This window comes from Strix uralensis, chromosome 26 (assembly GCF_047716275.1).
Source record: "Strix uralensis isolate ZFMK-TIS-50842 chromosome 26, bStrUra1, whole genome shotgun sequence".
Classification (NCBI taxonomy): Eukaryota; Metazoa; Chordata; class Aves; order Strigiformes; family Strigidae; genus Strix; species Strix uralensis.
The window spans coordinates 2,558,104-2,627,686 of record NC_133997.1 but is presented as its reverse complement, the minus strand read 5'-3'; the positions used below and the strand labels follow the sequence as shown (position 1 = coordinate 2,627,686).

Sequence of the window (69,583 nt, the reverse complement as noted above, 5' to 3'; positions counted from 1 at the left end):
GTATCGCGCAATCATTGATTGTCAAATCATTGGTTTCTAGAGGTTTTAAATACTTGGCATTAGGAGAGAAAAACTCAAACTTATACCCGTAGGGATAAAACAATAATATTGTCGGGATCCACCTGGCATTGCCACCAGGCAAGCAGGTCCCTTCGCCCCCAAATTTTAAGCCTGTCTCCTCTTGCCCCCTTCAGCTGCTCTGGGGCCGGGGCCGGGGTCAGCGCTGCCGCCGCACCGGCCGCCCGGCGAGCTGCTGCCGCTGCTGCTCAGGATGTCCGGTAAGCCCCGCCGCGCCCCCCTCCGCCCCCCCCTCCCCATTTGGGGGCTGTTTCGGGGTTCGCCGGGGTCATTTCCCGAGTGAGGCAACTTCTCCTCCCAGGCGAGGAGGACCCGGGGAGGGCGGGGAGGGGGGAAGGAGGAGGCAGGGACCGGCTGCTGCCCGCCGAGGGCCGCCCGCGGGGCCGGGGCGCAGCGGGGCGCAGCGGGGCGCAGCGGGCAGGGCCGGCCCGGCGGCAGCGGCCGGCGGGGGGAGCCGGGGCTCCGCAGAGCCGGCCCGGCCCGGCGCCGCTCGCCCTCCGGTGGCCATCCATCCCCCTGGCTCCCAGCGGCGTAGCGCTGCCGGCCCGAGCGCCAGCGCCGGGGCGGGGGGGGGGAGACGCGGGGCCCCCGCACCCTCGCCCCAACCCCACGCGGTCTGTCCTCGCCACGCTGCTCTTCACCCTCAGCCTGCCCTGAGCACCCTGGTCCCCAGCCTGCCCTTGTCACCCTGCTCCATCACCCTTCCCCTTCCATCCACAGCCCGGCCAAGGGAAATCCTGCTCTCGCTTCTTCGGGTGCGGGCAGACCCCGCTGGGGCCTCAGGGTGCTAGAAAAGCAGGATCCTTGGGGCACAGTGCTCCGCCACGGGAGCCAGGGGTGGGGGGTGCCTGAGAGCCAGCCCCTGGGTTATAGATGTGTCCATACCTCACCTGCTAGTTTGCCTCGAAGGTGCGCGTGGCGAAGCCCCTAGCCCTGTCCTGCTGCCTGTGCAGAGCAGAGCCAAGAGGCTGTACGCAGCACGAACCCGAACTTGCAGAAGGGGCTGCTAGGTGAGGGCTCTCCCTGGCTGTAGGGAGCCCTAGTAACAGGGTGTTCTCATTAAATTCAACCCTGCCCTCCCCTCATCTTCAGTTTGTGGAATAGAAACAAAACATAAAAATATGAGATGAATAATCCCCAGCTGCTGAGAGCACCGCTCAGCAAACTCCCCTCGAGGCAGACCTGGCTCAGCCTGCTACCCTTCTGGAGGGACCTGTGTGCCTGTTACAGCATGTCCTCAACCAGAGCACCAAGGGGGCAGCAGGAGAGCCGGGGTGGGCAGACAGGGTGAAGATGCTGTACAGCCATCGGCAGTGGGCAGAGGTTACAGCCGAAGAGGACAGTGCCTACAGTGTGGGATTTCTTGGATATGTGTGTGCAGTCTTCTGGCTGCACACAGCAGCAATAGGAGAGGGAACCTGCAATCAGCTGCCTCCACTGGGGAACAGCTGACGGCAGGAGGAGACGGCACTGGTGATTGTAGGATCTGCCACTGGATGAAAATAAGAGCAGAAAGTCAGGACAGAAACAGAACCGCCAGAGGCTTTAAGGATTTTACCATGAGTACACTAAGTGAAAGTGATTTTTCAGAATAGGTAAATACCTTACCATTTCCTGTACTAAAAATCCTTCATCAGGTAGTGACTGATGATAGCTGACTGGTTTTGGCTGGATTAAAGACATCCTCAATGCTTGTTTGAAATAAATGGGAGTTGTACAGAATGAGCAAAATAAAGAGATAATCTAGGCTTTGCAAGAAGTGATTCATGAAAGCAGTCCTTTTATTTGTGTTTTGTTTAGCCCTCTGAATAACTGCCCACATATCTCCATTGTTTTATTCCTGGTCTTCATCTGCCAGATGAAGTGCTTCCCACATTTATTTTCAGGTCCTAAGAGTGGCAAATATGATAAGAATTTAAATAAATTCAACAGCAGCACCAGATGGAGCTTGGTATTAGGACACCTGGAGGGTGGGGGGAAGGAAGAGATAGAAAAGAATAAAACATGTATGACTACTAAATATAATCAACACCATCTTTTTCATAGATGTCTGCTTGTCACAAGCTTGAACACTAGGTGTTAAAGAGGGCTCTACACTGTGATTACAAGTGACTTAAAAGTGACCAGTTAATCATGTTAACTCTAAGTAGACTCCATGTAGAGCATGCTTGGAAACATGCTGGATTTCCTGTGTGCTCTGAAAGTCTTCCATCTTGTAAGGTGTTTTTCCACAAATTTTTTCAGGAAAGCCCAAGGTGTATCAAGGTGTTAGAGTAAAGATCACAGTGAAGGAGTTACTGCAGCAGAGAAGAGCACGACAAGCAGCAACCGGTGCAGCAGTAAGTAAAAATCCTTTGGTATCTTCTTTGTCTCTTGTCTCCCAATTTTTTTTTTTGCCAAGACTGTAATCTCTGGATCAAGGAGACTGCCAAAGTCTGAGTGTAGCAGGCTGGTCAGGATGGGGGAGAAGGACATTCAGCCAGGGTAACTGCAACAGTGATCTGAACAGGTGATGGTCTGAGCCATTAGTACAGGGAGAAAGCAGAGCTGGTGCTCCAGAAACGTAACTCACTCTGGGATGGAAGGCCAACATGGACAAATTTCAGTCCAACTTACAGTTGTCATCATGCTGGATGAGCAAAGTAGGCCATGGTCACTGCCCCCCATTAAAAATGTGGCCTGGCTGGGCTGAAGCATGCACCAAACTGTTTTGCAGCATCAGGTGAAGCATATGCCCGTGGCACGCCATTGACCTGACCTGTGCAGCTTTGAGGAGCAACCAGAGCTCTGTCATGCTAAAGTTCCCCTAACCTCCCCCTTTTCCACAAGTCTCAGCCCCCCAGGAAGCTGCTTTCAACCACCCCCTTACCCCTGGAGACTTTCTCTTGTCCAGTTAGACCAGGCAGGGAATGGAGGGACCAGACGTATGGTGCTTCCAGCAGCTCCCAGCTGGGCGGCTCCTAATCCCATCCCTTCTAAAGGAGGGGATGGGGATCTGTGTGCGTTCACACACACACAAGTACTCTCTCTCTCTCACTCTCTCTTCCAGTCTTTGTAGGAGTCCTCTAGCTCCAGCCACTCTAGGGATTTGCATAAAGAGGTTGGTAAATCATTATTTCTTCCTGGTTCATGACATTATAGCTTTGGATGGTTTTCAGATTTCATCTCCCACCTCCTGTACCTCGTTGCAGCTGATTGCACAAAAAGCTGATCAGCCTGCAAGCCACAGGCAGAGAGGCCTGGGTGAACAGTGCACAAAGCTGCTGGGCTTTGGAAATGCTGGGTCACTCCTCCCCTCCAGCCCTAACAGAAGCAGCCTCCTCATCGCAGCCAGGCGTCACAGGGCTGCGTGGAACTTGTTTTCGCTTCCCGCAGTGAGTTTACACAGCGCTTCTTGTGCCCACGCAGGAAAAAGTGAAAAGTGGCAGTGCAGGAGCTTACCTTTGTGATCTGCAAAAGGTACACGTCGTCCCAGAGAGGCCAGAGATTAGGGCTGGCAGGATAAGCTGCCTCTGTGCGCTGAAAAAAGCCGAACCTGAAACCTTCTGTTGCCAGTGGTACAGCTCTGCCTTGTTACGCATCTGCGGCCAAAGAGAAGAGAGTTAGTCCTACAGGCACCTTCAGCCCGGAATAGCCACTATTTAATGAATTAAATGCACAGGGATGTGCTAGGAAGTTGTTGCTAGGGAAATGAGCCACTTTTCAAGAGTATTTTGAATAAAGGAAATGAAGTGGAAGTCTGTATGAATTAAAACTGAGGAAAAAACCCACCCAGTATTTGTATTTGCAGAGTAAAATCCTGGTCCCAAACAGCAAGCATCAAAACTCCTGTTGCTTTTTGGGTGGATTTCTCCCCTCTGGCAGGTCAGGTTCCTAAAACAGATTGATCTGCCCACTTCAGCTTCCAGCATCCCTTAGAAAATGAGACTATTGATTTTCATAGAGGCATGTAGCTGTGTTAGAGTGGGGAGCAGCGTCAGAGCTGGTTCTCAAATGACACCAACACCAAGCACGACGACCCAGCCGTGGGGATACCCGCAATTGTCTTTAGCTGTGTTTCAAGAGTTATTGCTACAGTCTGTTAATTACACATTCTCAATCATATTCATTCCTACGAATTCTTTGGGATCCCTCCACTATGGCATTCATGGTCCTAGAAATTAATATATGTTCGTTTCGGAGGCAACGACATCTCTGCCGCATTAACAGCAGTGATGCAGCAGGAAGAGCACACTAGCAAGGTGCTGTATCAAGGGCTTTACACCAGCTTGGTGGTGTGCTCCTCCAGTGCCATTATAAGCTCAGGGAAAAATCATGTCATGCATGTTAATTTTGTTCTGTCAATGCTAGGGAAGCTTTCCATGTCACAGCCATGAGGTAAATAAGGTTTACATAAATAGGTTGAAGCGAAATCCTGACTTACCTCAGCATGCAGAAAAAAGCTCCCCTGTGTTACAGTAACTACAATTCCTCCCCTTCTATTTGGTCAGGTTTCTTGGGGCAGCAGCAGCATCCAGTTTTCAGAGTCTGCGTCTCCTCCTCACCCAGGTTGGTACAAAACCCATCCACATGTCCCTTCCCACCCCCTTCCCAATTTTTCCCACAGCCCAGAGACTTTCCAGCCCTGGGTTGAGGCAGGCACTACCAGATAACCGGCCATGCAGCCAATCAGCACCTGAAAGGAGCCTGTGAAATGCAGATGAGTACATACTACCCCATTCAGGAGCACGCTCTCATGCTCTCATTTGTGCAGTCTCTTTTTTCCGCAGCAAGGAGCGAGATCCCCTTCAGGAAGGAATGCTCATCCCCTAGGGAATCACACTGCTGGCATCACCTTCCCCAGGCTGCAGTCTGTGGGTCTGGCTGGAGCTAGAGGGTCAGATCACCCTGGAGCACTTTGCTGAGCTCCAACAGATTTGGCTCTTCTCACTCTCCTGGCAGCATCCATAGGAGCGAGAGGAGTGTCAGGTTTTCAGCAACACAAAGAGTTTCTTCCTCCTGTATGTGAATATCCAAGGAGAGGGGAAAGGGGCGGGGGGGAACAGCACTCTGGGCTCACAGATCCTTCAGTTATTCTGCAGCCAAAGTGGAGAGACCTAAAAGGTTGGACAGGTGTGAATATATACTTTGTATGGACAAGGAAATTATTAAATCATCAATATTTGGGAATCAGTTTGCTTATGTTAATACAGAAACATGAGACATACCAAAGCTGTTTCAGGCTGGAAAGTCTCCATATGTTTATGTATTTTGAGTGCTTCTCACTTCCTCCCCACATCTAGCTAAACACTGCCATCCTGAACATGCAAACGATTACAGCTGAGTGACTCTACCCACGTGCAGTTCCATTGCCTTCAGACCTATGTCCCTCCATGTGGACAGGGCTTTGCTTTTAACCATGTTTGAATACAGCATGGAAAGATAATAGTTCTGTAAAGTCAGATATGCTGTGAGCTTTCATAGCCCCAACAAGCACGTTGCAGTACAGTGAGAGTCTGACCCTGCAGCTTTCTAGAAAATTGCACTTTTGCCAGTAACACTACAGGGACACAGCGCCACGTTATCACTGACTTGCTCCATTTTGCCTGCTCTGAAGTTTGCCTCCTGTCTGACTGTTTGGAGGATAAAACAGCAAATTGTTCTTCAGTTATCCCCTTCTTCCCACAGAGGTAGCTACCCTGCATTTGGAGACTGGGTGAGGCAAAGGCGTAAGCCATCTGCCAAGCTGTGAAGCATAAATCACTGCACGGCAAGCGTCTAGGTCTGCAAACAGCTGACGTTTGAAGGAAGGCCAGAGGGTCAAGAGTCTGAGGGAGTTTCCAGCTGGATCTCTGTCCAAAATGGCTGGAGCCAGAAGAGTTTCCAGAAGTATTTAAAGAGCTTTGGAGCTTTCCAAGGGGACTAAAATTCCCTAAGTTATTTGCATGCTTTTGAGCAGCTTCTTCCTGGTGTCGGGTTCCCTAGAAAATTCACCCGGAGCTTGAAGGACCTTTTTCCTTGTCTAAATCCACAGGGCTACTGAACATATAAGAATACTGAAACTTGACCTGGGGCAACACCTGCCCTTTGTAAAGACAGATTTTGAATAACCTGCTACTGTCTGGTTTACCTTCTCTCCTAGCACCTTTTGATGCAGAAACCGCCTCTTCTGTTCCCAACTATTGTCCATCATGGCAGTTTTCGAATTGTCTCTCCTGCGAAGAAAGCCCTAACTATTTGGAGCAGCTGGTAGACTCCTGTCTTCAGACAGATGTGCCCTTAGACCCAGCCTTCAGTGCTTTCCAGACATCCTCACATTACACCTCAGACGCCCTCCAGCCAGTCCCGCTCTGCTTTAACCAGGGCCTGGTAAGCTTTGTGTCCAAGGGGAGCCACGGGTGCACTCGGAGGGGAGATGGGGAAGGGAATCGCATCCTGGGGCAGAACAGCAGCAAGCTGATTTGGAAGTGTACTGCTTTTAGGGGCATGGGGTGCAGCCACAGCAATGTAGCCTGCTTGTGTGGACTTCTGCATGGTTTCCCATGGGGAGCGGAGGACAGGAAGGCCCAGCCAAACCTAGAGAGAGGCTACAGAATAGGGAATGTCCCTTCTACAGATCCTGTAGATTTTCTGCAGAGAATAGCCCAGTTCCTCCTAGCAGTTGTCTAACTCACAGAGAAGCTCCCTGTTAACACTAACGTCACAGGAACTGCCTCTTGGGTTTAGGGCTCCAAGAGCCAAACCATCTCCCTGGGTAGCCAGACCCTCCTGGGAAAGGTCACAGCGTGGATGTTCTGGCTGCTGTCCACATTTTCCCAAATGACACCCTGAAACGTCCTGGTTTGGTGTTTTTTTTTTCCCCCCTCTCTCAAACTCTAGGCTGCCGGATCCCCCAGTTCAGCTGATCTGCCTAGCCCGTTAAACTATAGCTGCTCTCCTCCTCAGCTGTCTCCTTTCACCCCACTGACCCCCAGCCCACCCTCTGCTCTGGAGACCAAGACCTATGGCTGCCCTGTGGAGGAGTGGTCCTGCCATGCCCCCTCCCCATACACCACCTCTGCCTGCTGCTGCACAGCCTGTGGCTCCCAGCATGTGGACAACAGGGTCCCGCAGTACTTCCCCTGCCCCAGCACAGACTGCATGGACTACCTACCGCCTGTGGCCGTGGCTGATGACTTCTTCAGAAGGGATAGGAACTGTGACATCTGCTACAGCTAATGGGGACTGTGGTTTTACACATCCACTGTATCCAAATCAGATTAATTGCCCATGAACTATGCAAAGTTGCACTGCCTAACAGTCCAGTTTATTCTTCACTACTCACACATTTTCTACATGATACTGTCACTACATTAGTCCTCCTGCCTTGTATGGCCAGGGGTGTTTTGTTGCTGTCGTCGTGGTTTCTTTTGGGGTTTTTTTCCTGGTTTTGTTGTTGTTTTTTAAAGAAATCCTAAGCTGCCTTATCAAACACATGTCATTAAGCCAGCTCTTTTTGATACAAATAAATAATTTGGTACACATGCTGAAGCCTGTTCATTCCTCATGTGTTAAATGTCAGTGCTTTTTTCTTCTGCTAATGATCCAGAATCCTGGCCCTGTTCCCACAAAGGTGAGGAAGAGAGACTCTCAGCAACCTACACAGGAGCAATTACTCAGCAGCATGAAAGGTCACACTTACCCTTTCCAGCACATAAAAAGTCTATGTGTATCTCAGCACCCAGCACACTAGCCACTGTGCAGCACCCCGCTCCGAGATGGATCTGCAGCTTCTTCGCCACTGCTGCTGCTCAGGCTGCCGTGATGATATTCTCCAGCCATTCTTGCAGAAAAGGGAAACTGCTGTTTTCTGTGCAAGCTCAGAGCTTAGCCTGGGGGTCAGGCACCAGAAAGGCCCCTCAGGCCTGCGCAGGGGCTGAATCCAGTGCTGAATTTCTTTGGCTGCTGCTCAACACCAGCTTCCCTGTGAAGGCAGAGTTTCAGTGAGAGGCTGATGGAGCTTGTTAGCCCTTTGTATAGTTTGGGCTGGATATCAGGTTTTCTGCACCATTCAGCATAACCAACTGAACAGGAGCTAAATGATTTTTTTTTTTAAAGTAGATAATGGGAAACTTATCATACGTGAGGATTCCCTGTTTCTTGCATAAACCCAGGCTTTGTGTCTCACCTCCTTTTAATAGCACTTGGTGAGGCAGACTGCCAAGCCACCAGTTTCTCAGCTGAGCACCCAGACTGGAAAGAAAGCAGCGTGTCTCCATACTAAATCCAACACAAATGAAAAAAATAACTACACCTGTGAAGACAAATACATAATTTAGCTAGCTGTATGCTCACCTTCTCCTCCAGACACTTCTACAGATAGCTGAAAAGCTTTCCTCTTCCCAGAGTTGAAATTACTCATATGGCAGAGGATGCAACACACACACATATCTGGCTGGTAGATAAGGAGGTTTCCTTCATTCTACCAAAAATACCAACGAATATCTCCTCACCCTGTGAAATCTATGAAGAACTAAGAGTAACATTTTTTCTAATGAGACTTTAAAAAATATTTATATAATGCCAATTATTTCAACCTTCTATCCCTGCCTTCATCAGAAAACAGAGCTGTTACCTCCCATGCAGCCTCCAGGGTTCTCTTCACTTTAAGTTCTACATAAGCTAAAAATGGCATTTTTGCCATGTCCAATCCAGGTCCCTGGACAGGACGTTTCATTGTTGCCATGCTAGACAAGGAGATTACAGAGTACCTTTCCAACATTCAGTTCCTTTACCTTATGTAAGGTAGCAGCTTTTTTCCCCAAACTTGTAAAATACTTTGACAACTTTAAATAATATCTTCCCTCTCCCCTGTTGTTACCTGATTAATCTCAGAGTTGGTCCAAGTGATAAACGCTTATCACAGAAAGCTTATAAATAGGAGTTAACGGTCGTATCTTTGTTGCAGTTAAAAGTGTGATTACCCCTGTGCAGAGACACTCTGTTAGGTGTCATTGTAGTGCTGGCAGGTGCTTCAGCCCCCGAGCTTTATCTCAGAGCACTGGAGGGTTATGCTTCTACTGCCCCAGTCTGATTCACAGCTTGCTCAGTGCTGGCTACTCCTGCTTGAGGAGCGGGCACACCTTTAACCATATGTCAAAGCCCCTTATCACCGAGATGAAAGAGCCACAAGAAGATAAGGTTGAGGCAAGATATTTGAGGCTTCCAGTGGAAATGGGGTGACTACATCCTCCCCATCGGTTGGCAAAGTTGGCCTGAGCTTAACAGAGCCAACATGAGGTGTTCTCATACAGCAAAGAGCATGTCAAAACGGTAAGTAAGCATTCAACAAGGAGAGCACTCATATTAGCACATCCTCCAGCAAGGTTAATGGTATCCCAGGCTACAGAACAGTGCCAGCAAGGACGTCAAGTGAAGTGTTGCAGTCTAACAACATATCTCCCACCTCCACGTCAGGCGGATATCTGATGTAATACACTATCAGCAGGTTGCACATTTATCAGTAGATTGTGGCATAGATCTGTACAGCTATCAGTGGTTACACTGCATCTCCAAAGAGGACTGCTCCGTGCAAAGACCGTGGTGTGCAGTGGAGAGGTTGTGCCTGTCATCAAACCTATGGCTGCTGTTTAGGCATGACCACTTAGGAATGGCAGTGTGACCATGAGCACTACAAACATCCCATTCTTATTCCTGCTCCTTGCATGTTGCCTGACCCAGGCCACAAAAGCGCTCCTGCAGTGGGGGAAGCTGTCTCTTGAAGGGCTGGGCTGGTCTCACCACTCAACTTCCACGCTTCCAGGGCTTGCAGGTGGCCAAGGTCCTGAGATGGGAGCATGCGGTGTGTTCTTAACAACAGGAGATATTTAAATTAACAGCTACTGGCCTCATGCTGCATGGGACCAGCTGCTCTGCTGGGACAAAGATCCTTCCAGCAAAATGTTTCTATGCAGTGGGCCATTTACTTAATGGTGCTGTCCATCCCTTGCAGCTTCTTCCTATTTCTCTGCTGCTCTTCCTCCAGTTGTTTTGTGATCCCCCATGCCAGGGACTAGAAATATGTTTTAGACACTGTTCCCCAACGTCCTTTGAATAGCTCCTGGTGACATATGCAATGCAAGTAAAAGCTTGCTGACTGTTGACACAATGATGTCTTGTTGACACAAGAAAGAAGAAAAACAACAGAGGATGACTATTCAAAGGTTGATTGTGCATTTTCTAGCTATGAGGAACATATTTTTTTCCCCCCTTTCCCACCCCTCTCAAAAAAAAAAAAAAAGGTTTAAAGGAAAGTAGCCTGGGTCATATCTCCAACAGAGCTGGCACAGCACTACTGAAACACTGGCATTTCATCAGTCCCTGCCAGGTGAAGTTCTGCCAGGCTATATAAACCTGTGTTTACCCAAAAGTGGGGATCACCCCCCCATTCTTACAAAAGCCATGAATAACTCCAGAAGTAACCTGCAGTTATAGAGAAAATAAAAGGTTCTTATTTTCAGGTTCTTTACCAGTTGCACAGAGTATTTGATCAAAAAGTTTTCCTTGCCAACCAACTGGCAACTTTTCTATGGCACCACTTCAGAACATTTGTTTGGTGATAACAAGCCTTCGTTATTAGCAACTTATCCAAAGCCACAGGTAGGAAGAGATAAACTGTGCAAATAAAGGGGTATCACACACTGCCAGTACTGCTAAGGTAATAAAAGGTACATTTCCCCTGAAACAGTCATAAAAATTCGAGGGGTTAACTGTGAACTAAGATATTGCTCAAATCAATCAAATTCACCCCAGCACAGAAGACTTAACACTCAGGTCACCTTTGAGCCTGAAAAGGGATTTTCTTGATACACAGGCCAGGAACCGGCTGGATTGACAGGGAAAGGTGCTTTACATGCACGGGGGAGCAGCAGCCTCCAACTGTCTGGTGGATCCGGTCCAAAGACAGTATGAAGGGCTTGTTGATTGTAGCTGGCCTGAGAGCAGGCCTCTAACGTACGAGCTTTGGGAAGCTGAGCACAGACGTGCCTGTAGAGAGAACAAACCCTTCCTGGGTCGGTCACGGGTTCTTCCCTCTCCAAATCTCATCCATCAACTCTGACTAACGCAGGATGCCGGGGTGATGCTTTGAATGAAGCCACGTCCCTCCCGCCCCAGATGGACATTTTCCCTGATAGTCTGGAGATGGCGATGTTGACAGACTACAAGTCACTGATGACATTGCTCTGTATTAAACATCCAACAGCAGGAGATGAAATAATAAAGAGATAAGCCACTCTAGAAAACAGCTCATGTATTTTTTTCACTTGCTGCAAAAGGAATTCTGTCATCTCATAGACATTTCTAGATGGCAAAAAGCTTTTTACATTTTCCCAGTGCATCCCATGCAACATGCCCGTCACAGTTTTACAGTTTTGTTGCTAGCAAGTTCAAGAGACAGATATTTTCTTGACCATTTTGTCTTGACACACAGTACTAACTCACCAACCCAGTCATCACTCAGTCCAGGGCTTGTTATAACACCCCTTCGAAGTAAGAAAGTACATGCTTTTGCTGGCCTATGCCCAGATACATGCAAATTTATGCAAACACATGCAAATATGCGTCTGCTTTTTTGTCAGCAGATGTTGGCAGGTTTGTAGATATGATGTAGTGAGAAGCAATAGCAAAACAGCAGAGAGGAGGGCTGAGAAAGTTGAGAAGATCTCTACATTTCTTAAGTGCTTTTGTTCAAGTCTGCTGAACAGTTGTTTAAACAGTCCAGGCCTGCAAGACCGACAAGTGCTGTAGGAAACCTCATCCCATTGAGTCAGTCAGTGGGTGATCAAGGAAGTTACTGCAGTGATTTAAGACATCTGCCCTTCATCTTATTGTTCAGTCCTGTTCGAAAAAATAACTTGAGCAACATTGGGAAATCAGCGAACTCTAATTCAGAATGTGTACCGAAGATGAGACACCCTCCGTGAAAGGGTTGTCAAAACCCGGCTTCCACTGCCTTCAGGCATCTACCTTCAGTTCTACTGACCCAGCAGAGACACTGTTGCCAGCTGATTGCACAGCAATTCACAAATCATTTCACAGAAAGAATAAGAAGAATCTATTAAAACGCCCCCTTAGCTAAGAACGGGAACAGGAGAGCACTTACCACATTGCACTCTAACCCTGCTGCGTACAGGCCCACACAGCTCACACCTTTTCTATCCTGTCCATACCTAAAAGCTGTTGAAGACCCAAAGGAAGCCTCTGTCTCCTACACAGGCATTAGCCCGGGTGAGGGTTCAGCTCCCCATTCTGAGGTGCTTCCAGAGATATTCTTTGCCATCAGAGCCGGAGACTTGGATTGGATCAGATGTCTCAGAGGAATCCCTTCACCGGGAAGCCACACGAACCTGCGCTGCCGAGCCCCTGCCCCATGTACTTGCTCTTACAAGCACCCGTTTTCTTTTCTTGGGGTGGGGTGAGAGACCGTGGCAATGGACAGCTGCTTCAGCTTTCTTCCACGAGGTGCTAAGAAATGGGACGGCAGCAGCTTGCAGGAACCCTGACTTCGAGCTCTTGAGTTTGGACGTCCCGTCACTCAGGTGAAATGCAGCCATGGATGACTCCTCAGGCTGACTTGGCCTCTTCCATCCAGTCTTTTTCCCTCCCCTCAGTTTCCTGCATTCCCAGGCTAGCAGGAACAATGACGATAATTGCACATCACAAAGGCTTCAGCATTTCAACCCGTACCTCTGGACAGGACCTAACAAGAGGCACAGTTTGAGCAAGTCTTAGAGCAGTATTTCTTAACCTTTTGCAGCCAAACTACCATCTTGTGTTCTGTCACCACCATGGGTTTGAGCTGCCACCAAATCAAAGGCTGGCTGTACTTTGAACATTTGCTTATTTATGTAACAGCCATTTGCTTTGCTTGCCTCCTTGCTTGCAAACAATGCTTGAGGTTTATTAGTATTCTTTGTTAACAAAAATAAAGTTTTCAACCATTTGAAAGCTCATCTCCTGATATCTTACATGCAACTCGTGATCCACAGGTTGAGAAACACTCTCAGCCCACCCTGCTTTAAAAAGTCTAAGAGCAGAGATGTGTTGGTGAACCATCCTCACAGTTTTTCTAAGAGGCCTTGTGCAATCAGCAAGCTGAAGTTGAAGCCATTCCAGAAATTGCAGGCAACCTAGGATCTGGCATTTCGGCGACAAGAAACGAATGCAGATGCAACTTTCCCTTTCTTCAGCAAATGCCTAACCTGCCAAAAAATGTAGAAGTTCATAATCTACCCTATGAAACCGTGCATGCAGACACCCCAATACATACACACACACACTTACATACGTGTGTATGTGTAACTAAATACACATATAAACATATCAGAGTCTACAATGAGCTCCAGGAGCCTTTTCATACCTGTAGGCATGAAGGCCCATCATCCCTTGGGATTTGCTGTCATTATGAAAGAACTACACATTGATACCTCCCCCAGGTGTATTTGGAGTACCAGCTAATATCTGCTTTGTGCTCCTCAATTACAAATTTACTGAAGTGGGGAACCCCCAGGTCTACCCCACTGCAACGTCACACCCATGTCATACAACTTGTCCTCACTGTTCCCCTGGTAAGGACAGGCAGCTGTGGTGTGCACAGATGTGTTAGGAAGTAGTAGCAACGTGAATCATGTACCTGATCCCCAGCTTTTCCAGAAGGAGCCATATGGATTGGCTGATCGTTGTCTAAGTTTCGGATGCTTGGGTCTGCCCCATGGTCAAGGAGCAACTGGATGATTTCTTTCTGGTTCTTGTCACGAGGCAATGCAGCTGCCATGTGCAAAGCTGTGTTGCCATGTGCCTAATGTAGTGGAAGAAAAAAGAGAAACCTCCTGATAAGCTGTGCCACCTACTCAGAATTGTCCTAGAAACAGAGATTTGTGAAACGAGAGCTGAAGAAGCCTCACGTGATTACTTACCAGAAAGTGAGGGAGTATCCCTGCTCTGTTTCTCCTACGTATGGCTGCTCATGCAGGAGATTTGTGGATTTAGATTTTTCTCTCAGAGCACTACAAATTGGGGGGCTTTGGTGCTTTGGGTACAGCTAACAAGTAGTCCTGTATCAGCAACACTCCTAATCAACTCTGCAACCATCTGCTAAATCCTACCCTTGCGTAAGCAGAGACCTGATGAGTTATTTGAAAACCAGAAGGATAGAGGTCATGTAACATGCATATTTATCCAGGAGAAACAATAGGAACTATTTCACTGGGAAACAAAGTCTAAGGGACACAAAAGACATTATGCTGTGTTACCCATCACACATGGGCTACACAAGGATTGACCATAGCAGACTCGTTTTTACTGCACAGACCTCCACTACTCCTTTTTACGATCACTTTTACATGCTAGAAAGTTGCAGAGACCTTGACACAAGTGAACGCCAGACCCAACAGGTTATATGTGAGGCTCAGACTGATCTCTTGGATACCAGACATCTTTGGCTGCACGAGTCCTCCCAGGTCACCAAACTCCTGGCATTACAAAGAGGTGCTTTGAAAGGTGCCAAGACATCTCGGTGGTCCAGCTGAACCAGAGGGTCACCAGCCCATGTCCCTCAGTGACTTTGTGTACTGTGGACCAAACAGGGCTGCAGGTGGCTTGGCTCTGCAGCAGACATGCCAGGCTCCAAACCTTCTCCTGGTTCCTTCCCAGAGTGCTAAAGGTAGTGCTTGGCTTTAGTTTCATGGTGCTGTCATCAAGCATAGTCCTGAGGTCAAGAGTCTACTTAAGCGTATATTGACTCCAGCCTTGCCAGAAACAGGATCTGCACAGAAACGATGGACAAACCTCGGTGCGAAGCCGCGCGGGGGCGCAGGGCAGAGCACGCTGCAACATGGTGCAGAAAAGCTCTGCTGTCACCAGACCGTGTAGAAATCTGTGCCCCTGCCTAGTCAGGTATGACTGGTAACGGTTTTAAATGAGAAAAACCTAACAAGCAAATGCACAAGGCAAGGTATTTTTAGCCTGCAAGAAGTCTCATTTAGGCAGCTGTATATTTTTTTCTCTCGGAAACGGCCATACATTTGTCATGAACTTGGAAGGTTGGACACAAATTGCAACATGTATTACTATTCCAGTTGTTAAAAGGAATAAACATGATTTTCAGGTCCTATTTAGCACTGAGATGTAAGGGACATCGCAGCACAAAACAGCAAAATCTTAAAAGCTATTCTCAGACAAGGCATTTTTTAAAAGCCCTGAACAAGCAGATCCTTGTCAATTTTATCATCCCATAGAGTCAAGGGATAGTTACAAGCTCTTTATAGGACTTCTTGTTAAAATGGAAACATCTGCATTTGTTTGCTGTGTCTTTGTGGCAGGAGCACTTCATAGCTTCCAAACCCAGGCACGGGGCTGAGGAAACAAGGCACCTGACAATGCCTGATCTCAAAGCCTCCCATTGACTTGAATAGGGCTTATGCGAGACAAAGGTCCAGAGCACCAATACGTGAGCTCTAGGAATCCTTCTGGTGAAAAATACCTCAAAGGCCTCAATGCTTTTTTCATTGTGAAATCCACGAGGAAATGCATTTGGAATGAGACAGCCACAGCAAGCAGTGGGTGAGCCAAAGCAGCCAAAACACGGACTCCAGCATCCCTGTTTTCTTGTCTTCTTCATACTTGGAAGAGCTAAAGAGTCAGGATGGGTATCAGACAACCTTATCATCATATTTCTCACTGTCCCAGACAACTCACCAACGAGACTGAAGACTCTAAGTGATCCTATCACAGTAGGAAGCTCTCACAGGATTGTGATCAAGAGACAACAGCAGACTCCCATAGCAAGCTAGCACCTGCCTAATAGGTCTTAAAAGATATAGAAAAAATGTAGTGAAAAGGCAACATAAGGCACTTCACTGTACAGAAAGACAGCAACTCAGTGTTATTACCCACATACACAAAGAAAAACATGTTTTCTCTAGTCCAACAGAAATCTGTAGGGGAAAAAAGCCCATGAGGCTGCCCAGTATGTGCTTCCCAAGTGAGCAACTCAGCTGATAGGAAACATCCAATTCCTTTCTGATGGACACAAGGATGTGGATGCTTTAAGGAGTAGAAATAAGACTAAGGGACTGAAACTCTTGAAATGAAAAGCTAATGTACTGACCCTCTCAAAACAGGGAGCCCTAGTCTTGTCCTCCCTTCCTCTGTCCTTTCCTGCTCAAGGGTACCCCCCTTCTGCAGAAGCACCCAGAATCACCCACTTAGTCCTGCTGAGAGGGGGCAGCTAGTCAAGAGCCAAAGATCTGGCTGATGCTGCAGAGCAACGTCTTAGCTAAGGCACAGGAATGTCAGGATTTTTGCTTAGGAGGATGGGTGAAGCTGATACATCTGCAAGATAGTGTCACTGCTTGGTATCTGCTCAGAGGTGAAGCATGGGGCAGCAAGGGGATGGGTGACACAACCACAGCACTGGGAAGGTTTCTAGCTTGCCTTATGCAACCTAGGAACGGCTGTGCTTCCAGAAACCCTGCACTGAGGAACCGATGTTAGCAAAATTTCAGCTCGGTGAGCAGGTTGTATAGAGTGCCTAAAGCGGGGTCTTGAGCCCCCAGAGTCAGAGGTGGTCTACTTGCCGCAGCGCCTAATTGCCACATTGCCTGGCAACGTCAGCCACTGGTTCACCGCCTGTAGTACGTGTCTGTCAGCTGTTAGGGCTTGGTGGATCCCGTGAATATTTTGATTCTCCAGGCTCAAACTTGCAGGCAGCCATCACAGTAACCAGTTTGTGCCCAGGCACAAACAGAGCCAGAAGACTTGCAAATTACATTTAAGGCAGAAAGAATCACCATCTCCTTTAACTGAAACAGGAGCTTCATCCTTCCTATGGATGGCACGTTTGACAGGGGAGATTACCTGATACATTGCTGCCCTAAACTGCCATCTTTCCGTACTATGCTGCTGCCAAGAGCAAACCATTGCATCATTGCAGATCTGTTTTCTCAGTCTTCAGTCTAATGTAATAAAGTTCATGGTCCTCCTCAAGTAACTACTTCCCATGTCCTTTCTCTTCTCTGGTTATCTTGCTCTCTCATTCTGTCAGCTTCTACCTGCTGAGAGAGGGGCCTGCATTTCATGACACAACTCCAGAGTTCAAGCCCAGCACTTCTTTCCAGGTGAAGCGTCTATTTACTGGAAAATGCAGTTTCAGGTTAAAAAAAAAAAAAATTCAGATTCACAAACTCTTGCTCTCTCCCTCCAGAAAAAAATATGTGTGGGAAGAGAATAACTGGTTTCTGCAGGACAACACAGATCTCCTCACATCTCTGCATGCAGCCTCCCACCACAGCACAGCTCTCGCACTGCTCTCAGCATCCCTCTGCCTGTGGATGTGCACACAAATCCTGTCCGTGCATGGCCTGACTCACCTTGTTGTTGACAAAGTCCTTGGACTTGAAAGCATTCAGCTCCAAGAAGTATCTGAGCAGGGAGATGTTCCCATCCTGGACTGTATAATGAAGAACGGTCTTGTTGCTTTTCACATCCTATTTAAAAACAGAAGAAAAACCAAACAAAATTAGAAATGTCCTGCAGAACAACCTGAAGATTTTATATAAACTCATTGGAGAAAAGTCCAGGCCAGCTCTGCAACTAATGTTGAGAATCTCCTTCCCTTCAGTGGCACTCTTACTGTCCAGTGTTTGCTCCAGGCTGCAAGAAAATAACTCCAAAAGGCAGCAACTAACTCTGCTACCAGTCACTTGAAAGGCGAATGGGCTTGGTCCTTCTGTCAGCAGTTCATTCCTTCTCCAGTTCTATAGTTTGAGCACAGCACAAGCATCAGGCAGGACAGGGGAGAGTTCCCGTACAAACAAAAAGCGTACAGATAACTGGGCTGATTCCTTACCCGGCTGTAGATGGAGGCTCCTGTCTGCACCAGGAGGTGGATACAGGACTCCAGCTCTTCACTCTGGTGCTGAAGATCTTTCTGCTGCTCCTCCGTCAGCATCTGGCAACCCTGCTCCCGGAGCAGGACATTGTGGGCCAGAACAGCACAGTGGAGTGGGGTATGGCCTGGAAAAACCAAGTACAGGAAGAACATAACAGCAGTTCCAATGAAGATAGTGAAGTACAGAGAGGAAGCGAGGGCTGGCAGGGAGAGCATATGCATTTCTGCACATCTGTTGTTAAGGCACAATCTTTCTCTGGTTTCAAAGGTACCATATTGGCTGTACAGACACTTTCTGGGGCACCCAGCATGTGCTCAGTTCCAGTTGTGTGTTGAATCACCACTGAATCATCAGCACCATTGAACTCTGCAGCATTTAAGCGCACAGCAACGACTCCCCCAGGCAGTTTGAGGCCACTCTGGCCTCCTAGCACACCACCAAATACCAGTGAGCATCAGTCAATAAAACAGCCAATAGAGTTTTTATTTTTTTTTAATACCGCTATAAAATATTTGTACAAAGGTATTTACCTTCAAAATCCTTCATTTCTAAATCGAGAGGGAAACCTAGTGACAGTATAACCTAGAAGCAACAGAGAAATGGAAAAGTTTAGTTCAGCAGAATACTGCCCAAGCCAAAATCAGTCAAAAATAACAAAATTAAAAAAAAAAACAAACAAACCATCAGATAATCATTTAACTACAAACTGAGACATTTGACACTAAATTTCAGTGTTGTGAATCTATTTCCTAACGGGGACATCCAGGGTTACACAAGATGATCATGTTTCCTAGTTTCCTAAATCCCACCTAAGTACAGAATCCTGTCGAGTTCTCAGTTCAGAACACTAAAATCAAGTCGCTGCCTCCAGCTCAAGAGTGCTAGCCTCCTTGCTTCCACCCTGCATTAAGCAAAGGCACCAATTCATATTTATTTTGAGTTATTCTTGGCAAGGATAAATGAAAATCTCTCCTCGACATGTACAGCCAAACTTTATTACCGAAAAGTTTGCTGACACTGGAAATTCTCCGGCTGGGCTTATTTACTTTTTCTTTTTAATGTGCAGCAGATGTGCAGCAGTGTGACAGGTTAAAACCACAGCTTGTTGCAGGGACTGCAGCAATGAGGATGCAGAGCATGAAATAGCGGTCTGGAAATGAGCACTGCTTGGATTTAGCAGAGAGTGAAAATTTTAAAACTCTCTGACTTCAGAAAGCGATAGATTTGATGTGATGTAGCCAAGTAGCTCCTTGTCTATATTTTTACAGATAATACATTTTTTTCTCTTGATTGAATAAAGCAACTTGTTCACATTACAGCATCTTGGCTGAGAATTTTTGCAGTGCAGCGACTCATCCAGAACCTCATCAAGTTGGACAAGGCACAGGACAGAATCCTTCTGCTGAAAGATTATCCAGAAGGGTTAGGGCCTGTGCTCTCCTCTCATAACAATAATATAATATATACAGATCAAATATTGACAAGTAGCTCTGAGCTGCCTGATGATTAGAGATTAGATGTTTAATTCGTTAGGAAAAACAATTACAATAAACCAACCAACCAACCATAAAGCATTTCATGGCTTTGACCATATCAAGAAGCAAACCTGTGTGCATTTTCCTTTTTTGTTACAAGGAAAAAAAAAACCCACAAAACCAAAAACCAAAACACAAACCATCACGAGGCACTCTGGGAAGCTTTGTTAAAACACTTTTTTCCACTGAATGAAACACCTCTTTTCCAGAGAACTCACAATGTTACACATTAACTGCCTGCTCACAGCTTAACCCAGGGCACGTGCAAGGCAGAGGTAATGAATACCAGAGACGGGCTGCCAGCATGGCAGGTACTCCCGGGCACTTCCACTGGCACACCCCTCATACTCAGAGGACCCTGTGCCCTGCCCTCGGGGAAACTCAGCAGCAGCCGTGCTGCTGCCATGAATCACAGAATTGTCTAAGTTGGAAAAGACCTTGAAGATCATCCAGTCCAACCAACTGGTTGACAGTGAAACTCTGCCTTGAAGCTGTCTGTGCTCAGTCCTGACACGAAGGCACATTAATTCCATTTTATGGCCAATAGCTAAATATTTAAGAGACACGTTCTAGTAGGCTTATCTCTGCTATGTAATCCCTTCCAAAAAATTCCCACAGTGCCTTTTCTAATGTGCTAATTTGCTCTTCAGAGTCTGGCTGGCACTAGTCCCTGTCTACAGAAAGATGTGTGAAGCAACAGGGAAGCAAGGATCTGGTCATGTAAGTCATGCAAGTCCTAGTAGATTCTGGCCGTAGAGGACTGCCTAGTTTCTCTCACACTCTGGAAAATCTTGATGGATCTTGGTCTTGCATAAAATCTGAAAAACATGTCTCATTTGGAAGGCTGTGCCTGTGCTGTCTCTGTCTACAGCATCATATCTGCTCTCTCTTCCGTTGGCTTGAATCTAGACATGATCCGTTGCTCCCGTCTGGATGACACTGACATCAGGGAGGGGGTTTCACACTAGTGTTATTGCTCCCTCTCCTTACACCCCACAGCTGCCTGCAGCCTCTGGGGAACCCCCTCCAACACAGGCATCAGTACAACACTGAGGGCTCAAGACAGAGCAAGCCCACCCGGCCTGGCCTGTCATCAGCAGATTTAGAGCTATAATCTACAGAAAGAGTTTATTTTCCCCCACAGATACGTTAAAGCCATTTCCTCTGTAACAGAAGGCTGATGTTAGCTGCAAGTATAGTCCTAAAACAGGAATAACCTGGGAAGTCAATTCCTAACACAATGGAAAAGGAGACTTTGGTCAGTCTTCATTGCTTACTGACATCTTGCCTTCTGAGACAGTTATTTAGAGACACCAATACTGAGACTTTATTGTAGGTTTATATTGCTAGCAATTAAAACCATAAAAGCTTTTCCTACCTGAAGAACTTGGGCATACCCGTATGTCGCAGCAAGATGTAAAGCCGACTGCCCTTTATTGTCTACAGCATTGACATCTGCTCCTGTCTGGATCAAATCATAGACAATAGCTGGCTGCCTGGCAGTGACAGCCACCAGCAGAGGAGTCTGAAAATAGCAGTACAGCAGATAAAATGTGAGAGTCTAGAAGCAGATGCTATCATAAAACAAGGAATGAGGAAAGGCATTCTGGGCTGACTGATATCTAGAATCCCAGGGATTATGGTGCATAAACCAAAGACAATTCACAGGCAGGTTTTGAATCCCACCTGTTAGGACCCATGGCTTCACAAGATGGGGGGCATTTCCCACCTTCTGCTGAACCTCTAGTGTTCTTCAGCCTAATTTGGATGACAACCCAAATCCTGCATTTTTGAAACCCTGTTTATGTCAGGTGCAGCGCTCCTAGCATAAATCTGCTCTTCATAAAACCTTCGGCCTCAGAGGCTATTACAGAATCACAGAATCGTCTAGGTTGGAAAAGACCTTGAAGATCATCTAGTCCAACCATTAGCCTAACACTGACAGTCCTCAACTACATCATGTCCCTCAGCGCTATGTCAACCCGACTCTTAAACCCCTCCAGGGATGGGGACTCCACCACCTCCCTGGGCAGCCCATTCCAACGCCTGACTACCCGCTTTGTAAAGAAATGCTTCCTAACATCCAGTCTAAACCTTCCCTGGCACAACTTGAGGCCATTCCCTCTTGTCCTATCACTCATTACTTGAAGAGACTCATCCCCAGTTCTCTGCAACCTCCTTTCAGGTAGTTGTAGAGGGCGATGAGGTCTCCCCTCAGCCATTGTCAACATGCACATATTTTCCAGGACCAGTGTTGTCTTAGATCACTATGAACCATGGGCTGAAAAGAGAAAAAGCTCATTCTCATCCCACCTAATTTTAATCTTCTGCCAGAGGCACCTAAACAAGGCATATCAATGTCCAAGGCTTCCTTTGCAGTAACAGAGATACAGCTGGATTTTCCAGGGCATCAGTTGCTCTCAGTCATGCAAAGCCCACGCCCATCCCAAACACCACTGTTTGCAGGACAAAATGGTCTGTATTACCTTTCCTCTGTGTTCCTTAGCATCAAGTCTTCGCAGCAATTTCATGCGCTCTGCAGCTGCCAATGTATACGCCCTCATACCTTTAGCTGCATAAATATGTAGAATTCTAAGACAGTAAATAAAGACACCGATCACTGCTTGGCCATGAATCACCCTGGGAGCAAACAGTTTTACAGGGTAGCATAGACATTTTGGGGGTTTTATACCTAGTGTTCCACCAAACCACCCCAATAAGCCCCAAAGGGCTTGACCTTGAAAGCACCCACTCCCATGGAAAGGGCTTCCTACCTCAAAATAACTGCAGCGTTCAGGAGCCCTCAGCACTCCTGAGCTTTGACATGCTGTCTCCTTCCCACTTCAGAACTTACTTTCAGGTGAGATTTGCCCTTGATGCTGGGAGGTATCCAAGTCCTCCACAAAGCCTAGTGCTGAGGCCCAGCGTACCCTGTGGTATATATGTTATCACTTGTTGGGCTGATACAGCCTTGTATGCACTGATGATATCTCACCACTCAGGGTAACAAACAGCCTCTTCTAGATGGTGTATTTGTGAACACCTTGTTAAGCTCTACTTTACCAAAACTACTGGTGAGAGGGACCGAGTCCTTATCTTGTGTGTAGGACAAAGAGTTGTCACAACCCAGAGCAGTTATAGGCTTGCTGGTGATGTGGCCCTTAGTGACAGGGAAAACACTTCGCTGCTTCACTTTGGTTGCCTGGTTTTACGGCTGGAGTTACACAGGGAATTACACAGAGCTACTCGCCACCTCCGTTCCCCCAGGTCCTATTTGCAAGGGCACCAGGCATCACAGGTAGCTTTGCAACTCCCCTTTGCGCAGGAGCAGACCATCCTACAGGCAGTCCTACCAGCTCCAGACAGCAACATTTGATACTTTTTAGTCAGAAGGTGGTGGGCAGCGGTTTCTTTCCTCAGGTAATTTTGTACCCCAGAGCCACACTTTGCAATTTCAGGAAGTAGAAATGCAACTTTACGGCTAGTCTGATTTCCAGTCAAGCTCAGCGTTAGCTGTGGCCGCGCACCCACACACCCCCAGGGATGCCAATAAAGGATAATAGTGATTGAACCAACATCTGAACTGCAGGAGTGCTTCTGTGAGCAAGGACGAGTAAACAAGTGCCTCCAGGCCATATTTGGATCATGGAGTTCCTCCTTAATCTGCCTTAATGTGAAAAATTAGCAGAAAGTCTAACAGCTACGCTGTAGTTCTATCCTGTACGTATGTTATTGAACTAATTGATTGCCAAAACAACGATGGGTTACCCTTTTGGATAGGAAATAAAACACTCTAGGCATATGAAAGTTACTGCAGATCTTTATTGAAAAAGATTTTGTCTTTTTCTAACCAGAACAACCCAGAAAGAAATTCTGAAACAGTTCATTCTTTTTTTTTTTTCATATTTACACACAGAATTTACATACATTGAAGTGAAAGAAATTTAAAAGCAATCTTAGCAACCACAGGCTTGATTCATAACTGCATTATCCCAGTTTTACCCTCTTTGTACTTGTAAAACTGGAGTAAGCAGTGGTGAACTAAGCTCCTTCTAATTAATTTCTTTGCTGGGTTTTTCTGCAAATGTAAGCCACTAATTTCAATGCACCTGAGCTACTGCTATTTTCAAACAACTTTATGATCACTTACATGATCTATTGCTTATGTCTTCCAGATTTGTCAATATTAAACAACAAAATATTCTTTCAAAGTCGTCAAGACTTTCGACCTGAGCTTGCAAACCTCACTCAGGCACAAACTGCACGGTCACTTGAAATATTGCCTGGGTGGCAACTGAAATGCTGGACACCAGGTAATAAACAGCGCAATAAATTATTTTGCAGTTAGTCTTGCAAATAATAAAATCACCTAAGGATCCTGGGCTTTAGAAAGCAGAAAAACCCAGAGAAATTGTGTTCACCAGCCAAGCATCCCTTGTTTATTAAGAAAACAATAAACATAGTTAGAAGGGGATATATCTCCTGCAAATAACATTTACCTGTGGCATGGCACTCCTGAACATCAACAATAATATTTACAGTTGCATCCATCAGAGGAAAAAGTAAAGCTACTCATTCTCCAGGAAAGAAAATCAGAAATCTATAAAGAAAATGTGTGCACCTTCGGGCCTGGGAAACTGCAGCACAGAGAAACTTTCCATAGCAGTAAGGCACAAGAGAGGTCGCTAAGGTTCCCTGGCTCAGCACGACATCACTGACTTCACACTCAAATGCTACAGAGCAAACAAAAGTATTGCTGGCTAATTGCAATATGTAGTATTTTGCATAGTAATGCCATGAATTCCTTGTTAGACTGAAGCGCAGATTTTGGAAGACCCTGTCTTCTCAATGATCTCCTGATATAGGGCCATGTCTTGCAATCCTGACTCAGGCAAAGCTCCCGGTGACTTCAGTGGGACCAGGATCTGTCCATTGTAGAACATGCAGCATTACCAGCCAGCCACAAAATCAGCCCCCCATCTTAAAGGTGGATATTTTCAAGTCCAAAAACATCCTGCATCTGAAAGACCGTGACCCCAAACCACTCTGCCACACCTACATGGCTGTCTTCTAAAGGCAGACAAGGTGAGAACTTCAAATTACAGCTTTGTGTGAACTCCAGTGTTTCATCTAGGCCACTCTATGCTGCTCTGCAAATAGACACAGCTGACTGCACTGGTGTTTCGTTCAGCTCTAATGACTTTTTGTCTTCAGACTAATGCACCTACCTGCACCAGTAGAACAAAACTACACTTTACATTTTCCTATTTTCCAAAGGAGCCATTCAATTTCGGAAAGAAAAATGTCAATTTAGGCTCCAAAAAGGTTTTGTAGCAGCCTAGATCAGGTAGAGGTTCCTCCACGGACAGGGCAAAGACACACACAAGGCATTTACACTGAGCTCTGGAAAGCAGTCCTATTAAACTAGGTCTTGTCAATATTTAAAGGCAAGTGTACCCTCACCAAATCTACAGCTGGCCACAGCCACACTATAGTGTCTCAATTTGAGACCATGCCCTGTGTCTGAGGATGAAAGTCACCTCGTGCTGATGCTGAGCACAAGAACTATGCAGTATCAAAAGCCTGCCTGGGAAAGGTAACAGGAACTGTAACAGCAGAGAAATCTCGTGCTGAGCCCCAGAACAAAGCAAGTTTCACACAACACACAGGCCATGTTGTGCTAGAGGTGGACTCCAAAGTCGCAAGTAAAGTTCCCACCCCACCCCCCAGCCTGCTTTTCCTCTGTACTCAAAACTCACTGTGGTGCCAAGGTGAAGTATTGAGTAGGTGAGGATCAGGCCCCAGATGTGCACCTTAAAGCCCTTCAACAGAAAGAGCATTGTTTAAAACATACGTATCATTGTCTTCATCTTCTAGAAGCAGCTTCTCAATGGGCAGTGTGCCGATGACTCGTCTGGCATCCTCCAGCTCCTGGGGGGCTGGTTCAGGAATGGAGATCGGCAAGGGTACAAACTGTGGCCCGGAAAGCGTGGAAGACGCTGGCTGGTACTGCAAAGTGGAGGCTGGCAGTGCAGAGAGGGGCTGTGCCCATGGGAAGTATGTGAGAGGTGGCTGCTGATCTGTCACCTCAAGCTGAGGCACTACAGCGGGGGTGGTGCTTCGGGGCTGTTAGAAGAGAAATAAAACAAAATAAAACAACTGGCCAGGTGGGGTGGGGAGAGGACACAGAACAAGACTAGGGATGCTCAGTCTCACTTTTAACATCCCTTTTCCTGTCACTCTGGGTTAAGCGTTATACTGAGTGTGACAGTTTTCCCACGCTGGCTCCCATGAGAACGGTGGCTGTGGGTGTGCCAGGTGCTTGCTGCCAGTAGCTCACACTCATGTCAAGTTCTCTCTAGCTTTCTGTTCCCACTCCCACCCTCTCTGTAAGCCCATGAGACAGTTACACCCTATGGTGAAAAGTGCCTTCTTGGCCAGTCTCTCTTGTAAGCTGAATGCATGGGCACGGCTTTGCAGCCACAAGGCTGAAGTCAGCTTTTCTGGCCTCCGCGACAGTCCACCCTGACCGGTCCCTGGCAGCCAAGCAGACACGTTTGGAATGACAGCCCTTCCTTACCAGTGGAGGCCACAGGATGCAGGCATGGGCCTTTGCTGGCCTGATGGGTCTGTTTGAGCAGCTGAACTGAAGCATTAAAAGGAAAATAAGCTGCTTGAGCTCAACTGAAACAGACTTATCTGCCCTGTTCCTCTAAGGAATAACAAATCTTCTTGGGTCAGCCAAACATTTTGTCCAGCCTGACACCAAATATTCTGCTCTGTTGATGTGCTATTTTGGCCTTGTTCTTCCATCTTTAAATAGCAATTTTTGAGAAATGTATCGCCAACTCATTCTTCCTGCTTCACCTGGTAGATGTGTTTCCTGGAATCCCATCTACTTGTTTTTTTCTTTTTAAGTCCAGAACTAAATAGTGAAGAATCCTCTGGATACTGATGAGCTCTCTAGTGGGACTGTGTCCTAAGTACTTGTTCAGACAACAGCATTTATTGGCTGTAATGTGCATCCACTCAGTGAACTATTCGAATTCTGCTTCCTCAGGTATTCCAAACCCAAGCTGAAGAACAGCTCCTCAAGCTGGAAGTGATGACAACAGTAAAGATACTATTTCCCATTATTATTCCCGAGCTGCAAACAGCGTTCTCCTACTGTGAATAACTGTTCACAGACTTGAACAAACCCAGGGCAATGGCAGCTCTGCCGCTGACTCAATGGGAGATGACTCATTTCCCAGGACAACAGCAAAGAACAGCGTATGCGTTAATAACGTGGAAAGTCTGGAGGAGTGTAGGGAGATGCAGAAACAGCAGTGAAGTATAACTGATTTCAGTGCAACCACAACTTTGTCCTGCTCAAACTATACTGATGTCCAGCACAGTGCAGACGGGGCCAGTGCTAGAACAAGTATGTGTCAGGGATGCAAAGTCACACAACATTATAGTAATTAAATAAATTACAGTAATTACATCTGGCACTCCCCGTGGCTCTTGCTAGAAGGTGAAGGATTTGCTGTCATTTATACCTAGGCATTTTTGACTTACTGCAAAATTGGTGATCAGTGGTTGAGAAGTATAAGTCAGAACAGATGAAGGTCCCACCAGTGTGTAACTGGGACACATAGGCTGAACATACATATCTGCTGTGTATGGACAGTTGACTGCTTCGTGGGACACATAATCAGGGTAAGTGGTCCACTGAGTTAAAGGCTGTAAGGACGAGGGAGAGGGCTGGGAGATCCAGCCAGAACAGAGTGCTCCTTCATCTGCGACAGGCAATGCAGGGGCAGCAACATCCATATCAACGCAAGGCTGGCCTAAAAAACAGGAGAGGATTAAAGCCCAGTTCAGCATAGCCTTCCCTGCAGCATGTCTGAGAAACACTTAGAAAACCAGGGAAACGTTACCCATTGGTGAATAGGCAGGAAGTGGCTGATGGGGCAAAACAACCTAGAAGAGAGAAGAAAAATATCCAGGGATTAAGACCATAAACACTAAATTCAATCCCCTCCGAGAAGCACCGAGGGACAGATCATATTAGCTATTATCAGCTGATTATCCGCTACTACTTCAGTGTCAGTGCCCCAATGTTCCCACCTGCCTCCACAGAAGGGCCAGAAGAACTGAGCCTGGCAGCCAGTACACGTAACCCCAGCCCTGTCCATGGGCCCAACCAAACTCCACATGTCCCTTCAGCTCAAGGGGGCCTTAAACAGTATTTAAACCTTGTGTTGCAGAGGGAATTCCTCTTCAGAGAGGAGCCAGCCTGCTTCCTCCTGGGAGGACAGATAGAGGTAGGCTGAAACTAAGAAGCAGATAGCCAAGGATGGCCCTGGCTGATCTCTTTTTGTGCTCTTGAACAAGCTGCTTCACTTCCGAGCCACTTTCTCTTCCTAGGAGTTGGATCCTCCCACGTGCAAAGCGCTTTCACCCTTCCATTAAGTCAATGGTGATCAAAGGTGCTCAGCACCCTAAAGGCACTGCACCTAAAGTAAAGATATATTTAAGAGTATCTCCAGGTAACATCAGTTGCATTGCCTTGAAAATGCTTTAGAGATGCAAAGGTTTCTTTCATTGCTAAAGTATTAACAGCTGGTGCCAGAGCTGGTCAATCATTTAGCTGCTGAGGAAAAATTTTCTGCCTGTGTTTGTTTTTTCTCCTACCGTTGTAGCTGCCGTTGCACTGGCATTATGAACATTTCCCCGTTTCCTTTTCAATAGCTCCTTCACTGGCTCTTTGACACGGACGCCTTGATAGGGGCGAGGCTGTGGCTGCTGTTCTGGAGCAGAAGCTGAGGAAAAAAAAAAATATGCAGGTGACATTTATTTTCCTTTCCTGCCATTTGCACAGAGCCAAAATCCCCGTGGCAGCCTGCTTGTTTGCAGGCTGTGCTAGTCAAAGTGCCTGGAGTCTGGACTCAAACATTTTCTTCCTTAGCTAATGATGTCTTTTGGCTGATGTGTGACATCAGACGGCACAGGCCTTCTCTCTACCTTTGTTGCTTGGATGCTGTGATCACACAGATGGATCGTGAAGACAACCTAACCCGAAATAAGTATGCCTGCAATTCCCTCCAGCTGTTAAATAGCTGCAGCAATACCAAGAAATTCAGCCCCCCCTTTTTTTTTTCTTGCAGAAGAGCATTCATACACAACTCACAGCACGAGCCGGGATGGTCGGGAAGGCAGAGCTGGCGGATTTCCCGCCTTGCTGGCAGGTGTTTTCACGGGCTGCAGAAGCCGCGTCCTATCAGGCACAGGGTGTGACGAGCATGCTCTGTTGAATAACTAGGCATATTGCTTTAGATATTTATGAAAGCCAGGGAGGATGGAGTACAAGGAAAAGGGGTTCCTGCTGTTACACAGAGGATAATACTCATTCCTAAAAGCAACAGCTATCAACAGACCTCCACCTCCCTACGAGGATATATTTTATACGCAAGTGAAACAAGAGTAGCAGTGGTGAGCCACACGCTCTGAAAGGAGGTGGAAAAGGGCATTCCTCCTCAAAACTTCCCAATTAGGTAAACAAAAAACAAAAACACGGAAGAGCAACAAACAAATGCTGGTTCTCCTCAAACTGTCTCCAGACTAAACATTTCATTCTGCTGCCTTCAATGAGGTTTCAGTGTGTTAATGGTGATGTTCTACTTTTTTTCCAGGCTTCTGACAAAAATAGCATGCTTATTTTATTCCTTCTGTCTTCACCCGTGTGTATCTGCTTTATGTTGCTTCAGTGCCATGGATCTGCAGTGCAGCCATCTACACACACCTGAAGGACAAATCAGACTCCGAGTATATCCGACAGGCACATCACACAGATTGGTTAGTAGATATCTACCCTAAGACATAATTGCTGGCCATGTACATACATATAAAAGTAGAGATTAGATATTCAAGAGAAATACATTATATTCTGTCCTTAGATGCAAGCTATAAATGCAACCCAAATTAGAAAAGCATCCTCATCTGGAAAGCTGTTTAACTCATCACAAGTTTGACACGCATACCTCATCACCTCGGGAACACGTAGGTACACTTAAGTGCCATCCTGGCCAAGAGACACGTTTCTGTTCCAAGCAGAGCTTTGCTCATAGCCCGGCCAGGAGGTTTCTAATGTGGTGAGCTGGGACATGATACAGCTTTGCAGACAGTTATGTTGACAACACAGCTCAGAGCTTAGAACCATAAAGTCTGAACCGTTTTGAAAATTAAAGCTTCCAGCCAGCTAAAAAGGCCTATCACAAAGCCTTGCAACACGTGGAAGTAGAGGAAGCACAGTTCTTCATAACCCGATATTATCAACCCATATTTTACATAAAGTATTTGGAGGCAACTGATAGCAGAAGGAAACCATAGGATATCAAAGGTCAGGGAGGCCCGATATTTGTAAAGCCACTGATAGCACTAGTGGCTACCTGCCCCTTTTTACTGCACTTTGATTTGTAAATACGCTAATTGATAAGTTCCCATTCCTAAAGATCACAACTGGCCTTTGGTTTTATGAAGTACAGGTGGATATCCAGCTCAAATCTTAAAATATTATTCCACCCAGGAAGTATTTACTCAGATTTACATTCTGTGCCTCACACATCACAGAACAAGATGAATCATTTTACTTCTGATCATCTCTCCCAGTTACATACAATTATATGCACACTGAGATGTTTCTGTTACAACTTGAGGGGGGAGTAAAACTTGAGTCTAAATACAGACATTGTAAGTTAACCCAAAAAAATATTTAACAGAATAAGGATCCCTACTTTAATTTCTTTTACAAAAATGAAATACTTCTTTCCCTTCAACTTTGCTCTACCATTAACTCTTTCTGACTCACTACATACCATTTAATCATGAAATCTTGATTGGCCATTATAAATACTTCTGGTATCAGACAACACTACATTGATGTGTTGAACTTTTGTCTTTTTTACCTTTATGCATATTGGGAAAATACTTTGCTTTAGAATAGAAGCTGAAGAAAACAATAGTTTTCAGCCTTTGCCTGATCTACCTTTGCTTTCTTTGGACATTTTTTAGGGGACTTAAAATTGGGTTAATTGCATTCTCATGAATCCTGTTGCTTTGGAAATGCAGTTAATGAAGAGAATTAAGGTCACTTTAATTCTGCATACAAGCATCCACAAGGGCTTTTAATACAGTTCACATTTTGCTTTTTAAATTTAATTAGTATTAATTTATCTGAGTGCAAACAATAGACAGTGCTAAAAAGTGCTGCGGTATGAGCTGTACTGAGAACTCTGAAAAGGAGCTGAATTCTAGATGGGAGGTCTGAAAGACCATCACAAAGGTGCTTTCTTGGCCTTAGAAGAGATTTATTTACATGTGGAAATTGTTTATTTGTACTTTACTGAAAGGCTCTGCAGAGTCTGACCCTGCTGCTGTTCTTTATGCTGCGTGAAAACAACTCCAAAGCAAATACAAGCTCTGCTCTAGGTTGCATGAGAGGGAGAACTGTTACCTCTTGAGTAGTATCTTATCCCTCAGTCATCACACATTTCCCTCCTTGCAGAATTAGGGTGGGGAAGGATGGCAGTTTCTGGCTCCAGGTTTGGGGGATGGGAAAGAAGAAATTTACTGTAAAAGCTGACAAATATACCTATTCAGAGTTTCCGGTGTAAGCAGAGTAACCAAAAAAAAAACCAAAAAACAACCAAAAAACCCAAAGTCTGCAGAACATATTTCGGTTCCCCCAAGCTGACCTCCAGAAATAAAAATAATGCTAGCACAGCTGCTTTTCCACTGTTCAAGTGTGTACCAGGTCTGAGCATCACAGAAACCACAGCAAAATGACTTTTGGCTTCAGTGTACAATTCCTCATAAAGCAAAAGAAATATGATAATTTTAAAATAAAAGCATTTTGAGAAATAATGACAATTAAAATATCCTTGTAAAGGAAGTACCTGGATTTAGTAGTCTCCAACTCCTTATACCAGGGTTGTCTTAATAAACTACGAAGCCTGCCTTGGACCAAGTTTCAATTATACTTTTATTTAAGTCATGAGCTGCAAATGCATCAAGGTCCACATGCCCAAATTCCATTCAAACAAATAAAAGGGAGAGCAGCACGTGTGCTCCAGTGCTCAAGTGCCCACTGAGTTCTAGCTTGTCTCATACAATTCAAGAACCGTAGAACAGGCATATGCTCTTCCTTAATAGGCACTGGATCTTGATTTGCAACTGCTCTCTGAAGTGGGAGCAGTATGAAGCATCAGAAGTCAAGAAAGAAGGAATCTAACCCAACTAGTAGGAAGCTTTGCAATAGTTTCTATGTGTAAATGTATTTTAGCTAATTGCAATGCTTTTGTCAGGCTGCCTTACAAATCCATGGCTCGGGCTCCTTTCATCAGCGTTATCACTTACTGTATTTGTTGAATGTCGACAAAAGCCTAGCATAAACCTTAAAGCCTTTTAAGTAAGCTTTCAAAGTGGCTGGATAACAACAGTTAAAGAAAAGGTACCAAATGAAGCAGTTTCAGTAGCTCCAAGTATCCAAGTGACAACAGAAGAAAGCCCGTAATGATGTTTGATTCCAGACTGCACAGAGAAAGTTGAAGGTTGCCCATTTCAGTGGGCTCTGAATGACAATTTGACAGCTCCATTAGTGTTGTTGCGAGGGTCAACACACTCTATATTCGTTATCCCTCTGCCAATTGGATTGCGCCTTAGAAAAAAAATATAATTTTTCCTGCTGAGTATGAGTCCAAATTGTGCCGAACGCAGCACGCGTAGCCAATGGGGACCTCGGTGTTTGCTTTTGGGGAGCAGCTCCAACCCCAACTCATGGGCTGACAAGAGCTTCAGGAACATGTTTCACAAGATGCCTTTGCCCAAAATGCTGAGCAGATTGATGTGTTGGGTGGTGATCCTACAAACCCTGGCCTTCATGTTTTGTGCTTTGGAGAACCTAACAGAGAGATGTCCACAGCATCTAGTGCAACAGTCAACAGTATCCTGGTTTGGCATATTTGTCACCCCCAGATTTTTGCCAGCACAGTATCTACATGCAGATACAATCTTCTTAAAAATACCTGCTTCTTAATAACATCCATGAAACGCTGGTCTGAGTAAGAGATCAGACAGGGAAAGCATACCGGAGACATTGCCAAACAATTAACCCAAGCAACTTCAAAACACATCTTCCTCCACATTTTTATTTAAACGTTGCTGAAAGCAGAGGGAAGATAATGGCAAAACAGCTGTTGGAAGACTGCAAGTACTTAAGTGTGACAAGTTTCAGATCACTAAACTTCATATTAGCACCACTGGTCTTCACACACACACGAACTGCGGATCAGTTTAAACCTTCATCCTTTCAAACAAGGCAGAACTATTTCCCATCAGGCCAGTTTTCAGTTTGAAATATACTGCTAATCTTTAAGAGTTTGCATGACTACCTGCCTGCAAGAGCAAATGACATACTTGTCACCGTTTCAGAAGATTTACTGTTTCTTTGCTCACACACTGACATGTGATAAGTTTATCAATTGATCAGCGTTAGCAGTGTAAATATTTTCCTCTTCTCAATTTTTTATTGTACTGGAGGTGAAAGAAGAAAAGAAACACAATAGAAAAATTTTTCTTATTTGCAGTAACACCAAAAAGCAAACGGTAACTCTTGAATAACAAGAAAAATTTAGATTTCAATTAACAAACTAGTGAGTTCTGGCTTGGATATTGAAGACCAAATTACATTAGGCAGCTGCTGACATTTTTATCGTACACAGTGAACTTTTGCTAATAAAAAGAAAAAAGCTGCTCAGGTTTGTAAACACTACTTGGATGCTTAGACTCTAATCAAAACCTTTTTACAATAAGGTATCAATGCCTATTTAGCACAGGACTAAATATTTCACCATGGTTGTCTGCATTTCACATTGACTTCAGATACAGAACCCTTCAAAAATATTTTTTTTAAAAAGTATTAAAGCTAATAATATTATTTTGGGTCTGTTGATGCTTTGGAAACGAATCAGATGATCAGAGCTGACATCAGAACTGAAACGGCTGCTTTTGTGATATTGATGATGCTCCACAGCACATCATGGGTCACTGTGAAAAGCACTTAGATAAAACGTAGCTCTTACCAGCTAGGCAGGCAACCTTCATATGAGAATTATTTAATCAGCTCCCCCTGTATTTACATCCAGCCCACCTAACCATTCATAGCAGTGGATCAGCAAGGAAAGACAAGGAAATCCAAGTACAATTCTTAGCTCTGTCCCCATAGGAAATTAAGGGAAGGGTCACCCAATTGGTAGATCTCTGAAGTTGCTCAGCTGCCCAAGGTTAAGTGCTTTCATAGAATTGTCAAAATCAGTGCTTTTAGAAATCCCTGCAAAGGAGGACCTGCAGTCCTTAGGCAGTTAGACTCCCCTTGAAAACTCAGAACTTCACATACCTATACAACTATGAGAAAAACAGTCCTTAATCCTTTTGGCTTTCTTGTGTTTGTACCGCTCTTGGGACAACCACCTGCCAGTCCTCACAGGGGTATTTAGGTGGTGCTGGAAAGGTAATCCAACTGCAGCCATTCTCATGGGAACAGCCAGAGTTTGGATGCTTGGACTCCCATCACAACACCAGTACCCATTTATGCAAGGCAGTAAATAGTGCAATATTTGTTCAGGTCTCTGTGCTCCCTCAAGCATAGCCATCCAGCTGGGAGGCTTAAAGCACACTGCAGAATGAGGGTTCCCTGCTCACGACCAGAGATGATGAACCCTGTCCTTATTTGCTGGCTAATTACAGTTTCCCTGAATCTGTTACTAAGAGTGAAAAAATGGGATCTTCCTTTGTCTCTGCTTTGTGGTAAGTCCAGGGCAGGAAAACAAAGTGCTGGAATTCATTTAACTGTCCAAGACCCCAGATAGTAACATGACATGGAGCCACACAGGAGAAAGGTTCTTCATTTCAACTTCATCCCAAGCCCTCAGCATCCTCCAAGGTGTGTCCTCCTTTTTAATTGCTCTGACCAATCAGTCCAAAGCGAAACCATCTGCAACTCATGCCCTTGGAAACAACAATCAGTTATTTCTACCAAGATCCATCTTAGCGAGTTGTGTTGGTGGTAACAGACTTGGCTGGCTAGTAAGTACCAGGTCGCTGGTACCTGGCCTAAATATATCTATATAAAATACAGACCCAACTAAATACATTCTCTATCTGGCCCCAAGAATGAATAACCCATCATACTGTGCTCAGACACAAAATCATGTGTACAACATTGCCAAATAAATAATGAAACAACTCAGAAAATGTTTCTCTGTATTCCATTTGGCTATTGCTTAGTCCATTATCTTGCCAATAGCCTTTCCATCTGAAATTATACATCTCAAGACCCCAGGTTTTCATGTCAAGGCCCATTTGAAGGACTGAACATGCAGCTCTTATTGTGCATCTGACATTCCAAATCTCCTTTTCCATTGTTTTTTGTAGACAACCCTGACAAGGAAAACTGGACTGGAGTGGATTATTGCCTATGCTGTTTGTTGTACTACGGGTGGGTATTTCAATAAAGATTTAGTTAAATGCAAAGCACTAAGCAAACATCTGGGCAGAGAATCTGCTCTATAATAAACAGAAGAAGTCAGAGCATGAGCAAAAGAGCTGAGTGATGGTTCATTGCTCAGCATAAGGAAATGAATTCAGGAGGGTTCTGAGCATGATTAAATCAATAGGCTAAATATTTCACTTGCTTACTAACAACTCAGTACAGCATTTGACTAGGTCTTTCTGCTCTCTTACATAGCGCTGTAACTACCAAAGTCACTGAAACATATTAGTCTGACAGTAATATATTTCAGAATTATGACCAGTATCTTTATTTTCAGGTGTTTATCTGCCAAAAATCAAATCGGTCTTGGTCTCCAGAAGATCTACGTGCACCCTGACTGCACTGTTCTTGGGGGCACGGTATGCTTTCGACTACTGCCCTTTTAGAAAAGGTCTCCTTCACACCTCTGGATGTTCTAAGCGAGTGGAACTCCTGGGAACACTGTGCAGAACCTACGTTCTGTTCCGACACAAGGAAGCGCTGCAGATCGGCAAACAAAGTGTTAACTTTGTATGTTTCTACCTGCATAGAAACAAAATCAAGGGGACACCTGAAGACACTTGGGAAACAACATGAAAGGCTGGCTTGTAATCGCTGCTGCTTTGATTATTCTAACAACAACAACAGCTTCCAAGTGCTACATAAGAGTTGGATGCATTGGCCATGTAGTGGTGAGAGCTGCTAAAAATTATGTTTCAGAACAAGAGAACCCCTATTACAAAGGGGAAGCTGAGATAGACAGAAAGTGTCTTAACCATAAGTCTCACCCGCACATCCCAATTCCTCCCAGCCCATAATACTCTTTCCATTTTAGTAATGCAAGCTTTCCATTTAATTGCTTATGTGGTCATTCATAGAGCCCGACACCTGCTTTGTAAAGCATGGATGGGCTCAACTTTCATACTATCCATCTTTCCCAGTGGGGTTTTACCAAAATTAAAACTCACAAGGTGCAGCATATTGCAGTTTCACCTCTCGGTCTCATTATCTGATACTTTCAGAAAGGCTGTATAGAGCCCCACATCTGTTGTGGGCAGAAAAGTCTCTATGCACTTAAAAAGCATTTAGGAAGAGGTTTTCAAAGGTGCAGATTCACATATCTCAGTTACGTGGGAATCCAAGCAGTCAGTGGAACGCTACATAGCTGAATGTTTGCCTCGGGTGCAAAGTCCCATTGGATTGCACCATGAGTTGAGTGTCCAAAGCATCACCTAGATTTTAAACTCTTGAAGAATTTCAACCTGCTTGCATACCCTCTCATAACAGAAACCGTTTGCGTGAAAGGTCCTTTTCATTTTGTTTTCAAAATACAATGAGGTAACTATCTGCAGAAAGAGGAAAGTAGCTGGTGCTGCCCATTAGAAATTTCCCAGCCCTGAAGGGTTGCCGGGGTGCAGAGCGGGCTTGCTTCCATTCAGCAAAATCCTGCCAAAAGCTGGGAAGCCCCAACCAGTCACTTCGCTTCTGCCGTGGGAGGGGATGCTTTCAGGCTGAGACACTCTCTGGGGTTTTGCTGAGCGGAAGCTCTGGGCCCCACTCCTGCAGAGAAGTGCACTGTGCCGTGACCCTGAGGGAACGATTTCCAGTGCGCAGGGCCAGTCATGCGAGACTCCCAGGAGAACAAGAGCTTCTGACCATAGCAGCTGAGGGCAAGGTCTGTTAGTTTTCCTTCTGTTCCTGCAGGACTTTCTACGGAAGGGTCCCCTGAAGAAGTGGGAAACTGCCCCTCAGAAGGTGCCCATGAGAAATGCCCTCTGGCGAGGTCACACCTATTTAAATGAGTTACTGTATCACCACTGAGCTTTCAGTTTGGGAGAGTTTTTTGTTCTTTGGTGGTTTTTTGTTGTTGTGTTCTATTTTTATAGCTAGAGAAAACATGGAAATGATAACAATTCCTTTTGAAACCTCCTATTTTGCTAAAAAAAAATTTTCATCCAAGTCAAGGCATCCTGATGAAAGAGGTTGCCAGGACTCTTAAGTAGTCTCCTTCCACACAGGTACTCTGCCTTTGCTTTCAAGCTGGCACCACTCTTGACTGGAATTGCAAACGCAGCTCTGGCCGGGGTACCAACTCCGTACCAGTAAGGCAGGAATGCCTTCCCATCCAGCATGCCCTTTTCTTCCTCCAGCAACATTATACCACATAACCTGCTCATATTCCTGTATTGCCTAGTCATCCCTGCTGTTTAAATATGTAAAGTTAGGCTCAATAATAGTCTTGGTTTTTAATCCGGTCTCTTCCAGAAACCAATTCCATACTATGAAATTTGCAGAGAAGCCTTAGGAAATTAAATGCCTGGCTCCAGTTGACGTTCACTGGCAGTTCAGTCTGTGCCTTCCTTTACCTTTCTTCCAGCTCAGTTATTACAGCATCCCTGCTGACTCTGACAGATCCCAAGCAAGAAAAGGTCTCTTTTACATGTGCCTCAGTACATGATCATATGCCTCTCTAGTCTGGTTACTCCATAATACAGCAGCTTAGACCAAAGGGAAGAAATTTACCTTCAGGGTGAGAAAAGTCAAGCCCTGACATCCTTTCCTGGGAGAGCCATTTACGTGGCTGGGCTGGCAGCACAGTACCACAGGTGTGCAAAATGGAACAGTTGCTCTTGCCAGGATTAGAGCCATCTGGTTCTACACCGAATAGGGGATGCTTTGTTCCATAATTGGGGAAACGCTTCACCCCCACTGACTTATTGCCCATCTATCCAGGGTGCGCTTTTGGCAGAATACCTGAGTAACTCATTTTGGTTTTAATTGTACTGAAAACTTTCTGCACAGCAGAGAAAAGCTCCTCCTGCTCCCTAGGTAGGAAGCAGAGCAGAGCTTTTATGCTCTCACATTAGCCTAGGGCTCATGCAAGCACACACCAAGTTCCCTGGTCACCCATACTGCCTCTGCATCAATTTATACTTTAGAGCAAGCCAATGGTTCGCACGTGGGCACTGGAACATCCATGTGGTCACAGGTGGTTTGAACCAGCTGGTACAGGAAACTTGAGGCCACAGCTGGTCACACTAACACAAAATATAGGTGCACCAGAGACACCAAACAGAGACACTGTGAAGTCTGACTTCCTCTGAAGCCTTTGGGACCTGGCACCTGAGTAGCTGTACTGACCTGAGCAATCTACCTAGACTCACACAGGGCATCTCCAGTAGAGCAGGCAGTTGCACCCAAGCTGCCTGCATCCCAGCCATCAAAATACTCTTCCTGTATCTGCAAAGCCAAAGCACGTAATTCATTACTGCGATGGTATAGAGAAGAAGCAGGGTTAATAAGATAGTAGTTCCACGTTGGAAAAAGGAACTCTAACCATGCAATGACAGCAGAGAAAGGCAGCAAATGCCAACAGCGAGCACAGACTCAGCCTCTTTTGTGTCTTAGTGAACATCATGCCAGGCTGCTCTAGCAACCAGCCCAGGAGCCAGAGAGAAGTCTGGCCACTCCACTGGCTGCTTCGTCTGACCAATGTGAAAAGGACTTTCTCAGCAACAGAAGTCAAATCAAGGCAGTTACTATGTCTCACACAGACTTTCAAAACTGCCAGAAGGCATTGCTGTAACAGGAGATTCAAGCCTTGAGAAGCTCAGTGGGCACGGAGGGACAGGCAGGTAATGGCCAGAAGTTGTCTTGCCTAAAAACTATCAACAGAGAATTGCTGACATCAAGATAAAGGTTCTGAGCTCTTCTCACGTGCTGCATGTGTCAAAGAAAAAATGCAAAGGTAAAATACCAATTCAGTTACTAATTTTGTTTTACCTAAAACATCAGGTTGTTAGTATTGCTTTATCATTGCAGAAAAAAAAAAACCCAACCAACTATTAATGGACTTCTGAGATGGAAGATTAGATTCAAATCTTGAATCTAATCATCTTGCAGTATGCTCCACATCGTATACCTACTAGTTCTGAAAACAGCACAATATAAAGGGGGAAACAAGGTGTGTTGCCATAGTGCTCCCACTTGCTGCTCAATACTTGTCAGACAAATTGAAACACGATTGAATAAGCAGTCAGAGCTTCTTGCTACAGCACGTTACAGTCTACAGCATAATTTCAGAAATACTTATTTGAGCTTCCAAAGTGTTGAAGCAAAAAAAGCAGGAGAAATGTGTAACAGAGAAAGCAGACTTAACTTCTAATAAGCTCGGAAAGTAGTAAACTAACCTCTGAACAACCTACAAGCTATTAGTTCCACATCAGATAAGTCATTGGTAAGTGTTTAAGAAATTAACTTCTTCCATTCAGGTATATTGCGTTATTCCAGGTTAACAGAACAGCATGGTGAAACGCAAAGGACGGCAGGACAGTTGCAAAAGCAAGCGTCATCTACAGATCCACACAGTGAGAATGAACAACTTGCAAGAAGCAAACACCTACCTGTATTATGATCTGTAAACTATTTGAGCAAAGGTGGGCCAAGAGGAGTAAAATAATCTTGAAAACAAGAAAAGTGATTTCCTGTAAAGTCATAACTGTATTGCCCTCAACTGCTTTGTTCCTTATCTTTTTTTATTAGTTGAAAAAAGTACATATCAAAAAAGGCACAGAAATAAGATTTCTCACAGGTTTCACTTTTAAAAAGGAAAATTTTCTGGTATGTAACCACTGTAACCTTTGATATAATACCTGCATCCTGTTATTGTTTTTATGAATCATAGTCTTCCACTTGATTCATAGTGATGAAAGCCAACAAAGCAGCAATGCTGCCCTGTGTTAATATCCCTGCTGGAAAATTAGCATCACGTCTTATCATTTGCCTCTCTTGAGCCATGCATCTCTTCACGAGTATCGTCTCCCATACTACGCTAATGCTTACTTATGCATTACAGTCTTCAGCTTTTATCACAGTTATGAAAAACAAATCAGAGCTCACTTACATTTTTGCCAGTGCATATTCTGGGTCAGGATGGAGTCTTTTTTCTCTTTGATGAAGATAACTTGGCTTTTTAATAGCTAACGTGTGTTTGACTCCTTTACGGGGATGTGATAACTGACTGTCAGGATGTTTCTTTCAGCTTTTTAAAAGCCCCATGTTCCCGCTGAACCCTGTGATGTCATCACATCCTCCAACCACAACCACTTCTATATTTTCCCTTGCTCTATGCTGTTCTTCATGATGCTAAACAGTTCCTCCAAAAGCCGTGAGCTCTGGAAGATATTATGCACAAAAAGGCCCTTGATATCACCAAAATGTATTTGAAGAAACAAACCTGGAACCTGCCACTCATGGGGCTTTTACCACAGAATTGCAGAATTAGGTCAAAAGGTTGTATAGCAGAAAAAAAACACAAGGGCCTTTTAGTTAGATTTTGACCTTCTGTGGCACTAAGGATGGTCTTATTTCACCTAAGACAGCAGTCTGCTGCTTCAGATGGCGTAACTGTTGGCTCCATACACCTCAGCTAGACTGAACCAGCCCACACGCCATGGCTGCCTGGCCCTTTAAATGTGCTACGCTTCAATTCAAAACTTGAGTGTTTGCTCCTGCCTTATGAGAATCTCAACTCCCTGGGGTCACTAAAATTGAACTTATGAGGAAACACCTGTAAACACTTCAAGCCTCATTAAACGAGGACGTCCTTCATTTAAAAAAGAAACCCCTTTTTCTGTTTTGTTTTTTATCAAAATACAACACTTCCTACTGAAGAAGAGACAGCCCTTCCAAAATAGCTTGCAAAGCCAAATGAAGGCCAAGAGAGACTTGCTATAGGAGTTGAAATAAGTTCTTAGCATTAATAACAGCACCATTATATCTTACCTATTCACATCATTACATGAACATAATCTCTTACACCTCTTAACATTCTTTGTTCTAAAACTCAGACCACGATGGTGAATATTCACAAGTAACATTGACTTAGGACCTTCATTGCCAGAGAAATATCTGTTGGAGACTGCCCGGTGAGTTTAGGATTCTGGCATTCCTATCTTCCTGTTCAGTTGTTAATCACTCAATTGCCATGGCCCCAAAGTTTGCTCTCACAAATTTCTCTTCCCATAAAAAGAACAAGGCAGGATTGGGTCAGTTCTTTGGCCAGGAGTCTATTAAAAGAATTTCATCCTTTCAGGGATGCCAAACACCTCTCAGGAGTAGAGAGGGGAACCATTCTGCAACATACCATTTAATGGAAAAATCCAGATTAATCAAATGAATGCTTAATTGTATTCCCTCTGCTTCAAAGATTTGTCCAAAAAAAAAAAACCACAAAGAAGCAAACCCCAAGGCAAGTAGAGTGGAAAGAAATAAGGAATGTGTACCTCCACACTGCTGCCCTCCAAAATAGCACCCACCTCCTCAGTTCTCAGGCACGAGAACATTGTTCAGCCACGTTTTGCATATCTGCATTAATGCTTACTACCAGCCACACAGTATAATATCCTCTCTGCTGTTGAAGTGCTTAGTAATAGCAGGCAATCTGTCAGCTAATACTTCATAGATGGACAGGTAAGCTAGAGTCGAACTCATAGCCCGATACAGCCAAAGGAAGCGAGGAAGAATATTGAAACTAGTGGTACTTCAGTTACACCAAAGCAGGAAGAATTTGTGGACTCTCACATCTCTGATACAAAAGCAGCGTTGTATTTCTCTCTAAACTAACGGAAGTTCATTTTAGAAACGTCTTAAATTTGTAGAATTAAGATAAAGGCTTGTAACGCAACAGGAAGTCTCTTCCCGACAAATGACGTTCTTTGAAAGCCAGGGCCAAATCATAGATTGAGATTTACTTAAAGCTTACAGCACAAGGCGATCTCAGGAAATACTGTGAGAAATTCCTGGAGTCTGGCTTGAGACAACGCATAAGACAACGTCAGCAAGTGTTTAGAACTGTACTCTCTTGCAGTTTTCTTCTGGAAATAGCTGAATTCTGACATCAGAGCTATTGGAAAACAGCACGGTATATCAAGTTTTTAGGCAGGTTTCTGACAGGACTAAGACCTTATTTTTAAGTATAAGGACACTGTGTACATTTGTGCTCTGCAGAGTAGTAGAAGCACGGTCTGAGATTTGTACACACCAAGTCTTATGTATAATACACTGCACAATACACAACAATAAATATACAGACTCATATTAAGATAATCTATGTATGCATATCATCTCACCTTTAACGATACTTTAATTCTCCTTAGAAAAGGTGACAACAACATTAACTCACTCAGGATTAAACCTTTTTTAAGGTCTTTCTATCAATACTTTAAAAATATGAAACCAGGCAGATAAAGTCTTGTTGTAATAAACATCTAAAATGAGGAAGTTGCAAAAAAAATACATGTTTTCCACCGATAAAACGGCCAGCACTATTCTGGTGGCTGATAATCATCCATTTCCATATTTTAGACAGAATTACCAAATAAACTTTTGACATTTTAACAAAGAATCACTCTCCAAAAAGTAACTTCACAGTTATACATTAAGGTATAAAGGGGCGCATGTATGTAGCTTGGTGACCCCAGAGCACACCAAGCAAAAAAGCTCTGTCAAACGTGATCCTCATCTCACTTCATGCATTTTACAGAAAAACACAACTTGGTTAATCATGATTCAAGATTATAGTCTATAAACATGGTTAAAACCCAGACTATTGTTAGATGATCAAACACCAACAGCAGGAAGGTTGCTTGTGGATAGCTGTACCTTTAAGAGACACTCAGAAAATTAGCTGCAGCCTTTGCCACTAGACAATTAGATGCAAATCCAGTTGCCTCGGGTCATGCCTTGACCAGTTCACCATAAGACCAAAGCAACAAGCTCTATGTCAGGCTACATGTTAGAGTCAATCAAACCTCGGTTTGGCAAGGAACCCACCCCGCTGCCCTGAGTCAGGGTACAATTTCTCACGTTTCTGGTGGCTACACTTTGAGACACATCCAGAGACCAAAAGATTCACAGGCAGTGTTACAATTGGGTCTGACCACTACACACAGCTGTTCAAAAGATAACCTGAAATCAGCTGCAACGCGCATTAGAGCGCCCACGCGCCGTACGCAGCGCAGAAACCCTTCTCTTGAGATCTACAGTAAGATGCATTTCTCCTAAGCAGAGTTGGTGGCTCTGTCCACACAAGAGCAAATCAAGGGTTGCAGCAGATCCCAGCGGATCCACACAGCTGATGTCAGCAAGGATGGTAAGAGCAGAGCGTAAGGATGACTCAAACTGCGTGTGCCTTATCTCCTCTTCCAGCCAAGATGATCCAAGCATGGAAGAAAGATGCCCAGCATCAGTCTTTCCTTCATTAAGGTATGTGGGATGTGTACCTCAGACAGTGCTGGCTGGAAAACCAATACATCAGCCACGGTATTCAGAAATCTGCAGCTGCCCTGCTAGTAAGCTACCCACACCCAACCAGCAGGCAAGACTTGCATCTGGACACTCAAAGAAGTTGCAGACAAATCCATCCTTTCTTTTTTACACAACAAAGACTGCTTCCATCTCCCATCTCAATGTGGGCAGCAGTGGATTCACCAAAATCCACTGCAAATGGCAAAGAGCCATACAGCCTCGAAAGAAACATCTTGCCACTGGTTCCCCTCACTACAGAAATGCAGATGAGCAGGATAAAGCCATTGAGAGAAAGCAGTTGTTCAGTAATCTTGCAGTTAAGCTCACTGCAAACACCAATGGATATATACTATAAGCCTGACACTCCTGTTAAGGGGGAACTAAAACCAAGAACTGTGCCTACTCAGTGGTGGCAGCAACATGGCCCTGCAAGAATTTTGAGTATACAAATGATATAAAATCATAGGCATATATTATATTTGACACTCTGAAGCTGAGCTTTATCTCAGTCCCTCATCTCTTTGATGTTGTCTTATTCCCAGGACAGGAGTTGAGCTCATATGTAATTTTCTTCCAAAGGTGGATTAATGCTGTTGACAGATATCCTGGGTGTTGGGTTTTGTTGTTGTTGTGGGGTGTGTGGGGGGGAGTTTGTGGGTGTTTGGGTTTGTTTTTTTTTTAAACATGTCAATATTAGCACTTTAACCCTGCCATGAAACATAAGGAGTATGAATATATAAGTAGTAGTCTGATATTTCAGAAAGCTTTGTGGTCTGCAAACCCAAACATTTACCTTTGAGAACACAATAACTAAATTAATAAATAGATCTCTACTTTGTAGGTTCAAATGAGTTTTTAAAAGACAACCATGCTTAGAAAAGGTTCTCATATTTCTTTCCTAAACAATCAAGAGAGAGAATAGAGGAAACAAAAAGTTGAGCCTCATTTGAGGCAACAAGATCTGACATCTGACTGAAAAAGATTTGTTATTTCAGATTAGAAATTTTATAACCCATGTCTTTATTTTGTAGCATGACATTATATGTGAAAATACAGCAAGAAACAATACAGAACCAAAGCCCACGGAGTACAGGCCAGCATTTATTCCAGCAAGTTTAAGTAAATCCCATCACCTAATTCAGGAGCATCACTCTACACCCTTCTGAACAGCCTTGGCAGAACCAAAAGAACAACAGGCATCTCCAAAGGTATGAGTCACCCAAGTCTGAATCACCTTCTGGAGGTGCTTATCTCTTAGTAGACCAAAGAGCATGACTAGTACAACGAGGCTCCTAATTCTGGTAGTCTCATCAGGCATCAAAAGAGCAGGATGAAAGAAGGCCTAAAAAAACTCAAAGCCCAAGTCTCTGCTGGATGCACCATGGCTTGCCACAAGCAGGGACAAGGTAGCTGATTTCCTTGAAGCATGAAGGACACGACAACTCCTATGAACAAGGGCAGAGGACAACAGCAGTGAGCTGCTTGGTATGAATCAACGTGGAGTGAATGTCATGCTCTGTCTACAGAGTGTCTACCAGAGAACAAGTCCTCAAACACTTCATGTTTGAAGCAGAAGTGTTGCTTCAGTCAACAAGGTGGCAGTGCTTCCTGAGGAGTGTAATACTGTAAGTAACACTGAAGCAAGCATGGTACAATAAACTCAGTCTTGTTTTTTTTCTTCTTTCTTTTTTTCTTAACTTTTATGTGAGCCTCACACCTCCCACTTTGCCCTCTGAAACAAGTTCTGATTCATACCTCAGCTCTGATAAGGAACAAATGATGCAGCCTTCGTATATGCTCAGCTCTCAGGTAGAGATTAAGTCCTTGGGCAGTGTAAATCACCATAGCCTTCATGACCTCTCAGACAGCGAGGACCTGAACCTGGAACATTCCACATTCACTCCAGGTTTACTGCACATATTTTTTTCACACAAAGGAAAGTCTCATACTGATCAGGCCTAACATCAGGCACAAAAGGAGAGCATGAAATGCTTCAGAACTTCTGGACGGAGATGCCTAAGTGAAGTTATTTCCCAGCATCCTCAAGAAAGCTCTGGGTTCTAGAGTAAGAAGAAAGTAAAAAAACCAAGCCAACCATATTTGTCACACTGAGACCATGCCTGCATTTAGAGAGATGAGAGTTTCCCATGAACAATCACTTGTATTTTCTAACACACATTAAGTTCTAGAACAGACCTTTCCAGGACTTCTTTGTACTTTATACTCTTTAAGTGATCACCTGGTCTGGTCCTGAGTTCCACGATGTGTTTGATTTACCCTCCTCCAAAAAAACCCCAAACAAACCCAAACCCCCAAATCACCCCAGCAGTTCTTAAAGCTAAATATGCAAGCTGTTTGTAGTGGTCATACACTCATAGTCTCAGATCTACCCTGTCCTTGCTTCTCCCTTCCTGCTGCTCACACACACGCCGTGTTCAGCACTGTTTGCTTGCAGCCTACCCGTTCTCTTCCACACTCAGGTGTCTGTCTGTGAATGAGCAGCAGTCACGTTTAGTTCAAGTTTCCGGTACTGAGTCAGGCGACAGGAACAATGGCACGTAACACGGTCTGTGTCTGGACTGCAGCTGGAAGGGAGACGTGAACCAGCCTTGACCGAGCCAGCAAGAGGACCAAAAGCAGTGATGATTCCACAAGCCTAGGCTTCTGTGCTTGCTTGCAAACCCAGCCTAGACCACAGGCACGCTACCACGTAGCTAACGCACACTGAAGTCCTTGTCACAGCAGCCTTGCTCTGCAGTTACGTGTTCAAACTAATTTGTGTATGCCTGTGCACCTTGCAAGCTCACTTCTGACTGCAATGCTGACAGGTGATCTTGGGTGAGCTCGTGCTGGGATCAGTTGCACAGGCTTTTCCCTTTCACACGTCGCAGAGTGGCTGCTAAAGCAGATGGTGTTAAGGGGTGAAAGGAGCAGGGCATCTTTGTAACTTCCCCACCTACAGTAACACCAGTCTGGTGACTTGCTGGCTTCCAGAGTTTGTGCACACCAACACAGAGAAAACCACCTGTCCAAGCGATCTGTTGAGAAATTACACACAGAACCACCCCCAAAATAAACCTGAAATTGGCAGAAATCAAAAGCAGATCTCAAATGATTCATGAGGAGAAAACAGGATTAAGAATATCATTGAATGTTACGCATGTGAATCGCATGACTAGCTCTAGAAGTTGGCAATGTGAGACAGCAAAAGAGCTTAGGGTTTCATCAGTTATGAAAGCGATGCGGCATAAAGGTTTGTTCCATGTTCCCACTGGAGTCTCAAAGGGGCTTTCTGTTGCAGTGGTCCTGCATGAAAGTCAATAACATGCTGCAGTGAGGACTTCAGTCTGTGTTGAGTCTGATGCAGCAAAGCATTTCTTTAAGGAGTTCTTACCATGACATTTTTAATAGCCTCTCTTCCTCCTCACAGAGGCAAAATTAAAGAACAAAGAAGTCTTTGTGTAACACTACTCCAGTGATACTTCTCACCATTTGTAGAAAAGGGTTTCATTCAAAATTCATGTTACTGTTGACATGAATTTCAGATGAAATCCACTTTCTGAGAATATCTCTTTTAACTGCACACTAAGGCAAGTCCTAGAAAGGCATTATAGTTAGAGTTCACATTAGCTAGTGCACTCAATTCATACAGTGGAAGTAACCCACCTCAGACAGGAGTTTTGATGGTTGAAAATGTCACATTCAGCCAAGCCACGTGCCCAAATCAGCAGAGTAAACCAGGGACTTCAACACATCCTTTCACATTCAGATATTGGCCCAGGCTTGCCAAAACCTAAGCAACCTGCATTTCTTCAAGCTAAGGGCTTTAAGCAGGTGCTAGATATTCTATCAGATTAGACCTTCTGCCAGAAACCACACTGTCAGGCTGCTTCTAGCTGGTTCATTTAGAACATGAACCTTGCCACTGTCACCAAGGCAAAAAAGTTTGAGCCCTGACTGTGTTACAAGGAAAGTCAAATCACCAGTGCCCGGTCCCTTCTCAAAAACATTCGTGTTGAGAGCGCTCTCTGAGCACATTTGCCCCCGGAGTTTCATAAAGAAACAGGATTCAGCAGCTTTGGCAGCATCCTCATGCCTGCCTTACCCTGAAACCCATGATGTACAGCTGCAGAGGAGTGGGCAGAGAGCTACAGAGAACAATAGCACTGTACTGAGCTGTGAATCTACACAAAAGTTCCCATTGCTTCATTCAGCATTTACTTTTCCGTGGTCTTCTTCAAACATTTGGGAAACCCCCTTGAGGGTGCAGCTGGTTCTGAAAACTCAGGACGTTTGCTTTTCCCAAGACACAAGCAGCATGGAAGGTTAGACAGTTCTCTCTGCTGCCTGCAGGACCACCTGCAGATCTCAGCTCATCTCTTCACTCAGATTAATGCTCTGCTTAGTCTAGAGGAGAGAACTCCATCAGCAATTTGGGGAAGGGGGCAATAGGAAAAGTTTGGGGGAATTTCCTGTCCAGGACCTCCCTTTTCATGATCAACAGCAAGGGTAGAGGTTTGTGGACCATATGTACAGAGCTACTAATCAGACCTTATGACACTGGAAGTGTCAGTTCACCCTCCTAAAGGCATTGACCCAGTCTAGAGAACAAGACCTGTTACATCTTCATTTGGCCCTCAATGCTTAAGAGACCGCACAAGATTTTAAACTGATTTCACATCCAGATGAAGAAAAAGGGACTGAAAACCTTCACGCTACCTTATCAGCCCTGGTTCCTGGCCAGGCTGCACTCAGAAAACCTAACTTTCAGTTTGCAAAGTTGCACCAGGGGGCTGACAGGGAGCATTTTTACCAAGGGCCTTGCCTATTTGACAACTGATTAGAAAGAATAGGAAAAAAAAACATCTAGACTAAAATGCAGAATTAGAAGCTTGGTAAAGTGGAAGCATTACTGCCCGCCCTAGAGAAGTGTGCACAGCTGAAAGCTCTGCACTAGAAGGGAAATTATGAGCGTTGGCTGTGGTTAGCAGGAACAGAAGACAAAATGCCAATTTCTGGTCACTGCCATGGGAATGACCACCACTTGGGTCTGTTCTAAAGTCAAATAAAACTCCAGGAGTGATTGCTGGAATTCTTTCCGCATCCTCAGGCTGAATTGTCTGCAGGAACTGATCATGGGTTCTCTGTCAGCAAAAGCTCAAGCCTCTGCCACAGGCAGGCTGCCTCTTCAGGGTTTCTTTAGCTTCTTCTGACACACAGTGTTTCCAGTCACTCCGAGAAAAGGACCCTGGAGGAAGTTTGTCTCAAGTCTACTCTTGTTTCACTAATATTTTCTTTCCCCACTAGCAGTGAGATTAAATTAATTAGATTAAATGCATCACACGTAGAAGTGGAGAAATTCTGAAGATGGAAATATTCCTAGGGGTAAGAAGGCACATTTAACTGGCAGCTGTTATTAATGACTTTCTCCAGGAATTTGGATCTCAGTGTCCAGGATGTTATTATGTGCATCACTATCCAGGCAAATCACAATGGAAGCCTCAAAGAGGAATGTGATGATGATGTCCCAAAGACTCATTCTCAATCACATATTCTCCTTGCAACTCACTCTTCTCCATGCACGTACCCTTTCATTTTTGGTGTTACTGTGATAGTACAAACTAAAAAGCAAACTGTTGGCATTAAAAAGGCATACCAGCAGGTTTGAGTGACAAATTTCTCTGCCCTTGTATAGTTAGCAAGACAAAGGTTTCACGTCATGAAGCAGAACTGCATTTTTGTGTTTAAAAAAGTAACTACTTTAAGAATGCCGCAGATCTCTTTCAGGATTTTGTAAGATGTGATCTGCAGTTTCTGCAAGTCAGTGGAAAGATTTCAGCAGCCGCATTCACAAAGATACTCAAACATAAGCCAGCCTTTGGATACAGGGGTGTAAATCAACATTTGAATGATCTGACTCACTTGTCTAAGATAAACAGTCCCTATACACTCAAAGCAATTCTTCCCTGAATGCAAACCCAGCACTGATTTAGAGCTCAGTACTGCACCACTGACTCCAGCAAGAGTCATGCCAATGGCTTACTGGCAGTTGTCATTGTCCTGAAACTCTGTCATCAATAACATCCAAAGCACAAGCAAAAGCTATAATTTAGGTATAAACAATAGAAATCCACTTTTGCAATTAGTATTTACATACAAATGTGTTTCCTTCTTAACAGTTGGGTGAAACTGCCACCTGCTGGTCACCTCGCTGTCACTCTAAATGGGGTTTAGGGCTCAGCAGCTGTGTTACCAGACTGACAAAGAAAAGAGAAGGAGATTTGCAAATGCACTGACACCAAATCTTGCAGCTCAGCCTTGGACAAGCTGGTCTCTAATACTCACTACAGTCTGGAATTACATAACGACCCCAAAGAAAGAGACCACATTACTCAACAGCCTGCTCCAACTCAAGTTCCTGCGGTCTTCTGATACCCGACCAGTAACAGAAAGAACATTCCAATGATAATCAGAAATGGTTGTCCAGAAACAGAGCAGAGAAACCGAAGTGAACAGCAATGACACACACTCCAGGACGTGCGCTGCTGTTCAGGAAAGGACGATGGAAACAACACGTCTATCACAACTGTTATCGCTATACCTCATGCTGGTCTTTAAAACAAAGGTTCAGATTAAGGAAACATCAAAAAAGGAAATGTGCTCAAAACAGTTCTCAAAGAAACAGAACGTTTTCAGCTCTGTGTGCATAAAGGCATAGCTTCCCCGAGGCAAAAGCCTTCACCGGAGTGTTCCACATGGCACAGAAACCCTTCGGACATCGAGAGGTCTCCTAGCGCTGCAAGTCTTTTACATGCTCAGTTGTATTGCAAATGCTGAGTCCATGCAATAGGCCAGTCCTTGGCCATGTGTCTCAGCCCATCAGATGATCATCCCTAGTTACTTATTAAAAAGAAAAGCTCCCTGGAAGACACATGGATGGCACTCACAAGCATGTACACACAGGCACTAACTCAATACCAAGGTCTTGAGATTATGCTTCTTAAGTGAACCTTCAACTCTGTTCAGTCACACAGGCTTTTTGCAACCCAACTGATGAGCTTTCCTCCAGATTCCAGTCATGTCACAGATATGTCATTTAATAGATCTACAGCAGAATAGAATTACGGAAGGAACAAACTTCTTTTTTGGTTCCTCGTGACCAGAGCAGCCAAGAGAACATCTAAATGCAGAGCTGGAAGAAAAAGCTTTCTGGTACATATGATACATGCCACTTCATGTGGGAAAGTCAGTAGTGGGAGACATGTCTGGGGAGGATAGAACCAAATAGAGATTATGGGGTGAATAAGGGATAGTTTTCTCTTCCCCAGGGCTGATGTGCTCTGAACTTTTTTCCATTTGCTCTAACCCATGGCTTCAGTGAGGAGTTGTCTTTAACCACCAACAACCAATTGTGACAGGAACAAGAACAGTGCTTCTCGCTGTACTGCACAGGGAAGGGTTTCAGCTCTGGAGAAAAAAGCCACTCCAGGTGTACGACTTGGCAAGCCACACACCTCAGAAGCGACTAGAACCTCACAACACCCCCAGTGGTCCAATAGCCAAAGAAACTACCAGGAATAGCCAAGAGTTGGAAGAACAACTAGTAGTCTGTACAGGGTGTGGAAAGACATGAGCTTCTCACAGGTAAGGGAGCTGGGAATGCAGTGGAGATACAGCATGCTCAGCAAGGAAGCAAATCTTTCCTCCCCAAATGAGAATTTTCGAATCATTTCAGAAGCCCTCAGGCACAGATTTTCCGTTCGTCTTATGGTCACTGCCAAAACTTCTGTAAGGGAAACAATAAGGCCTGTTGCTGTGACTTAAATCACAAAATCAGAGAACATGCTCAAAACATAATTCAGAGACAACATCTTTTGTTTCCCTCGATCCTGTACATCCACCAAAAATCTGAAATCATAATTTTGAAAAGGAAACTGCTCAGAAACAGACTTAGCCAAATGTGGCTATAAAAGCAGCATCACTCTTGAGCAAACATGTTTGATGTTCTGCTCTGATTTTTTCTGAAGACAGTCAGCTGCTGTATCTCTAGGCAGATTTATGGCACATTGCTATAAAACAGAAACACTGTTTACAGACGTGAATTTTCTGGTATCCATCTCTGTCTGTAAACCTTTTTTTTTAACCCCGATTAAAAAAAAACCAGCGATCTAAAATACAGCAGATGTTCAGAAGTTTCATCAACTTAAGTCATTAAGTAACAGCAGCAGTCAAAGAATGCATCTGAGAAGAACGCTCAAACCAGACATTGTCATTTAAAATACAGCATTGAGCACTCTCTAACTGTCTACGTGACATATTTTTGAGTTATCCCCTTCTCTACTGCAGTGCAGACAGATAAGGGTATTTTCTTTCATTCCAGATGCCCAGAAAGCATTTGATTAACATTGATAGTTCCCTGGAAATTTAGGGGCTTTCCTTTTGTAGGACTCAGTTGTGAAAACTCCCTGCTCTTTTAATGACTGGAACTCTCACTGGGTGATCTTTCATTGTATTAAATGCAGGTACAGAAACCAGTTATTATACTTCATGATTCTGGTCCAAGTACCAATGAAAGCACTTGATATTCCCATTATCCCTCTCCGTTTCTCTTCTGTTTACCTGTCAATAGTTTTGCACACTGTACAGTTTAATTTATTTTCTACACAGTTTCACCTCTTAAGACTTTGAGCCAGGGCAAGACTGATGTTGAAAGTTTACCATGCGAGAGACTCAGGCCCCAAGAATCCTCACCTGTAATGGGAGGCCCGGCTATCAGAATTCATTCTCTACTGCAGTGCCAGTCCTATAACCAGTTACTGTGTGACCCAGCATCTCTTCAGTAAGACACCACAGTTACTACAATTCCATCTAGCTTTTAAATCTTGCTTCTACAGAGGAACTTCCAATGCATTTTAGGAGCTCCAGCTGAAGCCTGACAAAATGGGATAAACTTCAATGACTACACCCTTAGTGCAAGATAGAGAAGTCTCAAGCGTTACAACTATCAGAGTTACACACTCATTTGCACTCTCGGTTGCATTTTTTTGTTGTTGTTGAGAACAATCTTTTATCGAAATAAGGAAGCAAATACAGCCAGAAATGTACGTTTCCGAGTGTGATCCCTGTGCAACAGTAAAATGCACAACTAGTTTTGAAAGTATTAGCCAAGCCACTTTGGAAAACCTGCTCATAGCAAAGATTCTGGGAGCTGCATTTGCCCTCCGATAGCTACCACGCACTTCCCAGCCATCTATTTGGCCTGAGTGATCGAGGGATGCGCTGCTGTGTATCCCCACCTGGCAAGGGGCCATGCAAAGATTGTTTATGATGAATGAATGGAGATGCATTCCAGCTGGACTCAGAGGAACAGCTTTTCTTTCAGTCAACATAAATCCCAAGTGGAATATATTTGCACGAGTTTTGCAGAAAGAATTTGGGGATTTACCCTCACACATCGAGTCTGTGAAATACTGAATAAGTAAAAAAAAAGATAGTAACAAACCTAGTTTAAATGACTTCCCCCCCCCCCCCTAGAAAACATCACTTACAATGGAGAACCACCAGCTGCAGGATTTCCCTACTCCTGTTTTACCGTGCTCTGTAATGTGTCAGATTTACCAGGGATATCAGCATGGCAAGAATATGAGGAGAAATGACAATGCAGATGGTCAAAAGTGGAAATAACTTGTGTGTGCATTAAGATTCAGACTTTTTTTCCTTACAGCTTCATGCACTTCGGTCACTGAAAAGTTCCAACATCCAATTAAAGTATCAGATATCAACCAGCATACAGATTCTCTCTCATTAATTTGCTTTGGATTATGCTGTGATCCGTCCACTTCTGCACCAGCACTAGTTGTAACTGCAGTTGTAACCATTAGGGAGGCCTAAACCCAAATATTAAGAGAGAGTCAGCTGTGGGGGTTTTTTTTCAGATTAGACAAGGCCAGGTGATTTCCAAAGACAGAATTTTAAGCTGCTTTTATGTTTACAGAAAGGCAGAATTTTCATACTGGACAGAGCTCCATGCAGTTTGGATTACACATTAAACAATGTTAAAATCATTTATTCCTTTACAGTTGCAGGTAGTGATGGCACAAAGCCTGGGTCTGTTGGAGTTCAGGTGCATCGCACAGAACGTGCCAAATGCAGGCAAGCTGTGGCCAGGCGAATAAATTCACGGCTTTCAGGAAGCAGTTGCCTGACCTGAAAACTATGGCAAACATTTGGCTATAGATCTGTTTTCCATGCCTGTCTTCCTCCTCCCTCTTGGCGAAAATCATGATCTTGGCACCGCTGCTCACCTGCGGAGCCAAGCAGACGGACTACAGCAGCCTCTCCGCTTGCATCCCGCACATCCACACTCCCCCAGCTGCCTTTTGCAAAGGAACAGGTGGGAAGGTGAACACTTGGCTCTCTGGCCAACACCTTTTGTGTGTTTATCACAGTCAATCCTGTGCCATGGAAAAGGGAAAAATTCACTGGAGCTTAACAGAGAAAGGAACTCTGCATGTTTTTACCAAGAATTAATTTCTCTGCAGTCAGCAGCAAAAACCAACCTTTCGAAGGCACAAGGTCAGGGTGCAGGGCACAAATACCTATGTCATGCTAGTGGTGCTTAAGGCTCTCCAGAATTTGCATAAAGTTTTCTGTTGTATCTGATAACACCACAGAAAAACAAAACAAATCAGATCATACTGTTCCAACTGTAAGTTGCTACAGTGAGGTAAACTCAGACTTTCCCAGCTAAACACCTCAATATGTGAAAATATTATGACTCAATTATTCTGATTTGTTACTTCTAACTGTGTAGCATAAATGCAACATCTGAAACAAATGAACAAATGCACAAATGAACTGAACCGAGATGTTAAATATTTTCATTTAAGGAGAAGCATTATTTTCAGTTTCCCTTCCAAGCTTTGTTAATGCTCAATTTAGTGAAAACTGAATGTCTTTTCTTAACAGTCGTAACAAATGGAACATTTCAGCCCTTTAACTGAGGCATAAAGACTCAAAGCACAACAAGAAATCCTGCCTTGTCATTAAATCACTGAATACTCAGAAACTGAACGAGCTTTTTGATTGGCTGTAGCAAAAAAAAAAAATCCCAAACACCAAAAAAACCCCACAACATATCCAACCAAAACCCAAATTCGCAGATATAGAGTATCAAGCTCAAGATTCAGGTGGGAAGGGCCCCAGGAGGACTGCATTCTGTTCCCATCCTTAGTGAAAGGTGCTTTTTGAAAATTGTTAGATAGGTGCATTTTTTCAAATTTCTGTCATCTAGTTTAAGATCTCTCAGAAAGGTCCCAGTACTTATAGGGCAAGCATTCTGCTTTTTGTGAAAAATCAGGTCCTTTTAAGATATTAGACGACAAGTACCCCTGCAATTATTTACTCATATAATATACAATAAAATACATAAACTTTTAAAAACTAGCTTACTAGCCTAAATTGCTCCTGTGACATATGATCCCTTTCCACAGAGATGCCAGTCATCACAGTAATGTTTTGTGGCAATACTGCACTTTTTAACCCTGCTAACAACAAATTACGTCTTGTAATTCTTCATGAGCTTGAGAAGTCACTACTGCTGCTTTCCTCCTTAAATGATTATAGGAACTGAAAGACTCAAAGATCAAGGTACTAAATACTTTATTGCGTTACCATTAAGTCTGTGCTTCATTTCAAACACACAATACGTAGCTGGGATGAAAGCCTACACTGGTCGGTCCATAGTGTTAAATGTATGCTTCCGTGATGACTGGTTGTGGTTTAATCATTTGACTGCAGTCATGCAGGGATTTTAGCCATGTGCAGTCATCACCATTTCACAAAGGTAGCTGCAGAAAGCTCCTCCTCATCAGACAATCCCATCAGCAGATTGGAATGTACCTCCAATAACTTAAGTCCTGCTCTCCATGATCTTACACCGTTCTCCATCCTCTGTAACCAACACAACTTTCTGGTTTATATCTTGCCCTTAATACTTTGGGAGAAGACTTAAAAGAACTTTTCAGGAAAATAAGCTTTGGGTAGAAAAAGGTTACCCAGCATGGCTGGACCCTTGGAAATCTGTCCGTTCAGGAGAAAGTTTACTAAGGTTGGTTTACTTCTCTCTGACTTGTCCAAGAGCTCTACCGTACCATCTGTGCTACCTGGAATTTCTCTCAAGCATCTAAATAAAGGGAGACTTGCTGTTTCATGTATGTTCTGCAGGAGAATAGTGAATTAAGTCTCCAATAATATGAGCACTGGTCCAAGGTCCACGCAAAATAATCTATTTTAGAGCTTTTGCAGTAACACTCACCACCTTAGCAGATGAGAATCTAGCTGGTAATTAACGCAGGCTAACAAGGCTTGCTGTGTGCTCCGTGGTTTCCAGGACCTCTCTCTACTCCGGCTCAAAGACCTCCACTGGGGGACTTCTAACTTCTGGAATTACTAAAGCACAAACCACTGCAGCAAAGCATCAAAGTGTTCTGGATATCTCCAGGCTTTAAAAGCCAAAGCAAACCCAGCTGCTGAGAACAGAAAGTAAGCGAGGTGGGGAAGAGGTCGAGAACAGACTGTGCAGCCAGAGGAAGGGCCATCTCACAGTAACACAGCAGCATAGTTCATGTTCACCTGGCCATATCTGAAGTCAACACCCCACCTACGGCCCTCAGCCGGAATGTCTTCAAGGCTCGGCAAAGATAAATCCAGTCACACTCCATTGCTGGTTTCACACTCACATCAGCTGGGCCCATTTCACAGAATCGTCTAGGTTGGAAAAGACCTTGAAGATCATCCAGTCCAACCATTTCCTGCAGGTGGTGTGAAACCCACTGCCCAGAATTTCTTGATTGCTCCTTTTCCATTCCACCTAGAAAGGCGGCAGTCAGCAACTAGAACGTTTGCACTAGAAGCACAGTAAGGCAGGACACAACGTGTTTTATGGGGACCACTGTGTTTTGCTGACTGTGACATGTTTTATGGGGACCATTACATTTTTCTGACTGCTCCGATTTGGCTCAAGGCATAAGAGGCCTAATGAAGTGCATCTTACTGTTGTTGACTCATGCTGAAAACGACCACTCGTCCTGCAGGAAGAGTAAGATACCCTCAATCTCTCAGGAGCAAATTGGCAAATCTCTGAGAGAAGTGGGTGAAAGAGTATGAGCAAGTTAAATATATCTTGTGGTACTTCATTGCCAGGTCTGAGGTGCCAAGACTTTTCACTTTTTTCCCCTTCCAACCCTTCTGGTTTATTTTCAAATTTGCAACATCTGACATTTATCTTAAAGAGCCAGCACCTAGAATCAAGTGGTTAATAGTATCTGTCCATTTAATTAAGAAAAGCCAATCTGAGGGACTTAAACTGCAGAGAAGTACTTGCAAACATGAGCATGTTTAAGATTCAAGAATAAGTAACAGTTATGAAAACACTGAAGTTCCTGTTCATCTCAAGCCAGTCTTACAGTTTTGAGGCTCAGATTCAGGATTTTTGAGTATTTAAAGCTGCTGACATGCACAAGAGCTGGATACACTCCTCTGAAGGTTGTAAAATCACCTGGAATCTTGTCATTAGCATCCGCAGGCTCTGACCCTTGCTGGCTATTGCAGCTGGAACAATAGCATCATAACAGCATCTAGCTCACAGCACAACAGCAGGAGGAGGAAAAGGGTCTAAGAGCAATGCAAACATAGTATCTGGGGACAAGTAAGAAAGCAGCAAGCCTCAGAGAGGAAAAACCACAACTCTTTAGCTATTCCCAAGCTGTGATAAGTCTGACAGCACATGGAAGAGGAGAGGAGCTAATCCTGCTGTCATTGATTTACGGAGACCTCTGGGCAAAGTGTGGATGCTCTAAGACTTTTCTGTCACCCATGCCGTTTTTATATATTGTTTGTTTGTTTCTGGCTTATAATTCCCCTGAAATACATGGCAGTGAAATATTCACTGCACAAGTGTGTATGTGTTGTGGGAGCAGCAGGCTTGTAATCACAAATAAGCTTTTTCTTCCATACCTTATCCTGTTCCTCTCATTCCAGGAGCCAGTCTTCCATATCCAGAAATGCACAGGCCAGGTCTAGACATTCTGTTCCAGTGTTGGGCCTGGGGCAGTGTACGTGAATGTGGACAGGGGCTCAAAGAACATCATTAAATAACTCCAAACTCAATCTACTCCAGAAACATTCTAGATTTCCAGCCTCTCCCTTTGAGGTCAGAACCAGCTACGTGCACAGCACCTGAGAGGCAGCAGAGCTCAATAAAAGAAAAAAAAACAGAACCAAAAAAACCCCAACCCAAACCCCCAAAAGAAAGCAAAACAAACAAAAAACCCCAAAACAAGATGTGCATTCAGAGGAGAGTCTTAAGGGGCTGGCTACCACCTAGTTCAGGGACCGTTCCTCGCATGAGTGATGCTCAGTATAACTGAAGATTAGGACCACAGCTATACTGAAGGTGGGAACTCCCAGCAATCTGAGTGCTGCTTGAAGACGAGCCCCACTGTATGACACAGTTCAACCCCCATTTCTCTAGGGACACCAATACCTCCTTCCCTGCATGCAGGAAGGATGTCATCTCTGCACGTAGCGTGCTGCGTACCTACTCTATCTCACAATCACTTAGGTCAAAAAGAGCTCTGGATTAAGAGGAGGATTTTTTTTTTATCCTAAAATAATGTTATTTCACCACTAATCCTTCCTTTCTAACTGTCAAGATCCACAAGACCACCTCTTTGTCTATCAGATATAGCTGGAAATTGAAAAAGCAACAGAAACATGAGATGAGGAACAGATTATAAGAGAGTAGAACAACACATTGAGTAAGCGAGAGGACATGAAAGGTTACTGGTGTCTACCTTGGGGCTTACAGAGGAACATGAGTCAAACCTGTCACATGAGTTCGGCACAAGTACACAAACATTTAGTACAGTCTGGGGAACAGAGCTGTGCCAGCTCCTTCCTTTTTATCTAGAGTGACTAAGCAAGCTCTCAAGGAAATTGATCTTTTCAACAGTCATTTCTGTTTCATCGATAACACCTTCATCAAGTTTCTGACCCTTCTTCACCCATGGAAACCTATCCTACACCTGGTTCCACAACAATTCACAGGTGCACAACACATTGCTTTAGATTTTTTTTCATATTAAGACCACTCACTCATTGCCTATTTTGGCTCAGAAGATGGCGCACAGCATCCAGACAGCTGAGGTGAGAGTCCCATGAGAAACCATTCTAGTGAATGCAAACAAACTCCAGGCCGTATTTTAGGAGATAATGCTTCTAAATAGCAAAGAGGCTCAGATCAAGTGGAGGGCGTAGGCCACCAGAACACATTAACAACATGCTATTGTTTCTCTTGTAGCAGAGGCCAGATGCCTCAAACCATACTGCCCTGGGTATAGAACACAGAAGCAGTACGACTGCCTTCAGCTGCCCACAAACAGGAAAAAACCTTGAGATAAAAAGTATTAACACACCCATCACACTGACTGTGGAGAGAAACACAGGTAAGTGCTTACATATCCCATCCCCAGTCCATAGAAACACAGCTTCCAACGGGCAATTGATTCAATCCATCTGAGTTAAGGCAAATCACCCAGGACGCCTGTTTCTTCCTTGACTGTAAATGAAAGATGAGGGACATAGGTGGGGTGTTAACTTCAGATGACCAGCTGAGATTTCCATGTCTAGCTTATAGATACTGACTTTAAGGCAGATGAAATTCAACCATGGGGACCAAAGACCTTTCTTCAAATTCACATAGTGCTGATATCAGAGCTATGAATCCAAAACCAGACAAACCCACTCCCCCAAATCACAGCTAGGTGGGTCTTTGCAAGTAGACAGAAACGAGCCTTCCTGGGTCCTGTGCCAGCCAGACCTACAGCGATTCACCTGGCCTTGCACCAAGCTCTCTTAGCAGGGTGGATTAGTTTAAGTCTTGCACATACACAGCCCTTCCTGAGCACAAACAGAAAGAGCTTTCAGCAGCATTCAAAACATCCCATAGACAACAATCTTACTCTGGTGGGTTTCTCCCACGGGAGACAGTGACCAGGGGAACAGCACCCCCATCTCCCTAAGGCACAGTTGCACCTAACAGCATCCCCAGGAATGCAAAGATTTGAAAAAAAACTTAGAACAGTGCCTGAAGGTTAAAGATCTGACATTTTAAGGAGCAGCAGGTTTTGGAATGAAGCAGTTTGATGCTATCATATACGCTCGGTTTTCTGTCTGTAAAACGTGCGCAGAAGTTATCCTATTGAGCAATATATACAGCATCGTCTTATTTCTTTGTTAAATGCTTCTCTCCCTGGGAAGAGCAAACACAGCAGCCAATGCAAGTTACAGCCCTGCAGAATTATCGCTCTGAGTATTACTGATTATATCAGCTGCCATTCAGCTTGCTGTAACAAAAACAATTTGTCCCGAGGGAAAGCAGTATGTACAGAAAGCCAGAGTGCAATGAGGTGTTGGATGAAGCTCACTGTTACTGAGGTGTAGTGTTACTCTAGTGCCTCCCTGACACCAACACTCTTAGCTTAAGCTTTACCAGAAAAACATCTGCCCCTTAAAGCCTGCCATGCACTCTAGCATTCAGCTGCCCACGATTTACACCCACAACAGAGAGGGCACGAACCATGCAAACTGAAATCCTCTTTACCTACAAGCAGTCATTCCCCATGCAGTTAGGACGCAGGTTATATTTTTTTTCAAAAGAGAAAGACATTTTTCCACCCACCAGCTCCATACAGAACAGGGAACAAGAGTCTGTTTCCACATCACTTTTTAAAATTCAGTCCCACAGTGAATTAGATGGTCACCACTGACCATACCTTGGGTGGTTCCTACATCTGAATGGCTTTATCCAGGGGTCGGTTGGGGCAGAACACTTCACACAGCACCTATCAGAGCTAAATCCAAAGATTTGCTAATCTGCCCCTCTCAGTCTGCTGCTACTAATGTGTATCTCAGTAATACCTAAACCCCACAGAAGACACCAGTCTTGTTTTACTTGGTGCTCCATATACACATTGAGCAACTGAATCTCTGTGCCAAAGAACTTAAAACCTATACCAAAAAAAGATGGAGAAAAGCCATGAGTATTATTCCCATTTTGTAGTCACAGTTTTAAGCTAAGCCTTGACTGGCACTTGGCATCCTGGTCTCTGTAGCCTCCCTGCTTGCCACTAGTGCCCCATAAAACACCAGAGTGCTTACTTTCAGGGTTAAATATTTGCGCGCAAAAGAAAAGAAGTTGTTGGCTCATTTGCAACTACACCAAATAATCTCAGCTGTCACAAGGTCTCATCACCAGCCATGAAAGCAACCAGCAGGAGAAGTCTCAGTCTTCTCCTCCCATGTACTCACCACTTCAGCAGTGAAAGCCAGCCTGCCAAAAGTGAGGCTAATTAATAAAACCCACGTTTGACACCTGATTTCCAGTGAAACTGCACTAAAGGAGGAGTCACTAATTTACATGCACACTATTAAGGAACAACAAAACTGTTGTGAACGCAAAAGCATTTCTCAGCAGATTCTACTCTAGTCTTCTGAGCACAAAAGTTTTCCCTTTCCTGTTGATGCATCGAATGTCTAGCTGATGATGCTAAATGAATAGTTCTCTTACTCTGACTGAAAAGCTCCCAGGTCCATCTGATGGGCATATTGCAAATTCCCTGTATGTTTGACCCAACATGTGTGTCTGGCTGTTGTGGTTTACTGGGCTACTAGTGCACCTGCAGTTTGTTTGCGTAATAGTGCCTGTGCTTCTGATTGATTTCTATTTAAAAAAAAAAAAACCACAAGCTAAGCATGCTTCAGAGGGCCAGCAAAATAAAGGAAGAATTCCTTTTTCCTGCTTTAAAAAGATTATTTAAATATTTGTTTTAAGAATGTAAGAGAGGGACTGAGTCTGAGACTAAAGAATTTCTACTGCATAGGCTAACTTTCAAGCTTTCCAGTAATAGCAACAAAATCAAGTATTTTCTGAACATTTAGAACGGTTATACACTGTGAGCTAGTTGGAAGCTAAGCCCCTGGGCCTTGCAGAAGTCTGAAACAGCTTGTTGAGTCGTGGTCCATGTACTGTATTGGCACCCTTCAAAGGTACCTCCCATCCCTGCACAGTGCACTACAAAGCCCATGGAAACAGCGCTCTTAAATCTTAAAATCAGTGTAGGCTTGGACACTTACAAATGGAACAGCAATTCACTCACTGAGTTGAGCCTAATAATTTCCCTGGTCTTTATTAAGTGAAAATGCAAATTAAAGTGTGTACCCATACAGCACTTTCTCTATAAAGACTATTTACATGAACGTACACGGTCATTAACGTGCACAGTCATTAAGAGCTGTCACACAGCCGGGGGACACAGCTCAGCTAACAGCACAAAGTCACCATGATCTGATTGTCACTGTTGGTGCAAACCATCACGTGGGAAGGGGTGTGAGGCGGAGAGCTTCTAGTACTGCTACGCACCACATCACAAGTAGGGGATGTAGAGGTCATCACAGCCAAAGAATAACCCGAAATGTCTGAGGCCATGTCTAGCCTCTTCTTGCTTAATACCAGTTTCTGTCCCTTCCAGTGGGTAGAGAACAGGACCTGTGAGTTACCCAGAGATTGAAGCGATAGCCACAGATCTGAAGAGGGCTGAAACTACAGGACAACTTTCTGAAAGTTTCATTCCGCAAAAAATTTAGAGCATCCACCACTCACTGAAGCTCAAGCACATTCAATAGTAGAAAAAATTGGAACTTTTGTGGTTCTTAGGCATGTATCCCACATAAAGATGGACCTGTAGTTCCTGGATCAGGCCAAAGCTAACAGCAAAAGCATTAGAAACGTTTGTTCACACAACACTTACACCAGTGACCACATCATCAGGGGCCTGAATCTATCTAGGTCCCTCAAAAAATCAACTTAGCCATGCTGGCTTGGCTTGTTTCAATGCAGAAATTACCCTAACAGATTAGATAGCTTGTTCCTGCTAATGAATTCCATACAAAATTCACCTGAGGTGGAAAAGGATGCAGAAGGGCTGAGAAAGAACCACAGTGTTTCGAGGGGGTCACTGTTCTCCAGAGAACTGCAGGTGGCAAGTCTCTTCTTGCTTTGCACAGGTGTAAGGCTTGTATCAGATATTTGCTCCTCCTTCAGCTCTGACTTTTTGTTCTGGAATTATTGGAATGATAACAAAGAACCTGCATATTTAATCTGTCAATTGGCATTTCTTTTACTAGGTAAATATTTAATTCTTTTTTTCTTTTCCTTTTCTTTTTTTTTTTAAAAAGCAAGACCTCTTTGTGTGAGTTGTGCTCCTATGAGCCACTTAACCCTGGATAAAGAGGAGCAAATTCCAAGGAACACCTGTATTTTTGCATTTTCTCATTTCCCTACACAAACTTACCCTCACTCAGTTACATATCCTAGAAAGTTGCATCATCTTTCACCTCTGTTCCTTGATAAGTATATTTTTTTGGAACGTGATGCAGTTTACTGTAGGAATACAGCACTCATGGTGTGTGCATTGGCTCAGTTAGCAAAGCCTTGCTGGAATCAGTGGGATTCCCTAATTTAAAGCAGCTAAGACCGTGTTCTGAAGTGAGAGACATTAACCTTCTTGATGAGAACAACACTTTCTCTTGTGGGGCATTTCCATCAGCTGGTTACTCTTCTCCAAGGGAGTACCAGGGTGGCCCTAAAAAACCTGAGGTATCACACTGTGGAATTTAGTGTTTCCATTTCGTCTGTGTAATCCTTAGTGAAAGAAGGAACTTGCTGACAGAGATAGGAGCTCTGAGAATAAAGAATTAAATCTTTTAAGAGCAGAAATTGTAGGGGCAGTAGCTGTAGCATAAGGAAGTGGCACTGGAATTTACCCAGCAATACAAATGACAAAGAAGGATTAGATGCAGGTTTGTACTCATGGAGAAATTAGGTCAGACTCCACAAGACATTAAATGATTTATGCTGATGAAACATTAACTCACAACAAGGGGGAATATGTTGGCACTTTCATGGGAACTTACTGCTCAAGAAAAAAAAAAATATATGTGGAAAGAAACCAACCCAAATAATGCCCAGATTAGACTGGTTTGGTCAGAGAGTCTGATCCTCAAGAGCTGACATTGCAATCATTTATTTATTCATGGCTCAAGCAAATGATATGAACTATAGCGAGAACAATGCTAAGTAAATCTCTCCTATCACCAATAAATATATTTCCGTAAAATTTAACAACTCAGGAGTAACAACTTTCTCATTTGTCCTCCTAGACAGACTTCCAGGAGACATCAGTTTCACAGAGTGAAGATTTATTCATGGACTGTTACTGGAAGGCCACGAGGTACATCTTATTTTCCTTATCTGCACTGTGTGTGATGCTCTACTTGACAAAGCTTATTAGACACAAGAAGTTGTAGATGGCAAAAAACTGGTATGAAATGGAGAGTTTCTCTAGAAGCTCATATCTGCAGAGAGGTTTTAATATTCTGGGAAGAAAGTGTGAACACAGGGCTGACGTATTTGGCAGTTCTGCGTTACAACACAACAGCTCTGGACAACCACTTTGACATTTCTGCCTAACAGCTGTGGCCAGATGTTGTCAAGCTGTTGCTGTGCAGCCATTCAATAGTTGCTGTGACAATTCAATGGTTCAGAGCCATACAACTGCTCGAGCAACATATCCACCATTCAAATAGAGCTTATAAATACTTTACAAGATACATGCAAAGGTGCTCTCCATGCTTTCAGCACACTCTGGGGTTTTTTGACTGTGGTTATTGCCACCATTTATGGCTAACTCTCAGCTTTCCTTGGCTCCAATGAAAAGGGAATGCCGTTCTAAATTACAAGGGGGAAGCAATAATTGAAGGTTTAGCACGTTTTCTCCCCTCTGCCAAGCACTATAGCTAATTAATACACTTCAAATACACCCAGAACAGCGCTACTGCTAAAGTCTCAGTTCAGTAAATTGGTAAAGCACATGCTCAGCTATAGGAGTAATGGGCCCCATAACGATCAGCAAGAGTTCTCTTAAAGTTCTGAACTGAGACTAATGTTCACTTTACCATCCTGTATAACTCACCAGTCATTGGCCCTTGTGAGATTCCTCATACATCCCCATCTTACTGGGATATTTCTCCTTAAACTTTGTGACTAAGCTTAATAGGACATAAAGGCTTGGTTATTAAAGCTATGTCACAACAGAGCTGTGCATGCATAAAACTCTTAGATTAGTTGACTACAGAGGAACTAAACGCTGCTGAAAAAAATTTCTTAGCATTGTGGATTAACAAGGTGGACTTCCGTATTTTTAGATAAATACCAGATGTCACAATTATTAAAGAAAACCAAAAAGCAATACTATACACAACACCAAACAAAAAGTAGTTCAGTAATCTCAGAAATTTTACAGAGTTGTTTTTCAGGGTTCTGCTCTTATTCATCTTGTTATTATCCAGAGATTAGCATAGCAACATCTGGATCAAATTTCATAATTAAGTGTTAATTTCCGATACCATGAACTCGATTACCCACCATAAGAGATGTTCTGTTTGCTACATCCTCCCAGGCCAGCCAGAATCTTGTTAAATTCCTGCCTTCCATTTCTACAGGAGATGTTTATTGCTGTTTTTTTGTGGTTTTTTTTTTTAAAATCAAAATTATTTCCCCATTTGCAAACTGACTGCTTTAGACCGAGGATAAGGGATAACAGTATTTTTACACTTGTTTCAGCAAAGGTGCAATAATGCTACAAAAAAATGACAATAGCTCCAGCGTCTCTGATCTTCCCCACTGTTGGCTGTAAAGAGTCAATACTACGTGTGTGCTCAGGGTAGGATTTTTTGGCATAGCTCAGAAAAGTGGGATACATTTTCAGACGTAACCAGTATAAATGAGAGAAAATCTGAAGGAGCCTGACTGATCTAAACCGATCAGTAAAGATCCTGCACCACACTTAAGGTCTGTATGAAATCACTTCTCTCTCTCCTTAAGGAGCCATGGTAGGACTGTATTCACTGACCTCAGTGGGAGTCGTTTCCCTGACACTGAAAGAATTTGGATGAAGGCCATTTGGAGTGAAATATAATCTCAGTGTATGGGAAAAAGGCTCTGAAACTTGACCCCAGATTACAAACCATTGTTGTTTGTGACTTTCAAAGTATTTGTTCAGAAGGGAAAAATGGATTTAGGGCCTTTATTTTCTTATCCCTACTTATGTATTACTTTAATTATTAACCCTAAATAAGCAAATTTTTATGTAGCTAACTTGCAGTTAATTGGAGAGTATTTGCAATTTGGTCCATCTTAATTCTTGTTTCATTCAGCTGCTCTGGCTGGCTGAGTGACTGATAGGCTGCCTGCCTCTCTCCAGACTCCCTGACATGCAGATATTAAGGAACATTGTTTATGCGGATTTTTTTCTTCCAGAGGAGAGGTTCTCTGAGGATTTGGTTGTGGAAGCACAAACTTTCTGGCACATATCTTCAGTGAATGTCAGAAGTTGCTGGAATTCCTTTCAAAGGCAGTAGAGACTCAATATTAAGGGACTAAAATATATTGGAAAAGAGTTGTCTGCTAGTAGAAGTGGTGTTTGCCTCACAGTGAGAGGTTCTACTCTAATACAGGCACCTTGAAGCTCACTTCCTACAGGGAATATAAGCAGGACTTGAAACAGCCCTTGCTCTTTATATAGAGATGTGTTTGAAAACAAGTCTTCTGCTATACCACAGAGACCCAGAAGATTTGGAGTCTGAAAACATACCAGGCAGAGCAGAGTCTAGGAGATCAGGAATCACCTGTGGGACGAGGTGTCCCCATGTCACCCTCTCACACACAGAATTCATGTAGCTACTGAAAGAGTTTTGACTGGTGCAGTGCATCATATCCATTAAAATCTCATAGCTACCCGCAGAACGTGCATTTAGTGTTCTCTCCCCTCATTGATTGCTGCCCTGTGAGTGATCCAGTGGAGAATCACCAAACTTTCTTTGTGCTTGCCAGAACTGAATCCGTGTCAAGCCCAGCCAGATGTACTCAGTTATTCAGGCACAACATGCCTTTGAAGAGCAAACTCGCTATCTTTGTAGACATACTTAGCTTGGTGCCAAAACTGGTGCACCAAGGAAATTCATGGAATATATAACTACCACAAACAAAAAAGTGCAAGGGCCCCAGTTCAAATAGCACATGTTTATGGTTAATGTCAGGCTAGCATTTAAACTTCCTGACTTAAGTGCTTTACTGAATCCCTGCCAGAAAAGGCAGACCAAAGACAACTACAAGATAAAACAAAACAGAGAGAGAAACGTGTATCTTAAGTGACATTCTCCGCTAGATCACCATCAAGTCTGAGATTAAGCAGAAAAAGGAAGAAAACAGATCATTAAGCATTCGATAGCCATCTCAGTCAAGATAGGACAAGAATGAAGAGAAAGGATTTGCAAATCAAATAACTGTACGAAACTAATCTGAAAGTTTAGGGGTTTGGGGCTCAGCTTCCCACCTTGGTTCACGTGGAATAACTCACTTCTCAGTGTAAGGAAGCAAAACTGTTCAAGTAGCAACAGCCTCCCAACAGAAGAACAGCAGATCCCATGTGCTTGTGTGTCAGGGACAGGACTTACAAGGTGATAGAGACAGTATTGTGAAAGAGTTGGAGAAACCAAGTATTTTGACTGGCTACCAGCCATATCATTGTATTCCCATAACTAAGCAGATAAATGATCCTTAAAGAAAAAAAAAAAAAGACTGTATATAGAGATCACTGCTCAAGTACCCAGTCTCAAAATGAGTACGTGTTTGTGGCTGTAGCTCATGGACACAAAATATTAACCCTAACTGTGCATGCTTAACTTGAGTCTGTCCTCTGCAGAGCCAGCAAGAGGCCTCTATTCACTGAAGCATTGTATGCACTCATCCATTGTATGGATGCACAGGCTTAAATTAAGGACACACCCAGTAACAATCCCTATAAGCTGCAGGAAGACAAAAAGGGAAATTTTCAAAGGCGTGAATGCCAGGAAGCAGAATGGTTCAACCTTGAGATTCAGAAGTGTGGGGATGGTAGACAAAAGGAGGAGTAGCTGATATTTATAGCAAGATGTTCTAAGGACGCTCAGAGTGAGAGACAGCTGTCTTATTACGGGGATCTTCTGCGTACCCAAGACATCTGCAGGGAGCTGGCAGGTGTGACACAGCCCTCACAGACTTGCACTGTTCAAGGGGCCGTGGGACATCCAGCTCATCTAAAATAACAAGATGTCTAGGCACGAGAATAAGCCATAGCTCACGTGACAGAATCTGTACCACGTAGCCACTTGTGTTCTCCAACACTCACATTTAAAAGCGACCTTCTACGAATCCTTTGAGATTAATAATTAATTGTAAAACAACATTAGGGAACGCAGGGAAATCCTCGCACATCAGATTTGTTTCAACACGAGATTTCCACACCCTCTTATATATATTCCCCTTGATGCTGCTCCTTGCTGATCTCCTTTTGGATCCGATGGGTTTTGTTTGCTGGGAGTTTCCTACGGTCTAATTCACAGCACCATCTAGTGATAGAACTTGGGATACCAGGAACAAAATTTTATATTGCTCACTCGGTTTCGTTTTTTAATTGTTGCAAATTAAAAGGATGATGAAAAATTAAATACAGATAGATTCTCAGTGAGCGAGTGGAAGTGCAACATTGAGACCAACTTACTGTTTTGGTTCCCTGGTGGCACCAAGAATGTTGAAGTCCCTGAAGAGAGCTCACTGGGTCAGTCAAAATGCTTTATTGAATGTAGGGATATATTCTTTTTAATATGTTCTTAAAATTCAATTTCTTTTACGAAAAAAATACTTTAAAATGTTTCTTAAAGAGTCAGACCAAGGTACTTGCATTTTTCCCTGTGCTTTCTGCTCAAATCTCCTTCAACCAAAATAACTACAGAAATTCACAAAAGGCAGCCTAAATCTGCCTTTAACAAGGAACAGAAAGTGCTGAGCCCTGCTTCGAAATTGCTTCACACTGATACCCTGTAGCTACAGTTAGATGCTGGTACTCCACAATCTGAAGGCTGGTTGAAAGATGAACCATCTGTGGATTTCAGAGCACAGTCAGTTTGCAAATATAACATTAAATTTTGCTTTAGAGGTATTCCATGTACACACAAATGGATGTGGATGGCTTCCCCCCACCCTGTGCCAATTCCTCCGCATAAGCAAAAATATCTGGTTTTCATTTTAGAAGCAAAGCCCCTCAGAAGCCCCATAGGTTTGGTTTACACTGTTTCTGTCTTTCTACATTCAGTTAGTCCAGCCTAGCTGAGGCACAATAACCCATCACTCCTCAATCATCGCTCATGTCTGAACCTAAGAGCTAAATGTATGTTGTTGCTAAAGGCTTCAGTGCTCATGATGAAGGTATAAAAAATAATGCCAAGAACAAACATTCAAGAGCCCTGATCTCAGTAGGTGTAATTCTGTACAGTCCTACCAAAATACAACAAGAACATGGCCCAAGAACTGAGTAAATTGAAATATCTTAAACACTTTATTCTCTTCCTTAGTTTCTAAAAAGGATTTTGCTAAATGTCAGATTTCCAAATGACAGTGAGGTAATGAGGCACATGTGAAAGTTTCCAACCCTGCGATTTCCAGCAGTAACAGCATACAGTCGGGGAAGGTGGTCAGTCTTATCACCAGAGACATCCCTACCTCTCCAAGTATGAGGAAATGCTCTTCCCCACCTACAGTCATGATGACTCAGCCCTTTGGAAAGAATGCAGAGCGCTCAAGAAAATAGAGGGGAAATGGATGAGTACTACGAACGGATTCCCAGTCCCACAGTCTGCCAGGACTGTCCCAACACATTAAAAATACAGTAAATCTAACCGGTCTATAGGACATGAGCTACAAACCTGCTCGTGCCTGCAAACACAGACCAATTTTTGCTAACTTCCGTCAGCCTACTCAACAACACAAGCTGAATCATTTCTCTCCAGAGCTCAGCAACAGGCTTACTGTCAATCACAAGCATGTTTTACTTCATCAGCTACATGTAACAGCAGACTATGATGCGTTTTACTCTAACCCCCATTTTAGATCCTCTGGGCAAACAGCTATATTCTGTTAACAAACCAGCATCTGCTAGTGCTTTTCAGCTGAGAAACCAGACTTCAGA

General features: G+C 44.1%; 2 protein-coding genes across 3 annotated transcripts; both read right to left on the bottom strand.

Moving 5' to 3' along the window:
* Positions 1–13,179: 13,179 nt before the first annotated feature.
* On the bottom strand, positions 13,180–22,096 carry NFKBID (NFKB inhibitor delta). Its single transcript, XM_074894902.1, has 7 exons — positions 22,009–22,096; positions 20,901–21,047; positions 18,518–18,569; positions 17,945–18,111; positions 17,466–17,582; positions 13,730–13,894; positions 13,180–13,298 (listed from the first exon to the last, which is right to left on the bottom strand). The coding sequence occupies exons 1-7, from the start codon at positions 22,084–22,086 to the stop codon at positions 13,227–13,229; spliced, it is 798 nt and encodes a 265-aa protein (XP_074751003.1). The 5' UTR covers positions 22,087–22,096; the 3' UTR covers positions 13,180–13,226.
* Positions 22,097–23,324: 1,228 nt separating this feature from the next.
* On the bottom strand, positions 23,325–40,086 carry POU2AF1 (POU class 2 homeobox associating factor 1). 2 transcript variants are annotated; one of them, XM_074894904.1, is made up of 6 exons: positions 39,997–40,086; positions 28,202–28,329; positions 27,445–27,487; positions 27,083–27,354; positions 25,377–25,648; positions 23,325–24,447 (listed from the first exon to the last, which is right to left on the bottom strand). In XM_074894904.1, the coding sequence occupies exons 1-6, from the start codon at positions 40,010–40,012 to the stop codon at positions 24,432–24,434; spliced, it is 747 nt and encodes a 248-aa protein (XP_074751005.1). In that variant the 5' UTR covers positions 40,013–40,086; the 3' UTR covers positions 23,325–24,431. The 2 variants fall into 2 exon arrangements, with proteins under 2 accessions (XP_074751005.1, XP_074751004.1); XM_074894903.1 differs by having other exon boundaries at positions 23,325–25,648.
* Between the last annotated feature and the right edge of the window lie 29,497 nt (positions 40,087–69,583).

What these genes read in the sequence shown, in the direction of transcription:
- NFKBID (XM_074894902.1), bottom strand. Translation starts at nt 22,086, where the DNA reads ATGAGGGCGTATACATTGGCAGCTGCAGAGCGCATGAAATTGCTGCGA. An exon ending in GGTATGCCCAAGTTCTTCAG is followed by an intron (nt 18,570 to 20,900) that starts GTAGGAAAAGCT and finishes TGTTGCTTCTAG; the next exon opens with GTTATACTGTCACTAGGTTT. An exon ending in AGGACTTTGTCAACAACAAG is followed by an intron (nt 13,895 to 17,465) that starts GTGAGTCAGGCC and finishes CCACTACATTAG; the next exon opens with GCACATGGCAACACAGCTTT.
- POU2AF1 (XM_074894903.1), bottom strand. An exon ending in GTGCAACGGCAGCTACAACG is followed by an intron (nt 27,488 to 28,201) that starts GTAGGAGAAAAA and finishes TCTCTCTTCTAG; the next exon opens with GTTGTTTTGCCCCATCAGCC. An exon ending in TCCTGCCTATTCACCAATGG is followed by an intron (nt 27,355 to 27,444) that starts GTAACGTTTCCC and finishes CCTGTTTTTTAG; the next exon opens with GCCAGCCTTGCGTTGATATG.